The sequence below is a fragment of the Lutra lutra genome, chromosome 1, assembly GCF_902655055.1.
Source record: "Lutra lutra chromosome 1, mLutLut1.2, whole genome shotgun sequence".
Lineage (NCBI taxonomy): Eukaryota > Metazoa > Chordata > Mammalia > Carnivora > Mustelidae > Lutra > Lutra lutra.
In genome coordinates, this window is record NC_062278.1 from 110,687,562 (window position 1) to 110,748,509 (window position 60,948).

The window sequence follows — 60,948 nt, forward strand, 5'->3', positions numbered from 1 at the left end:
CACCGATGCCGCCGCCTCATGGGCCTTATCTCCTCTCATTGCTCAACTGTCCCTCTTTTTTTTAAATTTTTAAAATTAATTAATTAATTAATTTATTTATTTTTAAAGATTTTATTTATTTATTTGACAGAGAGAAATCACAAGTAGGCAGAGAGGCAGGCAGAGAGAGAGGAGGAAGCAGGTTCCCTGCTGAGCAGAAAGCCCGATGTGGGGCTTGAACCCAGGACCTGGGATCATGACCTGAGCCGAAGGCAGCGGCTTAACCCACTGAGCCACCCAGGCGCCCATTTATTTATTTTTTTTTAATTAATTTTATTTTTTATAAACATATAATATATTTTTATCCCCAGGGGTACAGGTCTGTGAATCACCAGGTTTACACACTTCACAGCACTCACCATAGCACATACCCTCCCCAGTGTCCATAATCCCACCCCCCTCCCATCAACTGTCCCTCTTAAAATCACCCACTTCCTGATCTCTTGTCCTTTTATTCTTGAGTGAAAATAGGACCGTATGAGATTCTTCGCTTCTTGAAATATTTGAATACCAAAGTGACGTTGAGAAGCCCACCCTCCCACCCGCAGGACGGTTAAGATTTGTGCTTTTCACACTTGTTGGCCCTGGAGGGAGGTTGATAGAGCATAGATGGTAAGGAGGTATTTCCTGGCTAAAAATAATGACAGGATGTTTTGAGACAGGGGCTTTTGCTCTTGTAAGCCTCCGTGCACAAAGCTGAAGTTTTTGCCGTTGCCACAGGTGGTAGTTCAGCTCGTAACAGCAGATGACATATGTCCGAGTGGCCTGTGGGGTAACCTGGGAGAAGCTGAAGTAGCACAGTCAGAAAGGCCGTCGTGTTCCATCTGCAGGAAGGACCTCTTAGTTGGGGGCCTCTCATTATGAGATTTATCTTGATAGGCAGCCCATTATACAGCCTATGCCGATGTTTACTTTGGATTAAATGCTATAGCTTTCCGTGCCCATTCATGCTTTCATCCCCTTCTGATTTGCGCATGTCAGATGGAGTCCTTCCTGTTGGCCATTTCCTCCATCTCCCCACCACCATGCTTCTCTGCTTCTTCCAGATAAGGGGCACCTAGCTCTTGGTCCCTGGTGCACTTAGACTTCTCAATTGTTTCATTCCAAGCACGGTCTTTGTTGTATTGTCAGGTTTCTTGTGAGGCCCTCCCCACCACCACGCTTCATGCCCGCTACACAGGGGACACTCTGTTCGTGGGGTCTGCCTGTAGCATGCTGCTTTCGTCACGTAGGGGGACTTGTGAGAAGGGGAGGCGGGTTCTTGGGGAGACTTGTTTTTAGAGACAGGAGACATGGAAAATAGTGAGGGGAACAAAATGGAAGGCAGAGAATTCCAGAGGAGGCAGGCAGGGCCGCCCACCTCCTCCTTGCCCTGCGACTTCTACTACTTGGTCCTGACTTGTACAGTCCTTGACAGTTTACCAAGCACCTTCCACCTGCATTCTCCCATGCCACGAACTTGCTAGCGGTACGCTCCATTTTGTAATTGACAAAACTGTGGCTCCGTGGAGTGAAATGACATGCTAAGGGCTCCTTGACTAGTAAGTGTAGAGCCAGGACTGGAGCTCAGTTTTCGGATACTGAATCTAATCTTCTTTCTACTCTTTGTCACCTGGCTCAGGTTGGTAACCTGGAGCCTGGGAAGGAGAAAGGACTCACCCTGAACCGCAGATGTGGTTCATGACTTTAGGTAATGCTGGGCATGAACCTCTGTGTGGCCAGTGAATGGGGAGGGGAAGAAGAGAAAGGATGAACATCAAACAGTTACCGTGTTCGGTGGAAATAGAAAGCAAGCCACAGATGTGGGCCATGTGTGTAATTTTAAATTTGGTAACAATCACCTTATAAAAGTAAACATAAAAGATGAAGAAGGTTAGTTTAATATCTTTAACCCAATATATACAAAATATTTACTTTATTAGGCAACTGACATAGAAGTTATCAATCCAACGTTCTTCCATTCTGTTTTTCCATATAGTTCACATTGACGGCACATCTCGGGATGGCTTGGGCACACACACTTGGGCACACACACTGCTAGGGCTCCATAGTGCATGCACCTAGTGACTCTGGTGCCAGGTGAAGTTGTGTTTTATGTAGTTCGTATATTGCAACAATCACAGTACTGCCTAATGGCTGAGGAAATGGGCGCAGAGAGGTTATATAACTTGCCTGGGTTGCAAAGCTGGAAAGTGAGAGCTGGGTTGTGATCCAGGTCTGTCCCTCCTCTCCCCGCTGCTTGATCTGAGCCTGGAAGGATGGGGGAATTGAATAGGTGGAAATGAGCAATGGCCTTGATGTGGTGTTATTACCCCTGTGGGTTTGCCTTGCTGCTGGCGTTGATAGTATTGTGTGCAGTGGACAAGGGGGGCCGGGGGCAGAGCTGGGGTAGCCATTTCCAAACCATTGTTAGACTTGCTTCTGGGGAGGTGGCTGAGGGATCACAGGAGAGTAGAGGGAGCCGCTGTCTTCAAAGGCAAGAGCAGAACTCAGAACTCAAGGGAGTCCTTTCAGTATGTCGTGAGCCTGTTACGGGAAGGTTCGGGTTATAACTCGGAGAAAACTCAGTCCCCGCCAGGCCATGAAGTGCCAAGCAAATGTGTTTGACCTCCCTGTGCTAAGGCAGGAGAGTCTGTTTTATCTGCGTTTTATGCCTTTCCTGGAAGATGCGATAGTCGTAATGGAGGGAAATTGGGTTAGGAGGGCCGTGTGCCTGCCTTGTGGGCGATCGAGTTGGTTCTAAGTTGTTTTTCTTGTTTTAGTCACAAATACTGCAAAAGCAGTAACGATATACTTTTTAATTCCTGGTGTTCTGGCACATTAGTGTTCATTTCACAGCGTTCTCTTGCCGTCATCCATTTTTCCGTTTGTGGAAAAGAAAAAAAAGGTTTTTATTATAATTGTAGCATGGATGGCGTTTATTGTGTTTCTCCCTTTACCATAAACATTTTTGTATCTTTACAGTGTGTGTGGTATGTTAATGGCCTCTGAGGATATCACTGAATTCTATATTTAATTTGCCTGTTTCTATGGCTGGAGATTGAGATTGTTTCAAAATTGAGAAATTTAATGCTCTAGCCTGCAACCTCATGCCTAGGTTTCTTTACTATCTTTTGTAATTAGCTTATAAAATCAGAACCCTAAGATTTGTAAATATATTTATGAATTGTTTTAATTACTTTGAAATATAATTTAATTACATTTAAATGTAATATAATTAAATATAATTGTTTATAAGTAGTAATTATAATTATAAATTTAAAACTTTCTTTAAAAATTTATTTATTCATGTATTTATTTGTTTGAGAGCGGGAGTTTGAGTACAAGTGGGGAGGGGCAGAGGCCGAGGCCGAGGGAGAGGGAGAGAGAGAATCCCAAGCTGACTCACGCTAAGCAAGGAGCCCGACACGGGGTTTGCTTGATTCCATGACACTGAGATCATGACCTGAGCTGGAACCAAGAGTCAGACCCTTAACCGACTACACCACCACCCAGGTGCCCCTAAAACTCTTTCTTTATAATAAATACCCCAGTCTTGAATTCAAGGCCAGAAAGCTACAAACATTTTAAAATATGTTGGTTGTTCTGAGGTCTTGCTTCCATTCTCTCGAAATACAGCTTGTTTTTTTCTCTTCCCTACCAGTTTTATTGAGATATAATTAACAGACAGCACTGTAGAAGTTTAAAGTGAACAACACGCATTTCCACTTTCCCATCAAGTGTTATGTGAGCTCACCATTTTTGCCACAAAATCATGAGCACCGAGTATGAAAATTTCCTCAAAGTTTTGTGAAGTTGAAAACGAGGGTAAACATGTGCCCAGTGTTTATGTGGACTGACTTCCTCATATGCCTCTTGGAACACCACTGACGTCACTGAAAAGAAGGACAGACAAGGCCACCATAGGTGCTGGGGGCCTTTCCTTGAGGCAGGTCGGTGAAACAGTTTCCTGTGTGGACTGATGGTGAGGCCCAAGCCCCAGTACTCACCACCTTCAAGTCTCGACACAACACTCCCCACAATTCAGCCTCAGTTTCCCACGGGGGAACCAAAGGAGCAAGGAGCTCCATCGTGAACCGGATGTAGCCTGCAGAAAAGGGCTGAACTTCCCATTTCCCTCCGCACCTCCTATTGCTTGTGGATCTGTCACAGGCTTTGGAGGCAGAGAGATGTGTGGGGTGGGCATGTTATTTAATCTCTCATTGGCTCATTTTTCATCTACAGTTGCTAGGAGAGTGAAACATGTTCCTCCTTGAGAGGTACTAAGAGCAGTGCTTGCCACATAACTAGTGCTCAGAGAAACTTGTAAAGGTGGGTTTGAATCTCAGACCCGACACTTTCTAGATGCCTGCTTTGGGCAAATCACTTAACCTTTCTGTTCTTGCTTCTGGAAAATGGGATGATAGCCCCTGCCTCACAGAGGTGTTTGAGGGTTTTTGTGAGATGATGGGTAGCATAGAGCTTGGCCCAGAAAAGCCCCTGCATAAAGAAAGCCAAAGGAAACACATTGTTTTAATTTTTCTTTTCTATTCTGCAGAAGGGAGAGCTTTATCCCCTTCTACTAGTCTAAGCAGCAGTTCTGTTGTAACGAGCTCCTGCATTTTGACCACGTTTGTTGTTATGGTGCCTTTTTATGTCTTACATTGTAGGTAGGAGCAAAGCAACATTTTTCACATCCCTGAAACTTTTAACAGGTTTTCATAAAGTCTCTTTTTGAAGGTCAGCAAGTACCTAATTTCACCAAGAGAGGGTGATACTTCATAGACTTATTAATTTAGTGGCCTGTCCCCACAGCTGACATCAAAGAAACCATCAGGTTTATGGAAGGTATCAGATGTTTCGTTACGCTCAGATGAAATTTGTCTGAATGAAAAGGTAAAAGGCACGATCTTGAGGAAATACAAAGAAATGACCAAAGGGGCACTTGAGCACGGCCTGCCCACCCCCTGCTCCTGTCTGTCCGATTCCTCCTCATCTTCCTGTCTGAGTTGAGATGTCTCCCCCAGGGCAGCCTTCCTGAGCCATCGGGACCGGTGACTAGACTCTGCTCATGGTCACCTACTGGGTGACTGTGATTCTTTCTTACCAGCCTTTCTCCCTCGGAGGCAGAGACCTGCCGTAGTCACCCTTGTATCATTGTTATCTTTGTTACCTAGCACTGAGCCTGAGTCACCGTTGGATCCATGTCACCTACCACTGGGCCTGAACAGCATAGCACTCCGTAAGTATTTGTTGGCTGAATGGATGAACTTGTGAAAATCCACCTGTGATGCTAGAAGGTGCGTGCATGACAATGGCATGACAATGGCAGATGGATTTGCAAAGGAAGGTAAGCAAAAGATTAAGTGCCATTCCCCCCCCCACCCCCGCCACCCTTAGGCTAAGGACAAATGAACACAGCAGTACTTCCCTTTGCTTCTGTGGCTTTATACCTTGTGAGGCATGGGTTTATTCCTTTATCCCAGCTGTTTCTCATCTCTAAACGTCCTCTTTCTTTCAACATCTCCCCAGTTCCCATCTGTGCTATTGACCTGTGCCAAAGATTTGGTATGAGTCTAGTTCCATGGTGTGTTCATGTCCAGTTTAAACTCTGGGCATATCGCAGAAAGGATGAAAGTTTCCTTCTTCAATCCTCATGACTTGTGAGTTAGAGAAGAGCCAGAGCGAGCCTCACTGGCTTTCCTTGAGAAGCAGGAACTGGTGGGACAGGGTGCTAGGCAGGTATAGGACTAATCTTGGTGTGAAATACGCTTTGCCTAGAAATGTTGCCTCTGGGGCCTTCTGCTTCATCACTGCTCATCTGGGAAGTCCAATCTAACATAACAATAGTATTCTCTATTGAACACCTGTTGTATGCAGGGCAGTGTATTGAGAGTTTCACTGATAGCCTCTCAAAACCTCATATGTAAGGACTAATGCAAATCCCCTACATCTCTCATAAAGCCTGGCTGAAGTCTCATAAAGCTACTGAAGTCAGCAGCATGACACAGTGATAAAAGAAGAATTTGAGAGGGAGCCAAGAAATTTGAGTTTCGGTTTGGCTCTGTTGCAGACCCGTGGTGTGGCCTCCTCTATGCCAGTGGGCCTGTTTTCTCATCTCTAAAAATGGGATGGCGAGAAGCCATGAGATGCTTTCTCAGTTCCCTTCTGTTTCATATCCTCAGTGCGTCTACTCCAACCCAACATGTTCTCTTCTTTGCCTGAGTTACTGTAGATTACAGATCAGAATTACATGGTTTAGTAGCACCGTATGTTCTGAGTGAGGCTTATCTCCTAGCGATACTCCACTCTTCCAGTGCCAAAGACCTTATCTCATTCTCTTAAATGCTTCTTAACTCTGGGCCTACCACATTGGTGAAATATGACGCTATTACCCTTTTGTGAGGCCCTGGAACGTCTTGGGTACATGTTGCCCTGAGATGGTTGTTTCTGGGCCCCTTCAGTCTTTTTCACGTTAAGACCTGAGGTTGGTTGTCAGATCCATTTTCGAATAAATTGGACTTCAAATGGGATGAACTTCTGCTTAACCGTTACTGTCCCTTTTGTTATTTTGTGCCTTTTGTGCCCTAAGGCATCCTTGTCTGCTCTAAGTTCATGAAGATACTCTCCTATATTTGCTTCTAGAAGTGCTGTCATTGGAACTTTCACATACAGGTCTAAGATCCTTCTCAAATTAATTGTATAGATAAAGTGAAGTAGAGGTTCAAGGTCGATTTGTTTCCCCTGCATAGATATTCAGACATTTCAGAATAATTTATTAAGAAGATTTTCCTTTCTCCATTGAATTTCATTGGTAGAATTGTAAAATGTTATTCCTGTATATGTGTGGGCCCATTTAGGGATTTTGTGTGTGTTTTTTTGTTTGTTTGTTTATTTTTCCCTGTTGTAGTTGTCTGTCCTTACCCCAACAACACATTGCCTTGATTACTGTGGTTTTATAATAAGTTTGGTAATGTAACTTCTTTAACTTTGTTCTTCTAAGATTGCTTTTGCTCTTCTAGGTCTTTGGATTTCCTTATAAATATTAGACTTAGCTTGTCAGTGTCTACAAAATAACAGTGGGGATTTTGACTGAAAATGCATTGAGGCTGTATCAGTGTGTTTGAGTTCTACAGAGAAATAGAGCTTTCTTTCTCTCTCTCTCTCTCTCTCTCTCACACACACACACACACACAGTTTATTCTATTTTTAAAAAGCTGGTAGTGATGCTCTGAATTGATTTTGAGATCAACTCATGTAAAATACATGTTTTTGATAAACACTGGTGCAGTGAGGGAGAGGGACCTATAAAATAAGGGATTACCACCTACTGGGAAGTGCTACCAGGGTATATAGTGAGCTCTAGGACACAAGGGAGGGAGGGCAAAACCAGGCAGTGTTTTGGAAAGTCTGGGAAAACCTCTCAGAAGTCCTTGAGGAGTTGACATAGAAAAGGAGGCATTTAACATATTTGACAAGAGGGTAGGGAGAGGCATTTGAGCTCAAGGATGACAGCAGTGGTGTGAGTGGGAAACGGTGAGGTAGGATGGGTGGAACTTCCTTAGTTTAGTCCAGCTGGAATGTGAGAGCTGTGAGGGAGTGGCGGATTATGAGGTTACAGATAAGCAGTAAAAATCACAAAAACTCTGATGGACAGTCTAAAAAATTTAAATTTTATTATGTGTGTATCAGGAAAGGCACTGGAGGGTACATTAAAAATGATCCAATTCCATTTGCATTTTACAAAGGTTGACTCTGTCCGCCATGTGCAGCTAGACCAGTCTCTGCCCTATGTAGTCATGAATTAGAACAGAAAAGCCAGGCCCAAAGGAAACCCAGTTCTGGAAGCCAGATCCTAACCCACATTAGGCAATTATCCTTTCATTCTACCATGCAGCTTCTTAGAAGATTCACCCAGATATACAAATTGTGCTTTTTTGAGCATGTACTGAAATTATTATAGTCCCTTTCAGGGCATTGTAAGAGGTGGAGATAGAGCTCATTCTGTCTGTTCTTTCTTATTCCCTGGATAGGGTTACCTCATCTGGAGAGCAAAGTTATGGGAGCCTGTGAGAGAGTGAAAATCTCTTACACCTACAACATGGCATTATTCTAGGTGCTTTCTAACTATTAATCTAATTAATCTTCACAATATTTCTCTGTGGTATAATTATTTCCATTCCATAGATGAGGAAACTGAGGTACATTGAATTAAGTGACCTGCCTCAAGTCACACATCCAGCAATTAGCAAAGCTAGGTTTTAGGTGAAATCTATTCTCCTAATCACCACGAGGCTTCTTGGTTGGGTTTGATTTCATTCCAGCCATGTCCTTGAACCCAGATCTTTGAACAAAGATGGTCATGAAAAGATTTGGCTGTGAGTCTCAACATTGCCAAATTGGAATCATCCCTAATATAGAGGAAGAGGAGAGTTTTCCTAACTAGGAGAAAGAAGGATGGCTTCTTGGAAGGAAATGATATTTTAATGGAGCTTTGGAGAGATGAGTGAAATTTTGAGAAGTAGAAACTGCTGAGAAGGAAGGGCAGCAGTACCAGCAGAGATGATGTAATCCCTCTGTTTGTAATTAAAAAATTGGATGGAATGCAGAAGTAACTACATGAAAGCCCTAAGAGTAATAGCAGGCAGATAGGATACTGGACCTGAAACTTGGGCAATGACCCATAATGGTCCTTGTCACATGGAATTGCATAATGGTGTGGGAGGCAAAAATTGTGAGATAGCCCCATCTTTCCAGCCAGAAGAACCCGGCAAAGGAGCCACCAGGGAGTGGGAAGAAATTGCTGAGAGGAGAGAGCTGGAAAAAGGGCCCCACTCACTCTGTGCATAGACTGATATAAGTCACGGGAATGCTCCAAGGTGTGTGTGTGTGTGCATGGCATAGACCCAAAGAAGCAGAGCAAAGGTCTGGAATACTTGACTATGACATTAACACTACCCAGTTCCTAGATGAACCCTGTGTTGCCTATGGGACAGGCAGACCCAATTAGACTAGTGAAGGCTTTGAAACCTGAGCTGGCATCAAAGCTACCAGTCGCAAAAGAGGGAGACAGAATTTCCAGTCTGAACCTAAGTGGGTTAATTGTCCATTAAATTAATAAAAATATCAACATTTCTTTCCAGAGAATTTTAGCAGGATTTAGTCTCATATTATTCAAAAGTCCAGGATACAATCCAAATTTTCTCAATATAAAAAGAGCCAGGAAAATCTGAATAATACTCAAGGGAAAAGACCATAATAGGTGCTAACCCTGAGATGACTCAGATGGTGGAATTATGAGACAGATGTACAGTAGCTGTTATAACTGTTCTTCACTCTTGAAATGAATGAAAAGTTAGAAATTATCGGCAGAAAAATAGAAACTATACAAAATAACCTGATGGAAATTTTAGAGCTGAAAAGATGAGATCTGAACTAATAAATTCATTGCATGGACTTAGTGACAGAAAAGAGATGACAGAGGAAAAAAATTCGTGAACTTGAAGATAGATCAATAGAAATTATGCAGTATTTTATATTTGTAAATATACATTTTTTAATTGGGAAAAATGAACAGCATCTCAGGATACCATGGGACAACATCAACAAGTTGAAAATTCATGTTATTGGAATCCCAGCCCAGAGGGTGGGGAGAAAAAAAACAAAAACAAAAAACCTATTGGTGCAGAAAAATTTGAAGATGGGATGGCTAAAAATGTCCCAAATGTGGGGAAAGACATAAACTTACAAATTAAAGAATCTCAGTGTGGGGCACCTGGGTGGCTCAGTCGGTTAAATGTCTGACTCTTGGTTTTGGCTCAGGTCATGATCTCAGGGTCTTCGGATCAATACTTGCATTGGGTGTGGTGCCTGGGTGGCTCAGTGGGTTAAAGCCTCTTCCTGCGGCTCAGGTCATGATCCCAGGGTTCTGGGATCGAGCCCCACCTCGGGCTCTCTGCTCAGCGGGGAGCCTGCTTCCCCCCCGCCTCCACCTGCCTCTCTGCCTACTTGTGATCTCTGTCAAATAAATAAATAAAATCTTAAAAAAAAAAAAAAAGACTTGCATTGGGCTCTGTGCTCAGTGGGGAGTCTGCTTGAGTTTCTCTCTCTCCCTCTGCCCCTCCCCTCACTTGTGGGCACTCTTTCTCTCTCTAATAAATAAATAAATCTTAAAAAAAAAAAAAAAAGAATCTTAGTGAATCCTAAATAGGATAAACTCTGTAACAACTACTCAGCCACATCATAATCAAACTGCTGTACATGAAAGATAAAAAATACTAGGGAAATAAGATACATTTCCTATTTAATAGGCAAGCCTATTAAAACAACAACAGGCTTCTCATTTGTAACCAGGTTGGCCAGGGGCAGGGGGATAACATCTTGAAAATACTGAAAGAAAAGACCTGTCAACTCCAAATTTTATACCCAGAAAAAATATCCTTTGGAAGTGAAGGAAAAATAAAGATCTCAGGTGAAGGAAAAAACAAGAAACTTCATATCTAGTAACTCTACTCTTTTTTTGTTGTTGTTAAAGATTTTATTTATTTATTTGACAGGGAGATGGTGAGAGAGGGAACACAAGCAGGGGCAGTAGGAGAGGGAGAAGCAGGCTTCCCACTGAGCAGGGAGCCCGATGTGGGCTTGATCCCAGAACCCTGGCATCATGACCTGAGCTGAAGGCAGAGGCTTAACGACTGAGCCACCCAGGTGCCCAAAGCAGCCCTACTCTCAACTGCTAATGGAAGTTTTTCATGCTGAAGGGAAATGATGTGAGTGGGAAACTTTGAACATATATGAAAGAAAAATAACAAATGATAAATAGGTATCTAACACCATAGATTGCTGTTAGTAAAACTACAGACAAAAGTACAAAAGTAAACAAAAATCCTAAGGCCATGACACAAGGGTAACTATATATTACTGGCAATATTTTGGACATGGTTCCTTCAAGTTACTTTCTTTATGAATAACATTTCTTTTTCTCTTCCCTCCCCCTCCCTACACAACACTTTCTTTCAACTAAGATTATAGTATATGTGGTTTTATAATATTCTTTACCAATTCACACTGTATTATAAACACTTTTTGCTTAGAAACCTTAATTACTGGAAGTTTTATTAGGTTTGATAATTTATGTTTTGAAAATGAATATATTTTAGAAATACATACTGATACATTTATGGATACAGTGCTATGGTGTCTGCAATTTGTTTCTAAAACCCAAGCTGGGGGACTCGTTGGATATGGATGAGATAAGATTGGCCATAATTTGGGGCACCTGGATGGCTCAGTCGGTTAAGCGTCCAACTCTTGGTTTTGGCTCAGGTCATGATCTCATTAGTGGTAAGATAGAGCTCTGAGGCAGGCTCAGTGCTCAGCAGGGTTCTGCTTGAAGATTTTCTCCCTCTGCCCTTCCCCCAACTCATGCTCATGCTCTCTCTCTTTCAAATAAATAAGTAAATCTTAAAAACAAACTCTGAAAAACGAGTGACCATAAATTAATCATTGCACATGCTGGGTAATGAGTACCTGATGGTTCAATTTACTACTTTCTGTGGTTTTCTCTATGTATGCAATCATTCATTCAAAAGCTTTAAGAAATCTTCATGGATGTGATTTTTTTTTTTTTTTTTTTTTTTTTTTTTTTGACAGAGAGAGATCACAAGTAGACAGAGAGGCAGGCAGAGAGAGAGAGAGAGGGAAGCAGGCTCCCTGCTGAGCAGAGAGCCCGATGCGGGACTCGATCCCAGGACCCCGAGATCATGACCTGAGCTGAAGGCAGCGGCCCAACCCACTGAGCCACCCAGGCGCCCCCATGGATGTGATTTTTAATTATTTCATCATATCCCGTTTTGTGGACATTCCATAACATTTAGGTGTTCCTCTATTGTTGTAAATGGTGGTTGTTTCAGTTTACCTGTGGGCTGAGATGGAACTACGGGCTTTGACAGCTTCTCTGATTATTAACTTTTTCAGATGTGACCACTGAGTTAAAAGAGAATGGATATGTTGGTGCTTTGATACATTTTGCCAAATCGCCCTTCAGAAGCGATAGTGTATGTAATTTCCATACAAGAGGTGTATAAAAGTGCTCTTGTCAGCTCTATTATATACATTTCCAGCCTCTATTAATTTGATAGATTAATTTACTATTTTCATGTGTCTTTCTTTGGTTTCCGGTGACATTGAATTCCCCAGCCTGACACTGAATTGCTTCCCATCTTTTTAGGGAGGGAGCAAGGGAGGAGAGTAGAAAGACCTCTGCATTCCTCACTTTGAAGATGAAAGGAGAACAAACATAGGGAGCCCCGGGTTCTAATCCCGGCTCTGTCCTTTTTTTAGCTACTGACTACACCCCCTTAGCCTCTCTGTGTCTCAGATGTCTTCAGTGAAGACCTAGAGCAGGCTGCCAGCCTCCGTGGGGGTGAAGTTACAGAGATTCACCGGGGTCAGCCTGGTGCACGATGGTCCATCAGGGGATGGTAGCTGTTGTCCTTCGGAAGCTGAGGATCAGGATATGATTAAAGGACCCGTGCTGTCCCATGCTTAGAACTGGGTGTCCCCACTTCTCTGTTCCCTGCACAGGGTAGGCCCCTGAGGGAACTGCTGCTCCTGTTTGTGTCACTGGCTCTGTACCTTTCGTTCTTTGCAGTCTCTCTGGTCTTTCAGCTGTGGCTGGGAGTTGGAGGCAGTGTCATAAGCCAGGAAATCCTGGGAGCTGGGTGAACGAGGAGGCAGGAGTTCTGACTGACTGCTAATCATATTTATGTGGGTCAGTGGGAATGCATGTTGCGGTACTGGGCTTAGAGGCTTGGGGTGAACTTTAGGTGGATGTGTTTGGCCGTGGCTCACCTTATTTTCTGGAGCAGAATTCAGACCTGGAACGTGATCTTTCCAGGCAATCCAGCCAAGGTGTGTGTGTGGGGGGGAGGGCGGTCTTTGCCTCAACTCACTGCTCCCTCCCCGGCCCTTCATCTTCCTCACCCTGTTTCTCTATACCTAAGCCCAGAGCCCTTAAATTGAACTTGTTCTTACTACACACACACACACACACACACACATACACACACACCCCACCCCACCCCCCTACTTCTAGAAGGTTGAGAACAGCTGAAACAGGAAAGAGGACTGTGGCTCTAAATAACCCGTCTGCTCACAGACTAAGAGAGAACCCAACGTATTCTTTCTCCATTTACAGCTTTTGATTGGTGAGAGGTGGGGGGTGGTGAGAACCCTTTGGGTTATTTTAACACCAAGTAAGAAGGCCAGAACACCCCCAACACCCCCCAATACTCAGCTCAGAGCAGGGATGTGGCTGACTAGGCACAGAAGCATTTCTCCTGAAATTAAAGTTGGGTGCCCAGACCTCAGTGCTCCCCTCCTACCCTGGTTTCACTCTGGGACCACTTCACTGGCTTTCTGTTTTCTTCTTAGGGGTCCAGTACAGTTGCAAGAGACCTAAGGGTAAGGTTAGCAGGGGCAATGAGTTTGGACTATTTTCTGAATCAAGGAAAAATCCAGACAAAGGACAGCAGGCTTTCTTGTGAGAATTTGGGTCTACTGGTTTTTCCTGCCCTGGACAGGCAGTGAGCTCCCTGCTCCATGGAAATTGGGGCAGAACTTTCCAGTCCTCTCCTCCTGCCGGGACTCCCCTCCCCTGTGGGGTCTGCAGAGGTCTCTGGGGGATAGACTCTGAGGGAATTGAACAGCTTTTCATGCGTATGATCACAGAGAAGGGATTCTTCTAACGGTTGTAAGTCACTTCTATTCATAATCGAAGGATGCTTTAAGGAGAAATCTTCAGCATCTTAAGTAGGTATTCCTTAAACAGTGTTTCTTTTCCTCTTTGAAATGGGCAGGTGCTTTACCCACAAGCTTTATTTCCAATGGCTTTATAGAGGTGAAGAAGTTATGTCATGGTCTTAGAGAAACTTAAAACAACAATAGTTTCATCTGTGTGCTGGAAAGTTCCTTCTCCCCTGTTTTCTCCCCTGGGCTTCACGATAACCCTGTGAAGTAAGGATCGTTCAGCTCCCTTCCTTGTGAGCAAACATAGGCTCGAGAGGATATGTGACTTGCAAGGACACACAGTGATTTGAGTGGACAGCTAGGGATCACTCGCCTGGGACCTGGTTTCCAAGTTTTCCAGGAGTTCAGCCTTCCTAGAACCACCGCTTTGGCTCTGACTTCCCGAAGGTCCAAATTTGCTTCTCTCGGCTGTGCCTCAGCATTTGAAGGAGTTAACGCTGAAAGCAGCAGACATTCGCTTTGTCGAGATGAACATCGAGGTCCTGTATTTAGCCAAAGACAAATATTGACTCATGACACTCCCAGAAAGTTCATCTTCTCTCGAAAATGAAGACTTCCTCCACCCACGGCAGCGACGCCGGGCTGCCGCCTCCCGTGCCCCCTCCCTGCTCCTGCTGGGCGCAGGTCTACAAGCCACCAGTGAGTAAGCATGGTCCTTACTTCCAACCCTTACGGCAGTCCCCGGAGGTAGGTGGTTTTGCATACATTTTACAAAGGAGGACACTGAGTGCTTATATCACATTTGCCTAAGATCACACAGGGATGAATAATGCAGCTGGGATCCAAGTCTAGATTCTTCTGACTGCAAAGCTGCGTGCGTTCCCACGAAGTTTTGCTCTACTCTCTCAAACCGGGTCCCATCTGAGTATCTTCCTCATCCCAGGGTTGGTCCTCGTCTTGTCTGCACGGGGGCCTGCACCCAGGTTTTCCTGGCCTGTGGGACTTGGGTCAAATCTCAGTTGAGATCCTGGCTCTGTGTCCTAAGAGTAGGGTGCTCGTGGGCACGTCTCGCAGCCTCCCTGACCCTCGGTTTCTGTGCTGCGCTGCCTTGAGGGGTTATTTGGAAGATTCGGCAGGTATCTGGCCTCAGATGTGGCCTGCGGCAGGTGGCCCAGAAGCAGCAGCTGTTCCTAGTTTCCTGGCCACTTCCTTTTAGGGAGTGGAGGGGTGTTGTGAGCTGCAGCAGTCTCATTCTGCTGGCGCTGGGTAGTCTCTGCAGGCTCAGCACTTCCCTCCCGGGCTCTGAAGTTTCTTACCTGCTGTCCACTGTGTGCCTGATAATCACCAGACTCATCTGCGGGGACTCACAGTGCCATGGGCTGAGGTCCCAGTCTCCCTTTCAGAGTCCCCTCGCCCACCTCCGTCCTGTTTCTCTCCTGTCCTCCAGGCTTTCCCCCTCCATGGACGCTTTGATCCCAGGTTGGATGTAGGGCCCCTACTCCTGGGCTATGACTCTTGAGCATCTTCTTTGCAAGAAGAAAATATTCACTTATTTGGCACATGAAGCCAAGCCACAGGCACTGACCATGGCCCTGGCAACATTGAGGTAACTGGCTGATTCAGGTGCTCACTGTCTGGGGCTGTGCCTGTGGGGGCGGTGGGATGCAAAGTAAATAGTGCATTAGGTGTTTAGGTCATTGTTTGTCTGATTTTCATGGTATTTAAGGCTGTTAGCATTGTGAGTGCAGGGGAGTGGCAGTTACCTGTGGGTCTAAAGTTCTGCACTCAGAGTTACCAGCATCTTTGTCGAATTGATTGTTCCAAATAGATGTGGTCCGAAGGTAAGCTCACAGCTTTGCCAAGCCTAGTGCTGGGGGGTGGGGGGAAGGATTGTGGGGAACCCAGGTGTGGCCCTTCCTTTCCCCCGCCCTCCTCCTTTCCCCTCCACCCTCTTAAGTCATATTCGTTGACTGGGTCAGCATGCAGCAGTTGACAACTTTTTTTGCTGACTTGCCAGTGGGCTGTAGGAAGGAGAACTCACAGGCTTCAGGGCCAGACATTGACTGGGCAGGGTGCATGACTCCCCAGCCTCACACTCCTTCTATAAAGTGTTGCAACAGCCAACTTGACATTCGTGAGGGTGTTCTGTTGAGATCCTTGAGAATTCTCTTTTTAGGATTTTATTTATTTATTTATTTAGGGAGAGTGAGGGGTGGGGGGCTGTGCAAAGGGGAAGGGAGGGAGAGGGCGTCTCAAGCAGACTCAGTGCCGAGCATGGGGTCCACGACCCGGGGCTCGATCCCACCACCCTGAGATCATGCCCTGAGCTGAAGCCAAGAGTCAGATGCTCAACTGCCTGAGCCACCCAGACATCCCAAGAAATCTTTGAGAATTCTTAATCAACCTCCTCTTCAGCATTGTGACCAAGTTCTCATTTATTGACAACAGTCCTAAGGTGAGACATTCATTCTCATCTGACAGGGGACTCATGCATATGCTACCAGAGCACAAAATTTCCCCCATATATGCAGTCAGACATAATTGAACAATTAAATAATTTCTGTCTCTTATGATTTCATGAATCATGAGTTCATGATTTCATGAATAGGGCTGTAGGCATTAATAAATCTGTTAGCAGGCATTCATCATAGAGTATGAACTTTCCTTCACAAGGACTAGCAGCCTTATTTCTTTGGGAACTATAGTTCACAAGGAGTTATTTGTATCATTTTCTGGTGCTTGGAGGGCACAGAACCTGCCCATTCCCCTCCACCTCCCAGTACCCTGGGTCATGGCCTGGGGATGAGCCCTCTCACATACGAAGGGACTGGCTTCTACCAACTTTTTGTGCATATACTTCATATTCATTCACGAGCAAAATCAGCCTGTTTTATGTTTAGGACCTTTGGGGTTGTTTTCCAATAGTTAACAATTTCAGATGTTGACTCTGTAAATACCAAAGGTCCAACATAATACCAGCAGCCATCCGGGGCTGTTATAAGATCCAGTTCACCATATCAAGTATCTAGCATCCCAAGTGTGCACTGGGCTTTGATCTCAATACTGTTGGTTTCCTTATAACTGAAACCATTTGTTTCTGGGGTTAGGTGGGCACGACTGTGGCCGAGAGAGTCACAGGTCAAACAAGATGGCCACTGGAGCACAGCCTTTAAGAACATGGTCTTCAGATTCAGACAGTGCTGGGTTCCAGTTTTGGCCCTTCCATTTACTAGTCGAAGCCCTTCAACATCTTTAAAATTCAGCTTCCTTCTCTGGGAAATGGAAGCGATAATGTTGCCAACCTCAGAGGATGGCAGTTAGGGTTGAACGAACTCTTCTGTGTACAGGTTTAGTTGTACAGGTGCTCACTGTCTGGGGCTGTGCCTGTGGGGGCGGTGTGAGCTGCAGCAGTCTCATTCCTCTGCACCTGGCATAGAGGAAGCCCCCAGAAGGAGCCACGGTGACTTCTCTCTCCCTCTCTCTTTCTGTGCAGAGATATACACCTGGTAGGGGCTTCGTGTTCATTGATGATTTCGGTTCAAGTCTGAAATCATTGCCCTATTTAAAAATTAGCCACCTCCCCCCTCCCCACCCCAACATACATATTACAAGGCCTGGCAGTGGGCCCTAGTCTGATACTGAGGACCACTTGTATACCTTGTACTTGGCAGTGCTGAAACAGCAGAATGGGTGTTAGTGAACTCTATCCCCACAGAGCCCTATCCGATTGGAAGGATAAGACCTTCACCCTTCCATAGCACCGGGAGGAGCCTATAAGAGAACGCTCACTTATAGATCGGGAGTGTGGTGCAGGTCCACACAGGAGGAGGCCTCCTCCCTGGAGACCGGGAAACTTCCTCTGTGGAGAAGGGCAGGGAATGGGTCTGCCCTGGGATCCCTGAAATGAAGGGAGGGAAATGACGAGTAGGGAGGGTTGAGGGTGTGACGAGCTAGTGAATGTTGAGATCTGTTGATCTGGCCCCTGAAGAAAACTATTCAGGCCTTCTACTGGTCAGCACGCTCCATTGAGCACCAACTAGGTACCGGTATAAAGTCGTTTTTGCGTATGGGTGGTAGGGAGGGATGTGAATATAGAAAACTTCAGAAAACCAGCCCTTGCCCTCTAGGGGAGAAGGACCATTTGCCAACAGGGCAAGTTGAGTGCGAGCCCTTGTCTGAGATGGCGCCAGTTGCAGCACACTCCGTGCCCACAAGATTAATCTTCGGTCACGTTGCTGCCTGTGTCATCTGGCGACCAGACTCACCCTCACAACCGAGGGGAGAGGTAAAAGATGCACGTGGAGGCGAAGGGCAATTAGCACTTTCTCTGGTAGGCCTGACTTCCCCTGACCTCATAACAGACGTGAGTTGTTCCCATCTCCCGTTGGAGAGGGTGGTCCAGAATTGACAACAGTTTTGGCCTGAAATTCTCAAAGACCCAGACTGAGCCCGAGGCCCTTCTCCCTCCTCAGGAACTCTGGGCTATGAAGGGGCAGCGGACGCCCCGGCTTGTGGAGGAGCCTGGGCTAAGCGAAGACTTCACATGCTTGAGGCCTTGTTGTTGACTCGCCACCCACGTTCACCCTAGGCTGAGCCAACATGACCCTTCCCACTCTGCCTGAGGCCCCCCTCCTGCGAACGTTCCAGTTCTTCAAGGGCTCCTTGTTTATTGGTCTAGAGCAACTAGATCAGAAGCTACTGAGGACAGTATTGGGCATCTCTATTTTTAGGTGCTTCCTAGGTGGTGTTAAGGCCAAGGTAATATAGAGAAGTAATGAGTGCCGTAGTGGTTCCTTTCACCTGCACTGACCTTGATGGCTATGGGACTAGGGGGAGGGTCTTCTCTGAGGACAGACTGTCGGCATTCTCTTCTCTTTTCTCTTTCTATGGTGGCCCAGCTGGCCGGACCTAGAAAAGAGCTCAATTTGCTAAGGTGAGCAAGGTAAACATTCGACACTTTGGTGGCCTTAAGGAGTGGCAGCTCACCGTCAGTGACTTTGACCTTTGGGAAATATCAGGAACTCTGACCTGACATCCTTCTGTCCGGTCAGGTAAAAATCAAGATGGATGGGAGGAACAAACAGTCCGTGGCATGATCTCTGGCCCAGGAATTCCTGGGGAAAATTATGTTTAGAAAAACACTAGTGGACATCCTTGTTCTTATTAAAGACACAGTTCAACTGGGCTTAAAGAAAGATGTAGGTCATCAGACCCTCATTATCTGGATTTAAGAGAAAATTCTTAATCTTTGGTCTTTCAGTAGAACTCTTTCCCTCCTGTGTCGTCATTTGGTCTTCCTCTGCTCTTAAGCGAGAAATCCGGACACACCCCCCACCCCCCAGTAACTCTGCTGGGCTGTAACAGCTCTGTTCTTCAGTCCCTGAGGGGGGCATCTTTCTGGCGTACCCGCTGCCTGCGTCAGCTGCTGAGCCCTGAGAGGATGGGCGGGGTGCCTGTATCTGTTTGATCTGTAGTCAATAAAATATTGGCTTTATAATGCTGTGCTCTGGAGCCTTACACACTTGGGGGCCAGATTGTTCCAGATAAGAATGCCTTACTTCTGCCTAGTTGGGGGCAGTTGTGGGTAGTTTTTTTTAAGCACCCTACATATCTAGCCAACCAGTAAAACTTGTTTTTCAGGAGGCCAGCTGGGATCAGAAAGTTATGATTTTGGTGCGGGGTGGTTAAGAATTGGGACATACAAACCAGAATTCCTTGCCCAGGGTCTCCAGAGACCCACCAGAAGTTTGGAGTATTTCAAAAAGCCAGATGGCAGAAGCACATTTATTAAAAAAAAAAAAGAAGAAAGAAAGAAAAAGAAAGAAAATCTGTACAGGCCAAGGAAATTACCAGTTTCTTTGTATCATGCTGGAATTTTGCCAGCTGATCGTGAAAACAATGACAGTCTCGTGCTGATCAGAATCTCTTACTGGCAGCAGTATCTATGTTCACTTGATAACAAATAAGAACTCTTGCTCTTAATTAAATTTGGCTGATAGCATCTTCTAAAACCTGGCAGGCGTAACAGGAGGAAACAAATACAAGAGGCACTTGGTGTGGACGAATTTGGGAACCTCTGGCTTTGACTGTGTTAAGGGACACTCCTATTGCTTCCCTGTGCTGGGGAAGTGCTGGGACGAGGAGAGATTTGTGTGGATGATGGAAAAATCTATTGCTGGGAATTCTTTTTTTTTTTTTTTTAAGGATTTTTAAAATTTATTTGAGAGAGAGATATACAGCAAGAGAAGGAACACAAGCAGGGGGAGTGGGAGAGGAAGAAGCGGGGTTCCCGCTGATCAGGGAGCCCAATGTGGGGCTCCATCCCAGGACCCTGGGATCAGGGTCGAAGGCAGACGCTAATGACTGGACCACCCAGGCGCGCCTGCTGCTGAGGATTCTGTTGATGTTCCTAGACCAGTAGAAATAAAAATTCAGGAAGTCTCTACCAAGAAGCTCTGTTGGGGTAAGGCCAGCTGCACTTGACTATTTTGCTCACCTTTCATAGTCCACTGCTCTTACCTAGATGCAGGGTGTGTGTATGTGTGTGTGTGTGTGCATGCGTACTTCCTGGAACATGTAATCCCAGGCTGGGGTGCCACTTTCAGCCACAGCTCCATCATGGTGGCAAGATCGCAGTAAGGGTGCCGCAGGCAGCCATCCTTGACATGAAAAACAGAAAGAGGTGTCATGATAGGACTAAGTGGTAGCCCAGCTGGCACAAGTCATGAAAGGGGAGCCCATCACGGTAAAGGCTTCTGGAAGCCAGGACAAGTGGACTGCTTCTCAGAGGCATTGTGGTTAGCTGAGGTACCCCTCTGGGGGCAGTGGGGAGTCAGGGTCTCTAGGGACAGAAAATTTAGGTTCTGAGGTACAGAGGAGGGTGAGGTTTGCACACTGGGGAGTTGAGGAGATGGTGATCAGGGCAGAGGAAAGAGGTGTTACGGAAGGGCCAAGATCGTGACCAGCCATGGCAGCTGAAAGCAGCCAGACTCTTAGGAACCCTTTGAAGGGCCCTGAGTAGAGAGACAGATGTTGGATAGCACAAGCAGTTTGGGGGATTAGAATCATCTAGTTTGACCATTGGTGATGACATCTCGAGCAAATGGCTTAAACTCTTGGAGCTTCCTTTTTGTTTATAAAAGAGGATTCTTAAATGCCCACCCCCTAGGGTGCTGGGAAGGATTTCGTTGGGTAACATCTCTAAATTGCTAGCACCCAGGAAGGAACTTAGTAGATGGCTCATGGGCCTTTTTCGCCTGTATGGTTGCAATAAGTTTTTGAAAGGTTTTCCTTTTTTAACTTCCTGCAACCTACTATGTACAGCACTTGACTCTCAGTGCAGCAGCCAGAAGGATCCCTTTCAGACTGAAGTCAGCCAAGTCTTCTTCAGAGTTAAAGCTAGAATCCTACACCGGTCAAAGGCCCCTAGGTGATTTGGTTCCCAACGCTTCCCAGCCTCACCTTCTGCTACCCTTCTCCTCGCCTGCCCTGTTCTTGGCCTCGGTGCTGTTCTTGAACAGGTCAGGCCTGTCTCCTGCCTAGGATTTTGCTGTTCTATCCACCTGGAATCTCCTTCCTTCAGAAATCTGCCTTCTTCTCAGTGAGGCTTTCTGATGATCGAATTTAACACAGATTTCCCCCTCCCCTCATACACCTTACTGTCCCTATTCCATCTTCCCTGCTTTAACTTTCCACATGACAGCTGTCTACTTCCAAAGCATCACATGCATATTTATTTTGTTTTACTCTTTTGCCGTTCCCTCCCTGGAAGGCAAGTTCTGGGGGATGGGGGATTTCTGGCTGATTTCTGCACGGCCGTATCTCCGGATGGATCGCGATAGGCACTAAGCATCAACAGCATGAACACACCTCTCCATGAGTATTTGTGCGTGTTGTTCTCATGGACTCGGGGACTGCTGCAAAGTGGAGGGGCTCAGGCCTCTCTTCTCATGTCCCTTACCCGGAAGTCCCCTGGACAACTCAGGACTTAGACCCTCCTACATACAAAAACAAAACAAAACAAACAAAAAAAACTTGGGAAAAGCATTAAACTTGAAACCACTGAAATCTCAACAAGACTTGAAATCTAACACTCCGTTTACAGGAAACAGAGGGCAGAGAGGAGTAAATTAAACAATACGGTAAGGAGGTCCTCAGCCAGATTCAGTACTAGGCACATTCCGTGGGTCAGGTGACTTCGTTTCTCCCACAAATATATGTCCTAAAAGAAAATAAGGGCGTGGGGAATGACTCGAAATTAAAAGAGAGTTGAGAGTGGTTTATCACCCACACAAAATGTTTAGATCCTCATTTAAGGAATTTAGTGTAAAAAACACTTTGGGGAGAACTGGTAACAATTGGAACGTGGTTTGGGTTTTAATGGCACTATGGTGCTATATTTACACTCCTGAGTTCTCTGGCAGAACCCAGGGCGTGTGCAGTGTATTATAGAGAATTAAGCTCCCTAGAAAATTACTGGAGGGCCTCTGGTCCCATGTTTCCTAAGGGTGGCGCGTAGCAAATACCATCCTGGATGCCAGCGAGGGAGGTTCCTTTGTGACATAAGTGGATGTCCTAGGACATTAGGACAGTAGGACATTTCTCGTGGAAGGCCAATGGAGAAGAGCTGGTGGTGGAGACGGATCTGAGGGCTGGCATTGGCTTTAAGTTACTCCAGGGGAGGAAGAGGGGGAGGGGAACAGATCAAGTTGGCTAGTTGTTGGTACTCTTTGGAGCTGGGCTCTGAAAACAGGTTCACTGTGTTAGTCCCTATACCTATTTGTCTGTGTAAAAACTTCTGAGATGGAAATGTCATTCTTTTAAAAATATTATGAGGAGGAAAAACAGTCCCACTTCCGAAGGAGGAGGGAGGCCCATTTGCTCTTCGCTTTCTCTGTTGGGTATGGGTTGAAGGAAAAAGGGGTGGGCCTGTTGCTTGGGAGGGGCACAGTGCTTATTTAACCCTCCTTATAGGCCCTTCTGCTCCTTTCTTGGCTCGACTCTGACCGGCCGAGTGGAGGGCCCTGTGGTTTACGGTGTGGTAAGATGGGGCAAGAGGCTGGCTGGGGTTAGGGCTGTGAGCACTGGTGTGGTGCGGGGCAAAGGGCAGCATGCAGAGAGGAGCTTGTACTTAGCGATCGTGAACTTGAAGGGAAATCTGTAAGTATTATTTTGTGATTTTCTTTAGCCATGGAGCTACACATCTGCAGGTGTGGAGGAAGACAGAGAGTTGGATTTGACCAGGATTGGGGTTTATCCAACATTGTGTGATGAGAGAGGCCAAATGAATGACTGACCATGGAGTTGAAGCTGGGTAGGAAGGGAAGTTAGGACATGAAGGAAGTGAGAGACAGTGAGAAGGTGGTAAGAGCAACCACAGGAAGATCGTTGGAGGTCGGTACTGGTTGGACTAAGCTACAAAGATAGGAGTGGTGATTGGGGGAGGGGTGGTGCCTGAAATCAAGAATGTGGAGTACTTTTTGAAAGTGATAAGATCAGAGATATGATCTTGGGGATGAGTGGCTAAAGTCACCATCTTTGGAGTAGAAGAGATCAAAGGACTGAGAGACCAGGGAACTAGAATGATTCCAAAGGTAGCTATTGATATCCCCAAGAGGCAGGACAGAAAAATAGTGTGAGGAGGATGAGAGTGAACCAGCTGTGAAGATATTCAAGGGATGAAGAAGAGTGTCCTGGTGGAGGGGAAATGACTTCACCAAGGTGGGGAGCAGGTGCCGTGGTCTGCACTGGGTTGTGTGAGAATGAAATGTGTTGGTGCATGTGAGGTTCTCAGCACTGAGCACAGGCTCGGCGTGTCTCAGTGCTCAACCCATTGGATTTATTTTTATGGGGGTGGTGGTGGTGGTGGTGATTTCTCTTCATTTTAAGACCTTCGAAGAGGCAGAGCTGTTCACCTAGCTCTATGTTGCCCCCGCCAGATGGTAAATTCCCTATCACTTAGTAGATCCCGTAGATCAAATGAACATCTGCAGTGCAGTGCTGGCAAGGGGATTCGAGCAAGTGGAGGTGATGGGTGGGTGAGTGAGTCTGCATCTAGCGGTTGAAGGATGTGGGGAATGGGAAAGGGTGGTAACAGAGCCAGCTTCATTCTTTCATTCAGATGTGACCAAGCACATCTCACTTCTGGCTCAGAACCGGCTGGATGTGGAGCGGGCAGAAACAAAGCTTAAAGGAACCCTCAGTCTGGGTGGGCTATCCCATCTGCAAATGGGGAAATGTCACATAGGCTCCTGAGAGCCAGGACAGGTACAGTAGAGTCGTGTCGATCTCTGTGGGGTCAAGAAAGTTTTCAAAATCCAGGGGCACTTAAGCTGGTGCCAGGGGTGGTGAGGGGGCTGAGCAGGTATGACCCCATGTGAACAGGGTAGGACATGGTCCGTTTGTCAGAAGGAAACCACCTTGCAGGGTGCAAAGGACAGAAGAGCACAGGGCACTTGGAGTGCCATCATTAACTCTGAGAAAATCACTCCTCTTCCCTATTTCAGTTACCCTATTTGTAATTCGAGATGGTAATGACACACATAGGGTAGGGCATGGTGAGAAGTCAATGAAATTATGCATATAATCTTTGTCACCAGCCCTGTTGGGATCCCTTTGGGTGTATTACCCTACTGGATTATTTAAACTCTCCTACAAGATGGGCTCTTTTATTATTATTCCCATTTTATAGATAAAGAAGCTGAGTCTTAGAGGGTTGAATAGCTTGCTAGAGGTCATGTAACTAGTGAGAGATGGTTTGTATTCTTGCCCCGATCTATCTAATCCCAGAGCTCTGACCCTCAACCCCGAAGCTTATCAGTGCTGAGCGCATAGCTAGTTCTGAATAAATGGTAGCTGCTATGGTCATGATTGCTAAAGCTTCTTACTCGGAGGACCGAGGACTCTTACGATTTCTGCAGCTGGGCGAAGTTCACCAGGGCTGCAGTCTCCTGACCAGCAGTGACTCTTTCTGTAAGATTCTCATCACCTAGATAGATGTACATCAACAATTGTGCTACTTGGTTTCAGCTAGTTTTTTTTAGAAATCAAGGGCAGGGAGTGGTTGTTATCTCCTAGGAGGACAAGTTGTTCTGAGCAAATGATAGGGGGAGGAAGACCAGTGTTAGCTGCCCGCCTCTGCTGTTCCTGCACTGAACTCAAACCAAAGTCACATGCCCCAGTAGCTTACTTACTGGGGGGGCATGGCAGCACACCAGAATAGGCAAGCGGTATCCCCTCAAGGACAGTGGGCTGCCCATGGTGTTCCTCATGAGGGTGACAAGAAAGAACCTTTTCCCTTAGTGATGCTGAGAGAAGCACAGACCTCTTAAGAACTGGTGGCCCTTCATTCACTCAACAAATAATTTACTGAGTATTTACCACGTGCTGTACCCTCATCTAGGCATTGATGATAGTAGTGAAGAAGGCTGATGAGGTTTCTGCTGAAGGGGTTTCCATTTTTACTAGAGGCAGATGGCAATCAAATAATAATATGAATGCATGCATAATTACAAACTCGTGCCACAAAGGCAACATACATGACATGAAAAGGGGTGGGACCTCAGAGACTTTAGGACTCTCCCAGGAGTCATGGGAAGGAGCTGGTTGTGGCTGCTGTGGCTTCCTCTCAGCTCAGTTAATGCTGCATCTCCTAGGACAGGCTTCGAGATCAGCCCAATAGTGGGAATGGAGTTGATGCACAAGGTATTTTCAATACTGTCCCTGAGAGTTTTGCCTTAATTACTCTGCCAACATAATAAGCATAATAAAGGAAGTCAAACGGAGACATGAGAGGAATTCTCATCTCTCCCTTTGACTTCCTTTATTATGCTTGCTCCTCAACTGTTTTTGGGTCTCAATCATGTGCCTGTTTTCTAGATATTTCTTCACAATGATGTATGCACAGATAACGTTCTCTGTTTCACTTTTTTCATTTTTAGTATTTGAAGAATTTTCCCCCTATTGCTATATAAATTCACACACAATTTTTTATATATATTATCTGTTATTATGTATTACCTTATATATTTTAAATTAATTAATATCGTTATATGGATGTGTATATATATTCTTTCTAGCAGATGCGGGTACACTAGTTTAACTGTTTCCCTTTTGCCAAAAGCTTAGTTGTTAACCTTAGATTTTCACCATTACAAACCACTTTCAAATTGAAAATGATTTTTCTTCTTGCCTGTGCATATTGCTTTATATATAAAACGCATTCTTTATCCCATTGTTCCTCTTCCAAACCTTACCACAACTGTGAAAGGTAGGGAGTCATTTCAATGCAGGGAAAACAAAATATGTTATCTTTTTCTCCTTTCAATTATTTATTGTCTTATTTCCTGCAAGTCAGAACCTCTTAATTCTATGACCTGGTTACTTTCTAAAAAGGTTAAGTTAATTTCTACTGCTCCCTCAAAATATACCAATTCTATTACAACCGGTTCAGTAATGAGTATTATCGTTTTGAAAACTGCTGTCTAATGGAAATTCTATAAACTGGCATCTTAGCATGCCAGTTGTCCCTTTTGGGTTTCTCTCAAGAGTCATCATAATTTATATGCTTGTTAATTATGTTTTCTATTTTGTGATTTGTCCATTCATGTGGAGTGCCTGTTTATTTTGAGATGCATTGACTCTCTTTACACTTTGCACAGCTGGACTCTTTTTTTCCTTTAAATTACAGCATTTTCTTGGAGACAAGTGGGAGTTTTCACGCAAGCGACTCTATCAAAGTTTTCTTTTATTATTTTTCTGCATTCTGTCAGAAGAAAGAGCTGACAAACATAGAATTCTGTTTTTAGCTTTCTAAAATTATATTTTTATAATATTTTTACATATTATATTTTTATAATTTATATAATTTTAATAATTTATATAAAATAATTTTATATAATTTTGTATATTATATATTTTTTCCAACACCAAGAGTAATTCATATAAATTTAGAAATTTTGGAGTATACAAGATGTTGTAAAACATGAAAACATTCCTTATTCTACCAGCCCAGGTTGCCTTATTTTGTTTTGTTTCTAGTCCTTTCTATTTTTCACATGTATATTAAAGAAAGTTTTTATTTGATTAGAATATTATATACAGTTTTGCAACCTATTTTTTCCAGGTAGTGTTATACTGATTGAAATTTCACATATCATGAAGTCTTCTTTGATAATAAATCATGGTCTAGAGTGTATTTAGGGATGATCTGAATCTTCTCTCCCCGAATTACTATTTATGTAACCAGTGACTGAACAATCCTTTCTTCCTAGATTGGCCTGTGATACCTGCTTTATCCTTCTAGCATGTTCTTATCTAGTATCAATCTAATTCTATGCCTTCTCTGCTATTCACAACCCTGAGCACAGCACCTATAATGGGCTCTTGTCTCTGTGTTTCTTTTTCTGAGCTCTCCAAACTTTCTGGATTGCACTGTAGTGAAGGCTAGGGGACTAGGAGAGGGGCCTATCCAGATGCCTTGTTAACCTTTAACACTGCCCCTTCTGGAAACCAGCTCTTACTTCTTGTTTTTTTGTTTTTGTTTTTTCTTTTTTGGCCTTTGCAGATGTTTTTTGATCATCCGGAGCAAAATGAGCCTTGGCCTCCAGACCCAATAAAGCAAAGATTCCTCCCATGGAGAATAGCAGTGGTTCTTAAAGACCTGAAGGGCCTACAGCCCCAGGGGGATTAGCCAAAAGCAGGTAAGGGACACGTGGAAGCATGCACTGTGGGGGCAGCAAAAAGGTCCACTTTTTTTTTTTTTTAAGCACATTTTTAAAAATTTAATTTCTTTTCAGTATAACTGACTTCATTGTTTATGCACCACACCCAGTGCTCCATGCAATATGTGCCCTCCATAATGCCCACCACCAGGCTCCCCCAACCTCCCACCCCCTGCCCCTTCAAAACCTCAGGTTGTTTTTCAGAGTCCATAGTCTCTCATGGTTCATCTCCCTCTCCAATTTCCCTCAACTCCCTTCTCCTCTCCATCTCCCCATGTCCTCTGTGTTATTTCTTATGCTCCACAAATAAGTGAAACCATATGATAATTGACTCTCTCTGCTTGACTTATTTCACTCAGCATAATCTCTTCCAGTCCCATCCATGTTGATAGAAAAGGGTCCTTTCTTAATTAAAAAATGGGGTAATGGAGTGTGCCAGCCACAAGTCACAGAGTCTCAAGGTCTGACTCCAGCTTTGCTCTTTTCTTCATGTATTTATTTAGTCCTGATTCAGGGAGGGCTGGGGACAGGAGGTTTGCCCATGTCCATAAACCATAAGTGTGAGATTTGAAGTTACTCTGTGATTCAGTCCACCCTTTTTGAACACCTCCTTTGTGCCAAGCCCTGCCTTAGGTACTGGGCATGTAGTGATGAGTAAACCAGGGCAGGAACGTTACTTTGAGATTTTCTTTCTGCGGCTTCAGGGTTGGCTTATTCTTTATAGGTGACAGTGTGGGTTGTTACTGGATTCTTCTAGAAGCCTGGTGGGGGTTGTAAGGATTTATTGATATCGTTGTATCTGTTCAGTAATGCTTTATTGAGTACCTGTCAATTTCGGGGACTCTGCTGGACACTGGGGTTTCAAGCATGAGCCAGGAGGAGTTCCCCTCTAGCAGGGGGTCAGCAGGAAAAGCTAGCATTGCTAAACACTAGAAATGAATGGGGACAGTGGCGCCTGGGTGGCTCAGTCCTTAAGTGTCTGCCTTTGGCTCAGGTCATGATCCCAGGGTCCTGGGATCGAGCCCCACATTGGGCCCCCTGCTCTGCAAGAAGCCTGTTTCTCCTTCTCCCACTCCTGCTGCTCAGTGGGAGGTTGGAAGCAGAAAGGTTACCCTCTCTGTTTGCCAGGCAAGTGGACAAGCAGCGCAAAAGTGCAGAGGCTAAGAGCCATCTGGAAAACCCAAAGCTTGATGTGTTTTCCCAAAGAATCAGGGGAGGAAGAATTTTCTATTCCTTTCCTTCAGTTTGGGCTGCTTAGAGGGAACTACCTTGGTCCCTGTCTCTTTAGAGCAGGTAGAGAGGGGGGGAAAAAGGGTCTTGAAGCTCTCTGTGTCTATGAGCTTCTGCTCATAGACACAGAGCCAGCCAGACGGTGCACTTGGAGCCTCAACAGAGGGTGCGTCAGGACACCTGGGGAGCTCCAAGGTGAGCTTTCAGATGAGTGTCCTGAGGCCAGGACCCTGAAGGCTAAGTCCTCTTAAAAGTGACAGAACTCTTGTGCCTGGCTCTTTGGAGGAGCTCTTCTTTTCTGGGACCCTCAGTCTTGGAGTGTAGGTGCTGGCAGGAAGGTGACCACCATCCCCTTCTGAGCCTTAGCTCCTAGACCTTGAATGAGGTCCCGCCTCACTATCTCCTGTCTCATTTCACTCCTACACAGAAAAGTTAAGTCCTGACTTTCAGCTGCACCGCTTCCCAATCACTCGTGCAACTTTTGAGATCAAATAAATAAATGATAAATTGATGTATTTAAAACCTCAGTTTTCCAACCATAAATGGAGCCAATACAATTTGCTGTGCTTTCGTGACAGGGTTTTTCTGGCTCTCGTAAGCCCAATAACCTTGAACGGGCTGCCTGAGGGGAAAAAAGTGCTGGCTGGGGAGGGCTGCAGCATGCCCAAGGCCAAGGGGGTTTTTCTGGGATTGTCTGGCCGTTTGACTTGCCCCTGTACAGCCCTTGATTCCTGAGTCCTATTTGGCCAACAGTGACTTTTCACTGTCTTTTTAATACAGAGTCCTGTCTTTCAGTGCAAAAACCATGAACTTTTGGAGTCAGACAGACCTGGGTTGGAATCCGGGTTCTGGCACTACCTGTTCATTTTGGAGAAGCCGTGTAACTCTGCTAAGCCTCAGTGTTTTCATTTTCTCCAGTCGGTCTGTGGATATCGATGCCATAGGGGCACAGTGACTATTAAATTAGACATTGCAGCTTAAGTGCCTGCCCCGTTGTAGGCACTGCTTCAATGCTCCATTCCCTTCTTGAGTTCTTTAGCTCTCATAGCTGAGGGATCAGCTGTGCTGAGTGAGGAAATGGAGTTCCTTAGTTTTCTGATCTGCCACAAGCCCTCTCCCCTTCTCATGACCACGCGTTTGAATTTTTCTCCCTCTGGGTACATTCTGTCACTTGCGCAGCTCAAGGCAAGCGCCCGTTATCCCCAGAGCCACCGTTCCTGAAGTCTGGGGTGGTGGGAAGCATCGTTTGCTCAGTACTGCCCATGAATTCCGGGAATGGTCTTGATGTCACTTACATTAAAGAGTCTCAGATGAAGACGTGAGCTTGGGTTGATGAGTCATGGCCTGTGTTCCATTCTGCCATCTATCTCTCCCTGTCCCGCACCCCCTCCTCATGGCCCCCAGCCAAGAGACTGCTCTCTGGTCTCTGTTCAGAACATTTCCTGTGCCTTTTCAATGACCTGGTTCAAACACCATTTCCGCTTGTCCTCCCAGCACTCTGTAAGCACACGAGAGATGATTCTACAGAAAATCTAGGTAGAGACAGGATTGTGACTTGTCCAAAGTCACCAAGAATGGGCGGGAACCCAGGTTTTGTGAATACCTAGTCCAGTACTCCTATCCCTTGTCCCGGATATCCTTAGCCCCGGACTCCATAGGAAGGAACTGTGGATCCCTAGTGGGTTTGCAAAACCCCAGGGGTGACTGCTTAGACTCATTACGGTAAATAAACCCAGTTATTTAGGAAAGAATTTAATGTTTTCCAAAAGGTACAGACATTGTTTGAGTTCAAAGTACTTCCATCTTCCATTCAATTACACAATAAATTCTGGGAAAACAAAGTAGAGCCGTACCCAGATATAAAGGGAACTGTGAGGCTCTATTTTTGTAATAAAATCCATTTGCCAGAACTTTAGCAGTTCTGTGCATGTTTATGTTGAAAAGGACATGTATTATGGAATCAAGTGTGCTTGGATTTGAACTTCAGTGCTGCCGTTTACTTAGCTTTCTGATGCTAGGCACTTCTCTTAACCTCTCGGAGCCTCGGGCTGCTCATCTATAGACATGGAGACTGTAACACCTTCCTGGCCAGTTATGGTCAGGCCTCGCTGCACAGCTCAGGGGGTGCCCTTCCTACCAGGCTATCATGTGCGTGGTGCTGGCTGGAGGTCTACATGACCGGGCCCTGGTCTAAAGTGAAATTAGGTGATGTAACATCTTAATGCTTGATGCCTCTTTGTTTTTATCTCCTTAATTGGTGTCTGCCGTCTTACCAAAATTTCCTCTCCTTTACCACGAGCCGAGGCAGCTTCCTGCCACCTAAATTCTTTTGGGCATTCTTGAAGGGCATTCTGTGAAGCCAGGTGTTGTGCTGTAAGCTAACTACTGGTCTTCTTCTCAAAGCAGGAGTCCAACCCTGCAGCTTCTTAGAGAAATGTGTCATGGGTCTGTGGTGCTGTCTGTGGACAGAGGTCTGGCAATTTTATTTTATTTATTTTTTTTAAAGATTTTGTTTATTTATTTGACAGACAGAGATCACAAGTAGGTAGAGAGGCAGGCAGAGAGTGAGAGGGGGAAGCAGGCTCCCCGCTGAGCAGGGAGCCCGATGTGGGGCTCGATCCCAGGACCCTAGGATCATGACCCGAGCTGAAGGCAGAGGCTTTAAACCCATGGAGCCACCCAGGCGCCCCAGGTCTGGCAATTTTAAAAGGATGCTGGGCACTTTAGGATTTTAGGGAGGTTGGATTCTTATGAGGTAGACCAGCCATCCTGCTCTTCCTTTTTTCTCCTAGTTTTTCAAGCCCGCATGCCATTGTTGAACAGACAGCATAAGGCCCCAGGAGCCTGTGTAAGCTGTAGTTCCCAACCTCACCGAGCTCAGGGTGCGGTCAGGGAGCTAGAACATGACAACACAAAACTAAGAGCTGGGGTGTAAAAAGGAATAGCAGGAGAATACAGAAAGTGTTCATGGCTCGGAGAGGAAAAGGGGAGTGTCTGAGGACTAAACCAAAACTGAGTTCGAATGTTTACTTCAGGTTGTTACAGGCTGCTGGCCTGGTGGGAGGTAAAGCAAAGGCTGGACGTGTGTCTCCTCACTCTGAATCCATTACGCAGCTCATCACCCCACCTCTTGCCAGGCACTACTTGTAGATTTTGTTCACATTGGTTTTGTTTTTTGGGTTTTTTTGTTGTTGTTGTTTTGGTTTTGGGTTTGTTTTTTGTTTTTGTTTTTGTTTTTTTGTTTTGCCTCATCTTACCTTTTCTAGGCTTGTTTTCTGCTCAGAACAGAGTGGCTGCCCTGAACACATCTTTCATTATGATTCACACCAACCTGAAAAGAAAGTTCAGCTGCTGCGTGCTGGCCTTTCTCCTGTTTGCAATCATCTGTGTGTGGAAGGAGAAGAAGAAAGGGAGTTACTATGATTCCCTTAAGCTGCAAACCAAGGAATTCCAGCTGTTGAAAGGTCTGGAGAAACAGGCTGTAACTTCAAGCAGCACCCAGAACCCCCCCAGGATCAACCAGTCCTTCAGCATTCCCCGGGGCCCAGCCAAGCCCAAGCCTGAGGCCTCCTTCCAGGTGTGGAACAAGGACAGCTCTTCCAAAAACCTCATCCCCCGGCTGCAGAAGATCTGGAGGAATTATCTGAATATGAACAAGTACAAAGTGTCCTATAAGGGGCCAGGGCCAGGCGTCAAGTTCAGCGCAGAGGCCCTGCACTGCCACCTCCGGGATCATGTGAATGTCTCCATGGTAGAGTCCACAGATTTTCCCTTCAATACCTCTGAATGGGAGGGTTTCCTGCCCAAGGAGAACATCAGGACCAAGGCTGGGCCATGGGGCAGGTGTGCTGTGGTCTCATCAGCTGGATCTCTGAAGTCCTCCCAGCTGGGCCGAGAAATAGGTGGGTTCTGCAGTGTTAGGGCCACTCTGGGCAGGGGGTCGGGGGGTGCTGGGTATTTGGTCAGGGCTGGGGAGAAGCACACTGGGCACACCACAGTTTCTACAGCCTTCTCATGGGCCTCAGAGGTACCCGGGGGGCAGCCAAAAGGGTGGGGATCCATCCAGGCTCTTGGTATCTTTATCAGTGAGAACAGCTTTGCTATTGTGTTTTAAATAGTGCTGTTCTGTAGAAGATACTGTTGGAAAAATGAGTTCTGCCTCTATCAGTACGCACCACACTGTAATTGACTTTTAAAAATTATAGAAGCACTGATTTCTCCTGTCTCTTCAGGTTCTGAAACTGTAATTTCATGGCTAGTTGAGGACTAATTATCTTTCTTGGCTTCAAACTACCCAAGTAATTTTCAGCCTTTCTGTTTGAGGATCATTAATTAGAGTAGGAATTCTTAAATTTGGGACTGTGGACCAACTTTAGGGAGTTCACGAATCCCTAAAGCTATGTGCCAAATACCTGTGAATTAGGTGTGCATAAAGTGTGTGTGTGTGTGTGTGTGTGTGTGTGGTAAGTCAGTCTGTACATTTTTCCAGAGAAAAAGTCTATAGCTTCCAGTCAATTATTCTTAAAGGTGTCTGTGACCCAAAAAAGGCTACAAGTCACTGTTCAGAATATAACAACTTGCCTTTTTTTTTTTTTAATTCTTCACAGTTAATAAAGATAGAAAGTCTCTCCATGTTTGTAAATATGTGTACAACACAGCAATGGATTTGCTTAAGGCACCCTAGTTCCCTTATTTTGAGAGAATGTGTTTTCCATTATTGTGAAATGAATCAGGCTAAAGGAAGCAAAGCACAGGAAGCCTCGCTCTTCTCACAGGCTCTGGAAGGTACTGGAGCAGGTGAGGTCATACATCTCCTGTTTTATTCCCTTCCTGTGACTGCCAGGAAAAATGATCTGAAACCAAGCTCAGGCTCTCAAAGGAAGAAAAGTAGAACCAAATTTGATTCTCTGGAGCAGGAGGAAGTGGTGAGATCACCTTTTGTGCCTCCCCAAATAGGCAGTGCTCACTAATCCAGACTGCCAAGATAACCGGCCCCGCCCCGACTTTTGCTTTTGCCTTTTTGGTTTCTTTTGCACTTTGTTTTCTAGAAGCGCAATGTGATTGGCTTTTGTTCATCTGTAATGGAACTAAGTTCCCTTCTTCCTCCTGATGTTTGCTCTATAATTGTCATGTTTCCAATATCCCCAGTGCTACTGGATCCTCTTCTTCGTGTTAACTCATCCCCAATGGCCTGGCCGGAGTTAAGGTTTCAGCACAGCCTGTTACATCTATGAACTGGAGCTACACTCTTGACTCACTGCGTGAAAGTCTGGAGTGATTTACATGCAGAGTAAAACAATCTTCTCCTGTAGACTACAGTTATAATTTCAAGGATGTACTTCCCTGGAGACTTTGCTCTTGAGACGGAACGAACATTGCACGTTGGCCTTCCAGTGTTCTGCCCTCCAACAGGGCATTCCCCTGGGCATTTAATCTAACAAATGTTTTAAGGAATTCGTTCATTCTTTTATTCATTCATGGAGCTTTCAACCACACAGAGCCAGAGCTTAGAATACAAAGGGGAAAGAGACAGGGAAGGCCCTTTGCTGAAGGCCTGGGAGTACCAGGCAGCGTGCCAGGCCCATGGCCTTTCCCCTCTACCTGCAATTTGTCCCGTTTCTTGTGAACTATTGAGTGTATTGGATGGTTTCAAATTGTGTGCTCTTACAAATTGTACTGCTAACAGGGTTTTTGTGCAGATGACTTAAATGCCTCAGGGGAACTATCCTCAGCTGTGGGGCTAGAAGACCAAAGGCAGATAAGTTTTGTGGCTCTTTTTGTCCATGGCAAAATTGTTTACCAGAGGGATTGGAATGATGGAGCGTGTCTCCAGCAGTCCCTCAAACCAGCGGGAGGTGGGCACGGCTGTTTTCAATTATTTTTAGTACATGTACCCATAAGATACCTTAGATTTGTTTGTGTTTTCATTTCAAACAATAGTGTTTTTCTAAAACATAAGCAGCAAGAGTCATGCTTACCGTGCACCTGCTGTGCTCCCAGCATGCCTTGCTTTTTAGTCTTCCCGGGAATCCTGTGATGCGGGGACAATTATTGTTCCCATTGAACTGGTGACCTAAGTGTTGAGGCTCAGAGATTACACAAGGGGTAAATAGCGGACTAGGACTTGAAACCGGGTCCTTTGACTCCACGGCCCGCACAGTCTTCCCCTCTGCTCTTGTGCCTGTAGTGGTTGTAGCATTATAATAAAATTTTGAGTGTGATGTTAAAACCCGTGATACTCTTGCTTACTTGCTCTCCTACAGGAAAGGAGAAGCACCTTCTGAGTTGAGGCAAATGCAAGAAGCAAAGCTGCATGGGGACAAAGGACAGAGTATGATGGGCTGGGATGTGGGGCCCTGCAGGGTGAAGGGGACTGAGGAGGACTAAGGCCAGAAAGCTAGGCAGGAGTCAGCTCCTACGGAATGTTGCCGGTCACAATCAAGACTTTGGGTTTCATTCTTTAAGCCATAGAGTCCTAGAAGAGTTTTAAATGAGCAAGTGTTAGGATTGTGTACGTTTTGGAGAGATTTCTCATTTCTCTGAACCCCATTGCCTATGGGGACTGCTATGTCATCGTTATTAGGGATTACTGCCACTTCTGGACAAGAAGTGCCAGGCCTGTTTGAGCAGTGATCGTGGCAGAGGGAAGAACAGGTCGGATTTGAGAAGAGACAGAAACTGGTGTCTAATTAGAAGTGACCTTGAGTGACAGGCAGGAGTCAGGGTTTCTAGCCTGGTAACAGGCCATCTCGTATCACAGGGGAGCATGCTTTCTCGAAGGAGGACAGGTACTGTCTCAGAGGTGCTGAATCTGAATTATTTGTGGATTTCCCTGAGTAGTTATCTATGCAGTTGGGTGTTTGATTCCCGGGAAGGGTCAGGTGGGGGGAGATGAGATTGAGGAATCATTTGTGCCGAGGTGACAGTTGTAGGCCTGGAGAGAGGGCTGAGGAGAAAGCCTAGGGAAAGTGTACATTTAAGAGACAGGGAAAAGCACAGGGAAGGCAGAGACATTCAGAAGGCCAGTGAGAAGGACCAGGGAGAAGCAGGTGTAGGACATATGATGGAAGGCAAGGGGAGTGGAGTTGGGGCAGGTTTGGGGCAGAGGGAGTTCTCGTGCAGAGTGAGGACTGAGAAGAAAGACATGTTGGGTTGTGGAACAATATGATTGTTTATATCAGGGAACAATATGATTGTTTATATCAAGGGTCTGCAGACATTTTCTGTGAAGGGCCAGACAGCAAATATTTTTGGTTTTGAGGAATATAGTGTCTCTCACAGCTCCTCAGCTCTGCTGTTGTCATGCAAAAGCAAACTAGGCCGTCATAAATGAATGGGCCTGGCTATGTTCCAATAAAACTTTATTTACAAAAATGGAGAATGGGCCAGATTTGGCCTTCAGGTCATAATTTCCCAGCCCTGATTTCTCTTATATCGATTTTTCCTAACCAGGACCAGAATTTAGCCTTCCAAATATGATTATATGATTCATTAAGCTACTTTGAAAATATTAAAAAAAAAAAACAAACCCTTGGTCTAAATTGTGATAAAATTTCTTTCATAACAATTTCCAGCTATTTAGCGTTACTTCTATACCCGCAGGCAGTGGATTTTGGTATACTGATGAATTTACTAAGGAGCGAATTCTGTTGAGTAGTCTAGGCATGGAATCATATCCTGTGCCTATAGTAGTGCCTTTATTTCTGCATTTTCTAATTTGTGTCTTTTTCTGTCCTCTAATTCTAAGTTCATCGAAAGTGGTGGCCCCCGTTTTCTGCAGCCTTTCCCTTGCAAAGGCTCGCTTGCTGGGCTCCCAGGACCTCTTGATTTCTCCTGGTAATTTCCCGGAGGCCCACTTGATTTCAGAACCTCTTCAGTCATCAACAGCAAAGGACAATTTGGCCGACAAGGATGTGCTCCTCTTTCTCTGTGAGGCCAACTTAATGGCATATTTGCAAGTTTCCTTTTTTGTCTGATTTTTTTTTTTTCCTTAAAATAAAGTCCAAACTTCATACCTGGCCTCCACAGCCTGTGTGGCCTGGTTCCTGCCAGCTTCTTTAGCGTCATCTTTTCTTCGTCTTCCCCTCACTCACTTGTCTCCAGCCAAGTCGTTACTGCCCTGGGGTGTCCTGACAGTGCTACCTCCTCCGGCTGGAATGTTCTTCCCTGGACCCTTCCCGTGCTCGACCCTCCTTTGGGTTCAGCTCCAAGGCGTGTCCTGAATCATCAGGGTCTCCAAAGGAGAGTCCCTCGGTGTCTCGGTCCCACCACTGGATTTATTTGTGCCATAACATCGGTCACGGTTTGTCATTATCTCAAGGGTAGGTGGTTGTATTTATTGGCTCCTTCCTTGCTGTAGATTGCAAGATCTTTGACAGCAGGCACTTTTCTTTCTTGTAACGGCCATTGTCTCCAGCATGTAGAACTATGCCTGATGGGAAGGAGATGCTTAATCCGTATTTGTTGAGTGAATAAAAGCATTTTATTTTCTTATGGTCAATACCAAGGGTGGATCGTCAGCCTCCTGTGCTGGGCGTTCTCCATTTACCCCTCCAAGCCCAAGCTCCTTCCTCCCTTTTCTGTCAGACTCTGTGCCCTGGGAGAATGAATTTGGTGACTGTGTCAGCTGGGCTTCCTGGCCCTTTGGCTTTTATTTGGCACCAGACAATAGATGTGCTACTCCAAACCTGAGAAGGAGGAGAGTGAAGTCAGTGTCCCTCCAGCTCTCTCCTTGCAGAACACTATCAGCTCCTGCTTTCCCTTGGCTCACAGTTTAGCCCCTTTCAAGCAAACTCTCTGTCTGAGGTCTGCTTTCTCTCCCTTTTCCTTAAGGCCAAGAAGTCAGAGGGAAGGAGGAAAGAGAGGATGGGGTATTTTCTTCTTTCCAGCTGGACCTTACTTAGCAGGAGCCGTGTTCCCCTTAGGGCCACCACTCCCCATGGGTGGCCATCTTCAGTTCAGGGCCCCTGCTTTTCTGGCCCTATCAGGTTTGAGGAGTAGTGGTGGCCGCTTTTGCAGCTGACCCTGTGCTATTGGCCATTCCTTGTTCATTTCTTGAAATCCTGCCTACAACGTTGTAAATAGTCCTTTTATTCTCAGCAACTCCATCTGACTTTGCCATGTTTTGGTCCGGGGATGCTCACATTAATAATTTGCTCACCTGTGAAACACGGAAGCTGACCGAGTGAGGCTTCTGATACATCTGCGTTTCTGGTGTGATTACTGCTGGTCACTTTTGAAGCCAGTGACTGATATGGACTGACATGTTGCAATCTAAGTTGTGTAAAGAGGCACCTTCTGCCCTCTTTGAAGTTCAGGGTACTGGCCCTGTAAGCTGATAAAGTCTGGACTATGTACATCCCATGTGACTTTCAAACCATTTTGATGAAATTTGTCCTAGGATTGAGATAGGGTTGTTTTTGTGACTAGATGATATGTCTAGAGTCCCGAGGTTTAAAACATATGTTAGAAATGAAATAAAGAGGGAGGCTTTCATCCCTTAATTCTGTGGGTACTTTTTTCCAAATCATCTTGTATTGAGCCAAATTCCACCCTGCCACCTTCTGATGTCACCTTTGTGAATGAAGAACTACCCCAGATAAATTTCCCACAGGGAGGGAAATAGAACAACAGAAAATTGGGCTGACCTCCCAAACTTGGGCAGATTTCAGTGGTGAGCCCCAAACTTGCTTGATCAAGTCAGGTTGGGATGAGCTCCTAGGAGGCTGGCTGAAGGTTGAGAGAGAACTTAAAAGTCAACTTAGTTCTCTCTCCCAGAAGATTGGTCAGTGACACAGAAAGAAACTTCTCCAAGTCTTCCAAACTCTGCTGAAACAGCTATAGGGACAGGGAACTAGAGCCAGGGAGTAAATGGATTTTTAAAAACGTGGTCTGTTTGATCTTGCCTGGATTTAGGACCTTGTTTCTGACAAAAGAGATTTTCTTTTTCAGTAGACAAATGGGGGATTCAGTTTTGATCTGTGAACTCCTTTTCCATCTCTGCCACCACCCAGGCTTGTGACCCTTCCCCGGCCTCAGGTTCCTAATGGCACACACAGGGCATTGTCTTGAAAACCACAGTAAATCCCTCTGATTAGCTGAGTGCTGCAAGTTCTCAGAGGGCTGTGGGGACTTTGCACTTGTGGGTGACACTGAGCTTATGGTAGCGTCACTTTTCTGACAGGGATGGAAGTATGACCTACTGGTTACACTAAGAAAGTATTTGGGTTGCTCCTTTGGTGACTGGGGTAGCGCGCCCATGTGAGGCAGTGCGCCCGCCCGGATCACCCCTCTGCCGTGCACAGGCTTGCTGGAGTCATGGAAGGGATTTCAGGGGTGCTTAATATGAGCCTCGTTAGCTTCTGCAGTGGCCAGGCAAGCAGGCAGTCATGCCCGGTCTACAAACTATGCCAGATTGCCCCTTACAAATATGATCCTTTCCCCTCTGATGGGGATCCTGATGGGATAAAGAGTGGGAAGTATGATTCTCTTGCCCCTCCCCTTCTTCCTGCCCTCTCTCCCTCCAGACCTTCCTCTATTTCTGCATGTTGCTGGTGCTCATCACCTCTCTTCTGTTTCCTTATGGTTTATAGATGATCATGACGCAGTCCTGAGGTTTAATGGGGCGCCCACAGCCAGTTTCCAACAAGACGTGGGCACGAAAACCACCATTCGCCTGATGAACTCTCAGGTAAAATTTCTTCTGTGCAGATCTGGAGTGAGAGAAAGACCACAGTGTGGGCTCTAATGTAGACCCCACCTACTGGGGGCACATCATAGCCGCTAATTAAGTCCTGTGACCTTGCTGAGTCCTGGAGTCCAAGACCCAACCTGGTGATGCATTCATGAGATAGCCCCCATGGCCTCAGGTAGCATTAACAGAGTTGTCCAGTGTCCCAAGAAAGGAGAGTTCTGCTGTCCCTGTAGCTGCCAGGTTTTTTCCCAGAAAACTGCATGAGGGACAACATGGCAGAGAATATGAGTGAGGGATGCTGGGAAAAGTAAGCGAAGCAATGAATGTGGGTGTGTTTGAGAAGCTGTAAAATAGTATGCAAGTACTGTGAGACCTCATCAACCAGTTGATGCTATGTGACATGGCATTCGAATTCACGTATTGCCTCATGAATTCCCCTTGAGAATTAGTTCCTGAAGTATTTCCAGGTAGCATCTGCTGAATTCTCAAAACTAATGGGGACTTGAGAAATACTCCTGCCACAAAGTTCTGTTAATAGATTTTAACAAACAAACAAAACAAACAGTCAAAACAAAACTGGGTGACACATATATCAAAACTAGCGCAAGAGGTCTGCAAACCCATTCACCTCACTCATGACCATCCGTGTTTATTGTTTTCTGCATAAACATGTAAAGCTTGGATGTTCTTCTGTCAATGTGCAGGCTCTGTACACTGCCTAGGACTCCATGGGCATGGAGCACATCCTGGGAGTGATAGTAAGTGCCCTTTCAGCACTATTCCAGTACACCCTCATTTCTCCCCTCCTCTGCCACAAGGCTCTACTTCCGTTTCACTGCCTGCCCCTCAGGAACTCACCAGCTGGGAAGAAGCTGCTTCTTGCATGGCCCAATCTCCATCTGAGGCCCATAGTCCTAGGAACCCTTGTATGAAGGAACTTGGATTGATGAACTTAAACTTCTTTGCAGGTGGCTGCCATCTTGTTTTCTTTTCTTTCTCAACTCCTTGATGATGATATCATTTTCTGTCACTATAATATCTGACTGAGTCGACTCTATGCTTTCAGTTCCTATTTATTATCCAACCTTACATTTGGGGCTTTTATATTACTTTTATTATAAAGTAGAAGAGGGCAGATTAAAAGAAATAGATTGGTTAGCAAGAGACTCTCTGGAGGACATGGCACCAGAGCTAGACTTTGAAATATGGGCAGGATTCGGAGAAACAGGAAGAGGGAGACATTCTAAGAAGTGGTATTGGCAGGACAGAGATGCATAGGAAATGAGGGAGACATCCAAACAGGTCTGACTGGTGTGGGGGTGGGGATGGATTTGTGTTGCCCTATAGAGGGAGATGAGGCTGGAGCTTCATGGCTGCTTGGACTCTGGCAAGTCTAGAAAATCAGGCACAGGAGGTGGGAGGAACTTTCCCTACTTTCTCCTTTTCCTTCTCATGCCCCAGAGAAATCCTCACGAAGTGCTACAGTGTAACCTCTAGTTCCATGTAAAGTGTTACCTGAATATCCACCTTCGCCTCCCTCCCTCCCTCCCTTTCCCCCTTTCACAAATATGGACAGTACGGAGTAGAAGGTGGTAGTCGGTACATAGATCTCCAGTCAGCCTGCCTGGGGTTGAAACCCTGGCTCTGCCTCTTAATAGCTGAATGATCAGGCGGAAGTCCCTTATGCCTCCATTTGTTCATGCGTGGAGAGGGAGAAGAGCAGTACCTTCTTCACAGCACAGGTTAGGAGGAGTGAGCCAGAAGACCATGCAGAGCACCGAGTACCCGGGACTTACCTCAGTGGATGATAGCTGCTCTCACGTTCCTGTGGGCCGTCACTCAGATAGGTTTGGGGGATACAGTGGTGAGCCCAGTGGGCTGGGCCCCTTCACGGACCACCGCCCACAGCTACAATCAGTCATCATGCAGAGAGATAGACAGTTGTAACAGAGAACTACAAAGGACAGGATTAAGGTGTTCCCACACCCCTAGGGGGAAATTTTCCCTGGTCAGGGATGTCAGGGGCCTTGAGGAGGTGAGACAGTCATGTAGGTGTAGAGGATGAGAAGGGCTAGGACCTCTCCTGAAGAGACCACAGCCTAGTGAGGCCACGTGTGGGAGGGGGCAGGTGAGTGTGTGGGGGGTGTGTGGTGAGCATGGAGGCTGAGGGTAAAGAGGAGCCATGTCCTGGTGCTGTGGTCAGGAGATAATCTCTGTGGCATGACCAGACTTGCACTCTGCAAACGTTGCTGGCATCCATCTGCTCGGTGATCCTGTGTCCATGGAGAGACACAGTCAGGAGGCTCTCGCAAAGAAGTGCTCACAGTTGCTGCACAGGAGAAATGCGGGTGAACGTGAGAACAGAGTGGATTTGCGAGCTATTTGGCATGTGTGGTCCAGAGGTGTTAGTGGGTCTGTGGCGAGGGGTGAAGGGAGAGGGGCCGCCAGTACTCTTGGGTTTCTGGCTGGCTGGCTGGAGTCAGTGGGATTACCAGTGCTTGGAGACATTTTGGGTTGTGTAGGCAAGGGTCAGGGAGGAGGGTGGGGTTAGAAACTGTGGTTCCAGATATGATCTGAGCTGCCCCGTAGATACTGTGAAGAGATGTCAAGTGGGCAGCTGATGAAACGGGGCTGGAGTTCAGTAGACAGCTCTGGGCTAGAGAGGAGAAGTTGCCAGTCATCTTTATCTGTGAGGCCGTGGAACAGCCGGGCTGAAGGAGAGCATGAGGGACTGGGTGTAGACAGAAATTCTACACAGGGGCTTTGGGTAACAGAAAGAGGAGGTTAGTCAGCACCCCCCGATGCTGCTGAGGCCCACTGAGGTGAGGACTGAGAAGTGCCATTCTCTCTTTGGCAACAGGGAGGCCATCGGTGACCTTAGGCAGCAGCTGTTTGGGAAAGCGGTGAAGCCAGAAGCCACACTGGAGCGCAGGGTCAGGAGTGTGTGGGGGAAGGCCACCGCAGTAGTTCTTTCAAGAAGAGCAGAAGAGAAGTAGGGCTAGGGCTGTGGAGAGTCGAGGGTTCCAGGGCCAGTTTCTGTTCCTTTCATTTTTTTTTTTTTTAGATTGGAGAGACTTGAGTACATTTAGAAGGCAATGGGAAGACAGTCACAAGAGGGCACATGCCATATGGCATGACAGATTCACATGCCGATTCACAGACAGAGAGTAGAACGGTGGTTTCTGGGTTCTGGGTGAGGTGAGGAATCATTGTTTAATGGTTAGAGAGTTCCAGTTTGGGTAGAGGAGGAAGTTCTGGAGATGGAGGGTGGTGATGGTTTTATAACAGCATGTATATACTTCATGTCCCTGAGCTGTAAACTTCAAAATGGTGGAAATGGTACATTTTGTTACATATATTTTACCACCATAAATTTTTTTTTTTAAGTCAATGGGGAGAAGCCAGCTGATAGAGGGAGAAACTGTATATATTGAAGAGAGGGGACAATAAGTGAGTGATGGGGAGGAGGGATTGATCCAAAGCCCTGCTGAGGATCAAGCCCCACGGGAGGGAGTCAGAAGGGAAGAAGGCTAAGAAAGGTGTAGCCAGAGGCCGTTTGTAATTTGTAGTGAAGGATGAAAGGGCTGCAAAGTAGGATGCAGAGAAAGGGAGGCCTTTTGTCAGGAGGCTGAGGGAGAAGGGTGTCCATAGAGGAGGTTTGAGCAAAGAAGGCCTGGCATGAGGAGAGCAGAGGAAGGAACCAGCCAGAGGAACAGAGCAGGAACTCCAGGCCATTCTGGCCACTTTGGGGCTGGAGAGTGTGGGTAAAGAATGGGTATGACCTCCAAATTGGTAGGTGGCAGTGATTAAGAAGAGAGAGCATGGAGGAGCCCTGAAAAGTCTCTTGGGTTTGGGAGGGTACCCCCTTCCTAGGCTCCTCTTCCAGGTGGTGAGTGAAGAAGGAAATCTCCATCCTGCAAAGATTTCATTTAAGGCTGTGGTAGCTTTGCCTAAGAAGCTGTCTTCCAGGTTGAGGAGAGAAAGCCCACATCCCATGCGTGACAACAGGGTGTCCTAATTAGATTTCGGTGGGGACCTTCTCAGATCACTCTCTGGGGCTTATCCTGAGACCACAGTGGCTGCCACTTGTTCCCTACTTCTTCTGTCTGAGGCCCATAGATATCTTATCTCATCTGACCTTTGGGACAATGCTGTGAGGTGTGATCACCAACCCCCATTTTCTGTGATGACACCAAGGTTCAAAGAGTCAGAGTGAGTTGCTCAGAGAGCGGCAGAAAGGATACAATAGAGGTGGGATTTGGATCAAGGTTGGTTTGCCAATTTTCTGGAAGAGTTTGTATGGAATTGGTATTCCCCCCTTATTTTTTAATGTTTAGTAGAGTTTTCCAGTAAAGCCACCTGGACCTATAATTTACCTTGTGGGAAGTTTTTTTAGCTAAAAATTCAGTTATGTTAGTAGATTCAGGTCAGGGCTGTTCATGTTACCTGTTCCTTCTTGACTGAACTTTGGAAGTTTGTGTCTTTCAAGGGATTTGTTCATTTCTTCTAAGTCATTGGATTTATTGGCATAAAGTTGTTTATAATATTACCTCATTATCTTTTTGTAAAAGATCTATTTATTTCCCTCATTATCCTTTTTAATGTCTATAGAATCTGATGTGATGTCTGATGTGATAGGAGATCCTTTGTGGTGATTTAAGCAATATTGGAATTCACAGAGCTTAAAAGGACCTTGAAGATCAACAAGGCATGAATTCATTCCAGAAGTTCTTGTTTGATCACCTGCCCTGTTCCAGTCTCTGTGAAGGGAGCTGGAATTCAGTCCACAACAGCAGTAAAACAGAGACAGATATGCTCCCTGCCCTTGTGGAGCCCAGGATCTTGTCGGGCATTTCATTTTCCAAAGGAGATGGCCCAGGCTTGGGAACAGAAGGTGGCCTGCACTATGCACAGAGGGTAATGGCAGGCCCGGGACAGGATGAAGGCCTCCTTACAGCCGGGTCAGGCTTCCCCCTGGCTCTCTGCTGGCACCTTCCCCATCCATGTCTCTCACTCCCCTCATCCTAATTGCCCATCTCACTCATAGCCTAGTTCTGCCACCAGGACCTTTGGTCTCCGAGAGGACGCACGTTTGTCTGTTTTGTTCACTCGTAAACCCAAGTGCCAGGACCAGTGCCCATTATGTAGTAGATGTGCAATCAATATTTTTTGAATGAAGTAGAGTCTAGAGAACCTTCTGCTCGCTCAGTGGATGCCTCCAAACTTCTCCAAATTCTTAAAAAATTTTTTTGAACTTATTTGGAAATACTTCGAAACTTTCAAAAAGTTGCAACAATGTCTACTACAAAGAATGCCTGTATACTCTTTATCCAGAAGCACTTACTATTTTTACCCCATTGCTGTATTATCTGCTCTATTCATTCTTTGTAATATTTTTTTTTTCATCTGAGAATAAGTTGTATATATCATACATGTTAATTCCTAAATACTTACTATGTTATGTTAAAACATAAAATGTTTATGTTCCCCGCCCCCTGCCAGTTTGTATGTTGAAGCTCTAACCTTCAATGTGATTATATTTGGAAATGGGGTCTTTGGGAGATAAAAACATTTAGATGAGGTCTTGAGTGTGAGCCCCCCGTGATGTGTCTGCCGTGTGAGGAAGGCGGCCGTCTACAAGCCAGGACGAGCACCCTCACTAGGAACCAAATGTGCTGGCACTTTGACCTTGGACTTCTCAGCCTCCAGAACCATAAGAAGTAAATGTCTGTTGTTTAAGCCACCCAGTCTATGGTATTTTGTCGTAGCAGCCTGAGCTAAGATTTTTTGGTTCTGAGAGGAGGAGTTTTGCTATGACAAAAACCTAACAATGTGAAGTGGCTTTGAAACTGGGTAATTGGTAAAAGGTGGAGGAGTCTTGAAGGACATGCTAGAAATATAGGTGCTAAGGGAAATTTTGATGAGGGCTCAAAAAGAGTAGAGGAAAGCTGGAGAGAGAGCTTCTGTCTTTTTAGAGAATATGTAAATAATTGTGAACGGAATGTTGGCGTAACTATGGATAATAAAGGCCCTTCTGGTGAGGTCTCAGATGGAAATGAGGAACATGTTCTTGAGCAATGGGGAAAGAGTGATCCTTGTTCTAAAGTGACAAAGATTTCGTCTGAATTGAGTTCTAGTGTTTTGTGGGAGGTAGAACTTGTGAGTAAAGAAACTGGATGATTTACCTGAGGTTATTCATAAGTTGAAGGGACTGCCTTGGCTTCTTTTGTGAGGTGTGAGTAGAGAGAAATGAATTTTAAAAAAAGGAATTGTTTAGCAAAAAGGAAACAGAGCTTAAAGATTTGGAAAATTCTTAGCTTATCTATATGGCAAAAAAAAATGAGAAAGCTTGTTCTGAAGAGGAAACGAAGGGGTGGCCCCAAAAACATTTGACAAGGAGATTGGCAAGGGTCTGAACCAAGGACCTACTCAAACACGCCAGCAGAAACACTGTCAACACTGTCAGCTTGAGCTGAAGGGGATGGATATGGGATGAAGTGGAGAAAGGCTGTGGGCCTCTTAGGTCCTATAGGACAGGACTATAGAGCTCTTGGACTGTGAATGGCATTGTTCTTCATGACAAGAAAAGCATGATCCCGGGGCGCCTGGGTGGCTCAGTGGGTTAAGCCGCTGCCTTCGGCTCAGGTCATGATCCCAGGTCCTGGGTTCGAGCCCCACATCGGGCTTTCTGCTCAGCAGGGAGCCTGCTTCCTCCTCTCTCTCTGCCTGCTTCTCTGCCTACTTGTGATTTCTCTCTGTCAGATAAATAAAAAAAAAAAAAAAAAAAAAAAAAAGCATGATCCCAAAGGAGATTCAGAAATCGTCAAGGCTGCATCCTTATTTTCAAAGATCCTTATTGGTTTTAATAGGCCCAGTGGTAGCTGCTCAGAGGCACAGAGGTGGGATCGCTGCCCCCGTGAGTCCATAGGGCACAGCACTGAATCAAAGAGGAATCTTCTCAAGCCTTAACATCTAGTGGTATTTACTTTGCTAGGCTTTGGACTTTCTTTGGACCTGTCAGCTCTTTCTTCCTTCCAGTTTCTTCCTTTTGTAATGGGAATGTCTATCCTATGCGCCTATGAGCTCGGCATTCAAATTGCCTTGGATTTGGTCAGTAGGAGCTCCATGAAGCTGGCTCTTGTTTCCCTGCCACGTGCATGCCCTCATCATGTTTTTTCTTTTAACACTGGTATCTTCTGGCATAACAAGATATTCCAATTCATTTTAATCTGTCGTGTCTTAAATGCTTCCTCTTTATTAGTTTTATCAGGAATATAGGTATACACAGTGTTCTGGATCAGAGACAGATTTTTTATTTCATACTTTACAGTAGATAATGAATGTACTCTAGTCTCTCTTTGCCCAAACTCCTACTTCCAGGGCAATGCAATGAGAGTCAGGTCAATTATCCTACAGGACTAACCAGATACCCCCCAGGCAAGGGACAAAAAGTAAGTGATCTCCCCCGACACATGCACTGCTTATAAAAGCAGGAGGTGGCTGTCCTCTACCCCCCCCCCCCAAATGGCCCCTTCTTACTCCAGCCCTTTAGAATATAAAGCCACTCTGATGTGAAATGAGAGATGTCTGTAAATTCCTGGGCCTCTTTCCTCCTGCACTGGTCTTCCCAGTCCCTTAGCATATCTCTGTATTAACATAGGGATGATATTTGGGCTATCACCATTTAGCTTCTCAGGGAGATAAGAGAAGTTTTATTAGGTTTTAAACCCGAGCAGAACAATTAACTAGACAAATAGCTCCAGAGTTTATACTGACGGTATATGAAGAGTTCAGGAGTCTAGGGCTTTTTGGAGCAACACTGAGATATGGAGGGAAGTTTTATTTCCTCATACTAACCTACCTTAGCTCTGGGATATGTCATTTTTCTCCAAGGAGTCTTGGCTTTTTTAAGTAAAATTGGTATTAGAAACCAACATCTGGGTGTTGGGTGGTTCATGCCTCCTACTGAGGTATCTTCACTTGTTGGCCCTTACAGCCGGGAGAGCTAGGAAACAGAGCACATATGTACACATATGTAAACCCGTACACACACGGTTCAGGTACATGTGCATCCGTATGCTTACTATACACATACATGCACCTGCGTGTGCGCATAGATTCCTCTGCGTAGATGCGTGCGTGTGCCTGCTGACATGCCTGCTTTGGCAGTGACAGACCCTGACCGAGTTCGGTCTGTCCACATAAGGTATCCCTTGCCTTTCCCCATTCTATATTTGTACTTGCCCTCTCCCATAGTGAGAATCCTGCTTCTAACACCTTCACCCATTTCTTTATTTGCTCACGTGGGTGATACCCCTCAGAGAGTTTGAAAATTGCTTTGCACATCTCTCCCTCCAGCAAACGTAGCAGAGAGAGCTCAGGCTGGGTTTGCTGTTTTCCCCCACACCCTGCCTGAGGCTGAGGTGATGCAGCCACGTGATGGAGCCCTGAGTTACCTGGATACATCCTTCTGTTCCTCTTCACTGAGCTTGGGGAATTCATTTAGACCTCAGCTGTATCCATTTTGTTTCAGTTAGGGGGTTTTCTTTTCCTCCTTCTTTTTATTTAATTTATTTATTTATTTATTTATTTATTTATTTGACCGATCACAAGTAGGCAGAGAGGCAGACAGAGAGAGAGAGGAGGAAGCAGGCTCCCTGCTGAGCAGAGCCCGATGTGGGTCTCGATCCCAAGACCCTGAGATCATGATCTGAGCCGAAGGCAGAGGCTTTAACCCACTGAGCCACCCAGGCGCCCTCCTCCTTCTTTTTAAATGATGCAGAATATTAACATGCTCCCCAGATTCAGAACTCTCCAGGAGCATATAACCGGAGAAATGTTAACTCCCTCCTAGATTCCTGCCATCTGGTCCCACCAGCACCCGTGGTGGGCAGCCACCTGCACTGTGTTCTGATTTGTCCTTCTGTGTTTGTGTTTGTCAAGACAAACAGATGTACATATGCTTTCTTAATTCCCCTTGTTTTCTCACACAGAATATAGTGTGTGTGTGTGAGGGGGTGTCTATAAGCTCTTTCACACTGTTTCCCCTCAGTATCTTCTCGAAATCACTCCCTGTCAGCTCATAGAGCTCTTCCTCTTTCTTTGTCATAGCTGTGTAATACTTCTTGGTGGCTCAGTTTCCTAGCTTATTCTCGTAACCTCTTCTGTTTGGACATTTAAGTACTTTCCAAGTTACTACTACTACCTCTTCTTCTTCTTTTTTAAGATTTTATTTATTTATTTATTTGTCAGAGAGAGAGAGAGAGAGTGAGAGAGAAAGCACATGCACAAGCAGGTGGAGTGGCAGGCAGAGGCAGAGAGAGAAGCAGGTTCCCCTCAGAGCAAGGAGCCCGATGCGGGACTCAATCCCAGGACCCTGGGATCATGGCCTGAGCCGAAGGCAGAAGCTTAACTGATTGAGTCACCCAGGCATCCCCAAATTACTTCTTCTTATACTTCTTGGTTCTTTTGATGACTTCCTGGGATGCTGGGTAGAATCAGAGGCCCCTCTGATTTGGGGATTTGGGGTTTGTGATGGCTTTCCACTTGAGGTGCCCTTCTCTCTGTCAGAGAACCTGTTTCCTATCCCGGTCCAGTTTACCATGGTCAGGCCTTCATTTTTCATATCTACTCAGGACCTCGACCACCCTCTGTTTGTCTTCCTGTGGCACTAACTAGCTTTGTCACTCTGGCAAGGCTGCAAGTCTGGCAGCTGGAACACAGACTGTTTCCTCATCCCTTACTGTTCTGAAGGAAGGTTGTTTGGTACAGTGGGAAGAGATCAGACAGGCCTTGATTTGTATCCTAGCTCCATCCCTTTCCTATTGTGTGAACCTGGGTCAGTTATGTAACTTCTCCGAGCTTCCTTTAATGCCCTGTTTGGGGCTGGGAAATACTGTGAGGGATATACGAGAAGACTTGGACTTGGATTGTTGTGTGAGTTTAACAAAGCAGCTAAGTCTAGACTCTATAGTTACCAGTGTCCACACACACACACACACACACACACACAGACACAGGGCATATTTTGTTTCTGACACCTGCCATAACAAAATGCCACAAATGGGGTGGCTTATACAACAGAGATTTATTTTCTCACAATTCTGGAGGCCAGGGGTACAAGATCAGGGTGCCATCAAGGTTGGATTCTGATAAGGGCTCTCTTCCTGGCTTGTGGATCCTTCTCGCTGCATCTTCACATGGTCTTTCCTCTGTGGACGTGTGGAGGGAGAGATCTTCAGGGTCTCTTTTCTTATAAGGATATCAATCTTATCAGATTAGGGACCCATCCTTGTGACCTCATTTAACCTTAATGATCTCCCTGAAGGCCCTGTTTCCAAAAGAGTCACATAGGGGGTTAGGGATTCAACATAGGAATTTTGGTGGGAGAAGGGGGGGAACAGTTCAGCCCATAACTGAGGGAAAAAAGATTTGGGAAGAAAAAAGACCAACATATTCATACAGGTGATATCTGAAGAATGCAATGATTGATGGTTGTTTTCTTATTCTTTTTTTTTTTTTTAAAGATTTTATTTATTTATTTGACAGACAGAGATCACAGGCAGGCAGAGAGGCAGGCAGAGAGAGGAAGGGAAGCAGGCTCCCTGCTGAGCAGAGAGCCCGATGTGGGGCTCGATCCCAGGACCCCGAGATCATGACCTGAGCCGAAGGCAGAGGCTTTAACCCGCTGAGCCACCCAGGCGCCCCTTGTTTTCTTATTCTTGTATGTATATAGATGTGTGTATTCTTGTCTCCTCTAACTTTCTGCAGGGAGCATGTGTTGCTTTGTGACTGGAGAGAGGACTTTAAACAGGTTTCTATAACAGCACCACCCATCTCCCTGGTGTAGCCTTTTCCTGGAAGGTGTTCCTTGGGGCTCTGTTGCTGTGGCAGTGACTTACTTTCCTCATCATGAGGCTCCTGGGATCCCTGAACTCAGGTCGGACTCTGCACGAGGTCAAGCACAGGGGCATTTGAGAAGACCTTGATCTCTCCCCAGTGCCTTGTGCTGCAGCTGGGGAAAATGACAGACAGAGATGCCATCCAGGCATGGCTGGCTGCCTGGGCATGGCCTTGCAGGGCAGTCCTGTCCTATAAATAAGGCACCTGAGCCTGGAGAGGGGAAACAGCCCTCCTAAGAACACAGAGCACTGCCCCACTTCCCCAAGCAGTTTGAGGTTCTCTTGTGTTTGAGGAAAATTTGTACATGTAATGTAAGGGCCACCAGAATGAGTATGGTAAGTTCAGAGCTGTGTCCATTTAAACTTGAGGGGTGCTGGCTAGCTTCTCCCCTGTCCCCACATAGGTCCTGGCTATGGTCACTTTCTGTTCCTCCTTGGGATAAACTAGCCCTTACCATCACCCCTTCTCGGTTTCATGCTTTGTCATTTGCCTCATCAAGTAGCTCTAGTGAACACCTCCCTCTCTCCTCCTCCCTCCAACCCCCCGTATGTTGAGAATTGAGGGTGGCTCAGGCCTCATTTGTGTGCTCACTTATTCAAATGCCTCATGGTTTATGAATACAGCCCTGTGAGGAAAGAAAGAACACTGGGGAGGAGCCAGTCTCTAGACTCTGGTTCTGGCTGTGTCCCAAGCTCCCTTGGAAGCCTGGGACAAGTCTCTCTTCTCTCTGGACCTCAGTTTATCTACCTGAAAATGACAGACTTGGGTCCAGCCCTTGAGGGTCTTCCAGCTGTGACTTACTATGACTCAGACAAGAAGCAACATTCTCGTGACATGCCTATGTCCCTCATCAACTGCTTTCTTTGGCCTGTCCTCCTGACACCACGGCTGACCCACCCTACCTGCTTTGTGGGAGGCAGTGCAGTATGTAGGTCAGAAGTGTGGACCCTGGAGACCTCCAGTTCAGACCCCTGCTTACTAGCTGTATGGCTTGGGTGAGTTTCTTAGCATCTCTGAGTTGGTTTCCTTATTTATAAGATGGGCATATTAATAATTACCTCCTGGGGTGGTTGCAAAGATGAGCTGAGATCATGTATGAACGTAGCTGGCTTGGAATAAACATGGTCAGATGGCATCTGTCACTCTCACTGTTGTTCTTCATTGACGGAAAGGAGAAGACTTAAGCAGCTCTCAGGATTTCTGTGAAGCCACAGATGCTGGCAATGTCTTAGGGTGCCAGAACTTGCTGCCACTGGTCTCTTTCTTGTATACTAAGAAGATGACTGGAGAGGAGCAGGAGACATTTTAAAAATCCCAGTTATCTCTAATTCTCTTGAGTGCACACACATCACCAGGCATTGGTAACACTGGACAACCTGCAGTTCCCAGACAAGCTCCTCATGGTACTAAGTAGAATTAGGTTTGGCTGTTTGGGACAGCAACACTCTGCCCACCCCTCAACACAAGGTTAACAAGAGAAAAATGTATTTCTATCCCGTGTGAAAGAAGTCCAAGGGTGGACATCCCAGAGCTGCTGTGGTGTTCCAGTGTGTCAGGAACCTGGGCTCCTCCTACCTTGTGCATTTATCGTTCAGTCACATGACTTCATCCTCATGGTCCAAGATGACTGTTTTAGCTCCAGCCATCATGTCCACCTTCAGCCAGCAGGAAGGAGAAATGAACAAGGAAGGACACTTCCTGGAAATCACACTTGCTTATACACCCTTGGCCAGAATTTTATCATGGCCAGGCTTAGCTGTAAGAGAGGCTGGGAAATTTTTATTTCAGGTAATCTTTATTTTAGATGGCCATGTGTTGAGGTAAACAGAAATGTTTGTTTCCAAGGAAGAAAGAATGAATGCATATTGGGTGACACCTACCAGTCTCTGCCACATATTCTCACACCTGGGAATTTGCACACATTGTTTCTTTTGTCTGGGACATCGTCCCTCTCCTCACACCTCACACCCATGGCTTGGCCCGCTATTGTTTGTCCCTGAACGCTCACTCACCTCATGGCCATACTCATGCTGGCATTCCATGACTCCCTGGGAACTCTTTAGCACCCAGTACAGCCACATGATCCCCAGCCAAGGTGGGCCCAGCACCAGTAGTTCTTGCCTCAAAGATACACTGAGGAAGTGGGATTATATTCTTCAGGCTTCCATGCCTTTGGGAGAGGTATGAGGGGACAGGTAGCTCAGAAGCTCGTGGCAAGTTGCTGCCCTCTGGGTTGTATCTAGTCATTCTTGGGATAATACAGTGACTCTGATTACATCTCCACGTCATGATGGTGAGTGGTTGAGGTGGGGAGCAATGACTGTGATGCTTGCTTTCATTTTCAGGCAGTTCTTGATTTGGTTTCTGCCATTTGTTTCTCTCAGTTTCTGCCTGGGCAACATGTGCTTTTTAAGGTGAATGTCTGACAGCTGACATCCTGGATCACTGAACCGAAGTGCCTAGGGTGGCACTTGCCACCTGTCAGTCATCACTCACCACAGGACATTTACATGTGAACATCCAGGTGACCATTTGTCTCTTTTTTCCTGCAGCTGGTCACCACTGAAGGGCGCTTCCTCAAAGACAGTCTGTACAATGAGGGAATCCTAATTGTGTGGGACCCGTCTGTTTACCATTCAGATATCCCAAAGGTAAGTGGGTGTCCTCGGGAAATAGGGAATGAGTCTTCTGTTTGTCCATAGACGGTCCTGAGTTTTCCTGGGTTTTGAAAGTCATGGCTGACGTGGGCCCCTACCCCGAGGACTGTCTCTTTCCACATGAGGGGAATGCACTTCATCTGGACTCGCAGTGCGGAAGTATTCCTGTCTGATACCAGTGCTCTCTGTGCTCCGCCCCGCAGGGCCATGTTTTTCTCTCCTTTGATGGGTGGCTCAGGAGTAACAGTGACAGGATTTCTCACCGTCTGGGGTGGGATTGTGTCCATCTAGTAGTTATTTCTGAAGCAAATCAGCAGGAAATAGACCGTAGTTTCTCATTCCTAGGACAGAAGCATCATGCTTGACCTACTTCTGGTTTCCAGAATTCTTCCCATTTCACTCATAACAACACAGGGAAGTAGATAGAGGCATGGGTGCTTCCCTTTTACAGGTGAGGAGATGAGAATGTGGAGAGGGGAAGTCGCCTGTCCCCGAACTTGGTTTACTAAGCGGAGGGCTCTCTTTTGGGAAGAGGATGGGAGTCTCAGGCCTGTTGGCTCCCCAGCCTCTCTGGAATGGTGCCCTTGCTGTTTGTCATGTGTGTCAGCTGGCCTCTCCCTGATATGGCTGCACTGTCGCAGGAGAATGGCGTTATGGTGGAAGGACAGAGCGCGCTGTCCTGGGGACACAGGATTCTGAAGTCAGACTCACCAGGCCCTGACAGGCTCTGGTGATCACTGGCACCCTCGCCACCTCAGCCTCCACAGTTTTGCTTGGATCTCACTTAGAGCTGAAGTGTGTCTGAGGCAGGACAGGGGCTCCCAACCCGCAGTTGTGGCAAGCTGTGCCCCAGTTTTTGGCCCTTTGAAAATGAGAGGTGGGGAGTGCCTGGGTGGCTCAGTGGGTTAAAGCCTCTGCCTTTGGCTCAGGCCATGATCCCAGGGTCCTGGGATCGAGCCCCGCATCGGGCTCTCTGCTAGGCAGGGAGCTTGCTTCCCTTCCTCGCTCTCTGCCTGCCTCTCTGCCTACTTGTGATCTCTGTCTGTCAAATAAATAAAATCTTTAAAAAAAAATGAGAGGTGGGATCAGATGGTGCCAAGGACCCCTCTGAGCATTCCCAGAGTCTGTGATCCCAAAATCTGAAGCTGTTCCAGGGTCACCAAGCTCAAAATTCCCTGGGAGCATAGGCTGTGTGCTGGGTCCCCTCTGCTAGCAAGTGAGAGCTGTGACATGGAGAAGTCTGGAATCCACTCCGAGGAAGGGGCTCCAAGGCACCTCCCTCTCCTTAAGGAGACCATTTTCTTCTCTTTCAGTGGTACCAGAGCCCTGACTACAGCTTCTTCGAGAACTATAAGAGCTACCGCAAGTTGCATCCTGACCAGCCTTTTTACATCCTCAAGCCCCAGATGCCTTGGGAACTGTGGGACATCATTCAAGAAATCTCCCCAGAGGAGATTCAGCCCAACCCCCCATCCTCTGGGATGCTTGGTGAGTCTGTATCTGGGGAAAGACCTCTCATGTTTGTTTCTAGAAGAGATTAGGGAATGGGATCTCATTCATTCATTCATTCCTTTGTTCACCAAACAGTTGCCAGGTTTTTGCTGTATTTCTACACTGGGCCAAGTTCTAGCTAAGTTCCAGAGATCAGTAAGAATCCTTCTCCTTTAGGGTGTTTGGTGTGGGAGTTCAGCCAGGAGAGAGCACCCCTCCTGGGGTGCTGTCAGAGAGCTCAGTGGAGGAGTGGCATTGGGCCAGGCCTGGGTGAGGGGTAGATTTGCCTTGGGGAGGGGGCAGGAAAATGGGAAGAGCAGGGCTGGGATTTGGAAGATGAGGCAAGAGAGGCACTTGCCTCAGGTATACCATTTGAGAGGACACCAGAAAATTCAGTAACAAGCTAAATAATATTAAAATAATATCTTTTAAAAACCGTAATTACTGCAAGATTTTATCCTGAATGAAATACCAAAATTTTAAATAAAGATAGGATCAGTGATAATGTTACACTGAGCCATATTGGCATCTGAAGACAAAGCAATAGTCAATAATACTTTATTCAAAATTTCAAAAATCTGTCAAACCCAGTGAGTACCCTAGTCCTGGCCCTGAGAGAAGAATGAGAGGCAGAGTTTTCCTGGGTTTGAGGGTCATGAACGAAGCTGAGGGAGCTGGTGTAGGTGGGCTGGGATCTGAGTCCAGAGGGTCCTGAATGCTGGCTTCAGGCTTTCTTCTTGGACACAAGGAAGGGAGGCTCCCTTCTCTGGGCTCCCCGCAGGGTAGACCCTCCCCCCCAAACCACTGCATGATGAGCCTGCCCTCTTCCTGGGATGCAAACTCCCTCAGGATGGGGACGGAGTTTAAAACATTCTTCCTCCTTTTTAAATTTTACATTTTTGTTCAAATTTTTATTGCAATTCTAGTTTGTTAATATATGACTTAATATTGGCATCAGAAGTAGAGTTTAGTGATTCAACACTTACATACAACACCCAGTGCTCATCACAAGTGCCCTCCTTAATGCCCATCCCCCATCTAGCCCATCCCCCACACACCTCCCCTCCTGCAACCTCGGTTCCCTTTTGTTAAGAGTCTCTTAGTTTGATGCCTTCTTCTGGGTGCGGCACAGGCTAGCCCTGTGGTAATGGGCTCTGAATTTGTGAACAACTGAGTGTTTACTGTCAGAAGCACTCCTTAGAGAAAGGGATGGGGACCATCTCAGTAGAGTGTCTTTGTACAATTCTCTTCAACTTTTGTATGTGTGCATTTGGGGCTCTTCCAGGAGCCCTTTGGAGCAGGAATAGTGGGAAAAGCATCCCAGGGAACACTTTCCCATCACCCCACTGTCCCCTCCCTTTGCCTGTCCCCGATGGCTGTGGCCCCTGCTGGGCCCCATCCAGTGTCGCCAGGATGTTTACATGAGACCTCCCCCACAGGAAGTGTTCCCTCCTGAAATTTCCAGAAGCCACTTCTGTCATGCCTTCACAGTTTAGTTGCAGAAGTGTCTTTTCTCCCCCGGTGGACCAGGGGCAGCCAGAGAGGGCTCTTCCCCTATCCGATTCCTCTAGAACAAAGTGGCTGCTAGCAGTTTACAGTTTTGCTCTTAGTGAGGAGTATTTCATCATAAACTTCCCCTATATTTATGGTGGTCAAAAGGGGTGTGAGAGCCATGATCTTATTGTATCCTAGCAACAGCCTGTGTGGTAAGAGGCAGATGGAGAAACTGAGGCCCAGAGAGGGACGTGTCCTGCATGAGGTGATTGAGCCAGGTGGGGACAGGTGTGTGTGTCGCAGGAGTCTCCTGCCTCTTGTTGGGGTCATATCTCCAGCAGAGTGTTCTGTGCCTCCTCCCTGAGAGCGCCAACCTGGCCTCACTCCCTGCACTCCGCCTCCCGCCAGGATGAGCAGAGCCCATCAACACGGACCAGGCAGGCTCCTGTTCCGACCGCCATCCTCCCAGCTGGGGAAAGACAGCCTCCCTGCCCACACTGTTTCTCCTGAGCACTGTAAGAATCACCTCTCCCAGTCAGGGCCATCTGCGAGGCTCCTACAGGATATAAAAGTGCTAGAAAGTTCTATGTACATGGATGGTACTGTCCCTCCAGTCATCTTATCCTCTCTCTTCATCTAGCTTATTCACACTGATTAGCTCAGTGACTGATGGATGGAACACGTCCGTCCCCTGGTGTTTAGGGAGAAGCTACCATGCACCAGCCCCTGACCTGCCAGGGGTTCAGAGGGGCATAGGGCTCAGCAGCCCTGCATCCCGAGGAACAGCCTGCTGGACCGGCTTACTGGCTGAGCTCAGACTGGGAATCACAGTAATACGTAGAAACTCTCCAAATAGACCTCTCCCCAGATTTGGGTTCTTGAGTTGCTGGACTCATGGGGCAGAGCTCCAGGGTGTGGAGTTGTGTTGTTGGGCCGAATTTACCTCTGCTCTCCTCTTCAGGAATCATCATCATGATGACATTGTGTGACCAGGTGGATATTTACGAGTTCCTCCCATCCAAGCGAAGGACCGACGTGTGCTACTACTACCAGAAGTTCTTTGACAGTGCCTGCACGATGGGCGCCTACCACCCACTCCTCTTTGAGAAGAATCTGGTAAAACACCTTAATCAGGGCACAGACGAGGACATTTACCTTCTGGGAAAAGCTACACTGCCTGGCTTCCGGAAAATTCGATGCTGAGCCTGGGTTCCCCAGTCAGGTCCCTTCGCCCTTCTCCACCACATCTGGGCAGGTCACGTTCCCGAACAATCACTGCCTGCATGATGGGCCTTCTGTCACCAAGAGCCTCAGGCTGCAGGAGTTCCAACAGCAGGCAGCTAGGTCCAGCCTGCCTGGTAGATGCAGAGGTGTGCGAGCCCAAAGCCTCCCGCCGCACACCTAGCATTCTCTCCACACCGCCTTTCCCTCCAGGGCTGCCAAAGCTGAGCTGTTTCCCCCCCGCAGAATGACATTATCCTCACAAACCAGCACTCTCTGTTGCTCAACATCTGCTCCTAGACACTGATTTCACGTGTTAAAGAAATTCTCCCAAATTATGATTGTGTGTGGGTACAGGGTAGCTCTGGGGAGCCAGGGAGTGGTCTGAGGCATAGGAAACATGCTCAATTCCTCCAGAACAAAGCTGCTCTTGAGGTCCGTGCCCTTGGGAGATGAGGCATTCCTATCACTCTAGCTGGCTTGGTGGGTCCTTAGCCTGGGTGCTCATGTGCAAAGGGTCGTGATGAACACACATCCTCTCCGTATGGAGAAGAGAGGCATAGAAGGGCACGGTCTCCATCCTCCGTTTGCTCACAGTTCAGTGGGAGGGAGATGGAGGGTTCAGTGTGCTCAGTGCACCGGGGAGGGGGCTGGTGGTGGCAGCAATGCCGATTTGCCGGGTTATGAGCTTACATGCTCAGGGGGGGAACGCGTTCGCTATGTCTGTGGGTCGTAGGGAGCTTCGCTGAGCTGGGCTGTGGAGATTTCAGGGGACTGGAGGAACATGTCAGCAGATGTTTGAGTCATTTGAGTTGCGTTTTCCTTTTTGCCTTTATTGCCCATATTTATTCTCTAAGGTCTGCCTGACCTTCGAGGCTCAAGTTATTTTCTGAGGAAGCTGCTTCCCCTGTCGCAGTGCAGCCCCATGGGAGACACCTGGCAAGCCGGATGCCAAAAACCCAATTTGTCCGCGCTTGGCCTGGCCTGACCCTTCACTGCAGCTGGGGTCACACACCGTGTCCACTGCTTCCCTGTTAATGCTCGCCCCAGCCCCCACCCCTGGCTACCATCTTGTTTTCCCCTTTAAAGTAGACTTTTTCCCTCTCTCAAATTACTTTTAAGCATTTTGTACTTTAAAAGTATCCTGATCTGATGATTTCTTTCGCCTTCATGGGCCTTTCACAGAATGTCTCTCAGGGAGTGGGGATGTGGTTCCCTAGAATTTAAACTTGCTCTCAGAAATGAGCACCTTAGAGACCGTAACGGATCCTCACAAGGTTTATCAGACAGCCATGCCCTCCACCCCTCCAGCAAGGGGGTGATATCGCAGTCTCCAGACAGAGGCCCTCCCACCGTGGTGTGCCAGCATGCTTCCTGGGTAGTTTTACTGCAACTCCCTTCTCCAGTGGAGAACCACACTGGACTGGTCTGGCCTCTGGGGAGGAGAAGGTAAAGGACTTGCTCAGGGTCACAAAATAATGCTGTAGAACCAGGGTTCAGGGCCTCTTAAGCTTGAGCTCTGGACCAGTCGTCTGGGAGCTGGAGTGCTCATGTACTGCCAGACCCTTGGCTTATGGGGCAGTAGAGGGAGCCCTGGAGGGAGAAGCTCTGGGTTTTCCAACTGATACTCCCCTATATACTAACCATGCTTCCATGAGCGAATTTTCCTGAGACTCTGTTTCCACATCTGTAAAATAGGGGTGGTGAGCCTACCTCACAAGGCTGTTGTGTTACATGAAACACCTGTCCCAGTTCTGTACTTGGCACATAGCAGGTGCTCAGTACCTGGTGGCTTCCTCCCTCCCTCCTTCCCTCCATTCCTCCCTTTACTAAGGACCTGCTCCAAACTCACACCTGGGCCTGACCTTGCTTTGAGGTAGGTCAGGGAGGGGGTCCTGTCATCAGGAAATTAACTCTCCCACTGGGAGACAACAACTACCCTGCCTAGCACCCAGGAAACCATCCACACAGTGGAGGGTGTAGGTATAGAAGTGTCCCTCCTCCCCCTCCTCCTCACCCCACCTTCCCCCTCCTTGCAGCTCTGGCCTTTCTGCTTGGGAATGGGCCGAGCACTTGGGCTGCCTCCTGCTGTGTGGAGGAAGTCTTTTCCAGCTCTCTGAGCCCATGAATTCCCAGCTTGCTTTAGGTTCCGATTTGATGCATACATTGCAATCTTTGAATCATACACAGTGTGAGGAAGGAGCATTCTGCCAGCAAGAGAGAGGCATGGGTGTGAGACTACACTGGGTAGATGCTAGCTTTTCATTGTTATTATTAATGTAAGGGATCAGATTAATGTCAATGTGATTTGGGGTCTATAGAACTTTTAATTCTGTGTTCTCTCTATATGGAAATTAGTAAAATGCAAATCAGAGGTATTGTTGTTCTGGTGAGAGGTTTCTTATCTGTGACAGATAATTTAAAAATGGTAACTGAGTGCCGCCGGAAAGTCCCCGTCCTGAGGGGACTGTGTCTTTGTCAGTAGCCATCTCTTCATCCTATATCATGAGGTCCCCCAATCCTTCAGTCACATAAGCTATTCACCTTGGTTTGGAGACCTTGATCTCAGAAGTATCTGAAACATCCTAATCAAATTCTGAATTACCCAAAGATGATGTAAAATTTTAAAATAAAGGTGTTTTTAAAAAGCTTCTCCCTATCTTCTTACTTGCTAAGGGAATGACGGCTCCTTCTCAACTTTTATCTCCAAGGAGGCACAACAGGAATCCCAAAGCCACGGATCCTCCCCCGCTAACTTCTCTTCTGTACTTCAGGAAGAAGAATGGTCACTTATGTGGCAGAGAGCATCTCTGAGATAGCGACCGATCAACGATTCTTCCTTTTGGTCTTGCTTAGATTCATATGACTAAGTTGTTTGTCCAATACCTCAGGGAAGGGGTGCTGTAGGGCAGAAAGAATGGACGGAAGGTCTTTACCTTAGTTTCCAAAAGCCTAAAGCCTTAAGGGAATGATGTCCTAAGGGAACAGCCAAAATGTGTGGATAAAAAATCCCAAAAAGCAGGAACAGGAGAGAAGGGAGAATTCCTCTTCTCTGTGAACTGCGTACCTCCCATTATGGCTTGAACATGTCCCCCGAAACCACACTATGCTACACTGTAGTCTAATTCAGTGTGTGCTAGCACTGTGTCTACAAAACTATGTACATACCTTAGTCAAAAAATATTTTATTGCTCCATGCAATCCGTGCCCTCTCTAATACCCACCACTGGGTGTGGTACAAAAACAATGAATACTGTTATGCTGAAAATAAATTTAAAAAATGATTTAAAAATTAAAAAAAATATTTTATTGCTAAAAATGCTACCATCATCTGAGCTTTCAGTGAGTCATAAGTGGAGGGTCTTGCCTGGATGTTTCTGGCTGCTGACTGATCAGGGTGGTGGTTGCTGAAGGCTGGGGTGGCTTCAGCGATTTCTTAAGACAACAGATGTGGGGCACTTGGGTGGCTCAGTTGGTTAAGTGTCTGACTCTTGATTTCGGCTCCCGTCATGATCTCAGTGTCCTGGGATCGAGCCCTGCATTGGGCTCTGCACTCATGCTCAGCACAGAGTCTGCTTTAGATTTCCCTGTCCTCACTTGCACACTCTCTCAAAAAAGAAAGAGGAAAAAAAAGACCGTGATGAAGTTTGTCACATTGATTGACTCTTCCTTTCACCAACAATTTCTCTGTAGTATGCAGTCTTGTTTGATACATTTTGCCCACAGTAGAACTTCCTTCCAATTTAGAGTCAATCCTTTCAAAACCTGCCAC

The 60,948-nt window shown here is 46.4% G+C and overlaps 1 protein-coding gene and 1 long non-coding RNA gene across 2 annotated transcripts; one reads left to right on the forward strand and one right to left on the reverse strand.

Annotated features, from left to right (window-relative positions):
- Positions 1-25,791: 25,791 nt before the first annotated feature.
- LOC125101936 (uncharacterized) lies at positions 25,792-32,065 on the reverse strand. The gene is made up of 3 exons (XR_007127981.1): positions 31,976-32,065; positions 30,014-30,216; positions 25,792-26,546 (listed from the first exon to the last, which is right to left on the reverse strand). It is a non-coding gene; the product is annotated as an uncharacterized LOC125101936 (long non-coding RNA).
- Positions 32,035-59,828, forward strand: ST6GAL1 (ST6 beta-galactoside alpha-2,6-sialyltransferase 1). The gene is made up of 5 exons (XM_047732543.1): positions 32,035-32,620; positions 39,311-39,408; positions 52,866-52,964; positions 54,284-54,458; positions 56,917-59,828. The coding sequence occupies exons 1-5, from the start codon at positions 32,035-32,037 to the stop codon at positions 57,156-57,158; spliced, it is 1,200 nt and encodes a 399-aa protein (XP_047588499.1). The 3' UTR covers positions 57,159-59,828.
- The last annotated feature ends 1,120 nt before the right edge of the window (positions 59,829-60,948 follow it).

Excerpts from the sequence above, each read along its gene's own strand:
- ST6GAL1 (XM_047732543.1), top strand. The coding sequence starts at position 32,035 with ATGATTCACACCAACCTGAAAAGAAAGTTCAGCTGCTGCGTGCTGGCC. Across the intron at positions 32,621-39,310 it reads CCAGCTGGGCCGAGAAATAG|ATGATCATGACGCAGTCCTG; the intron begins GTGGGTTCTGCA and ends TATGGTTTATAG. Across the intron at positions 52,965-54,283 it reads ACCATTCAGATATCCCAAAG|TGGTACCAGAGCCCTGACTA; the intron begins GTAAGTGGGTGT and ends CTTCTCTTTCAG.